The sequence below is a fragment of the Pelodiscus sinensis genome, chromosome 1, assembly GCF_052426305.1.
Source record: "Pelodiscus sinensis isolate ZL-2025 chromosome 1, ASM5242630v1, whole genome shotgun sequence".
In the NCBI taxonomy this organism is placed as follows: Eukaryota; Metazoa; Chordata; order Testudines; family Trionychidae; genus Pelodiscus; species Pelodiscus sinensis.
The window spans coordinates 210,294,808-210,366,896 of NC_143052.1; the positions used below are offsets into that span (position 1 = coordinate 210,294,808).

At 43.1% G+C, this 72,089-nt stretch overlaps 1 protein-coding gene across 7 annotated transcripts; it reads right to left on the reverse strand.

Moving 5' to 3' along the window:
• Positions 1–29,486: 29,486 nt before the first annotated feature.
• Positions 29,487–55,113, reverse strand: ZFX (zinc finger protein X-linked). 7 transcript variants are annotated; one of them, XM_006112508.5, is made up of 11 exons: positions 51,958–54,496; positions 51,825–51,875; positions 49,907–49,993; positions 48,891–48,979; positions 47,804–48,370; positions 43,712–43,771; positions 38,927–39,076; positions 38,594–38,737; positions 38,363–38,497; positions 33,066–33,206; positions 29,487–31,205 (listed from the first exon to the last, which is right to left on the reverse strand). In XM_006112508.5, the coding sequence occupies exons 4-11, from the start codon at positions 48,949–48,951 to the stop codon at positions 30,019–30,021; spliced, it is 2,445 nt and encodes an 814-aa protein (XP_006112570.1). In that variant the 5' UTR covers positions 48,952–48,979; positions 49,907–49,993; positions 51,825–51,875; positions 51,958–54,496; the 3' UTR covers positions 29,487–30,018. The 7 variants fall into 7 exon arrangements, with proteins under 7 accessions (XP_006112570.1, XP_006112573.1, XP_075769409.1 ...); XM_006112511.5 differs by lacking the exon at positions 49,907–49,993; XM_075913294.2 differs by having other exon boundaries at positions 49,907–51,875.
• Positions 55,114–72,089: the final 16,976 nt, after the last annotated feature.

The window sequence follows — 72,089 nt, forward strand, 5'->3', positions numbered from 1 at the left end:
GAGTTGCAGGGATGCAAATTTTGAATCAGTTGATACTTTTATTGGACCTACAGATCACATGGTATGTTTTGGTTTCAAGACTGGATGACTGCAGTTCTCATAGCTAGATTTTCTATATGAATACTCTCACAAAATGTGAAGTTACTTTCCATAAATATTTTTCAATATTTTCTTTTAAGTTACAGTTGCTGAAAATATTCCTATCCGTAAAACCCACTCAGAATAATTACCGAAAGCCAGGTTTCCAGCTCCTACAATCTTATCAGTAGTCTTGTGATATGAGGCATTTTTCTTAAAGACCAGTTCCTGAAGTCTGGAAATTCAAAACTCAGAAGACAAATAAAAAGAACCAATTTTTAAAAAATCATATGGAAGAGGGTGCTGAGTTATGATATTTGTACACTTGGGGCTAGCAGTACTGAGGAAAAAATGTCATTGAAACAGGTTTTTTAAAATTGTTAAAATATTTTTACATTATTTAAAACCCATTTTTAATTGTATATAATGCATTCCCTGTTTAAAAACTTGGGGTTATATTGTCCCAAATGCAGCATCAGGCCTTATTAACATTATTGTTAATTTACTACAGCCTCAGTCTGTATTAACTTACTCTGATTTCCCCTCCAGATCTGGGAGAGATTAAATCAAAACAGGAATGTGTTGATGTGGCTATTTGCATGCTGTCTAGAGTTCACACTGGATAGAGCATTCTATATCTAGATTGTTTTTCACCCCAGAATTGACTGCATTTCAGTCTGAAAGAAAATTATTTCTATATACAAAAAGTCATAGAGCAAGGGATCCTGAGAGATGAAACATTTTATTGTAGTCTCTGAATCGGTAAGGAAGTCAATGGGATGCTCTATGGATATGTGAGAAGTTAGGAACATGCTGAAGTTCTTTGCTGAACTGGGGCCATAAGGAGCACAGGTACCATCTGTAAAGCTTAAGGTGGAGTTTCAGTACTTGTTCTCCTCCTGCACTCTTCTCCCCCAGACAACACAGATGTAATACATGCTCACATAACTGAAGACTAACATACCACATACAGTGCAATATACAAGGAGACAGAAATAATTCTGCATGTTCAACCATACAATTGGAATAGCCTGATTTTTGAGCGCTTAACTCTCATGGTGGATAACAGCTGAATGCAAGCTGTTGCCACAAAGTCTAATGTGATGCCAAAAATTTCCAGTAGGAGTGATACCCCTGTATGTGGCACTGGGTGTGATTTCTGTGGGAATATTGTGCCCAGTTCTGGTGTCCACAATTCAAGATAGAGTTTGACAAATTGGAGAGAGTTCAGCAAAGGGCCACATGAATGATTAAGGGATTAGAGAACATGCCTTGTAGCGACCGAACCCCTTGGAGTCTGTTTATCTTAGTGAATGGTGATTAAGGGGTAACTAGGTCACAATCTAGAAAACACAAACACTATTTAATATTTATTTTTCAGCCTCCCTGAAAAAGGTATGGCTGAAAAGTGAAGACACACAAATTCAGATAGGAAATAAGGCAAACATTAACAGTGAGTGTAATCAACCATTAGAACAACATACCAGACTCGGGGTGGTTCTTCATCACTGACCATTTTGAGCACATTTCTAAAGGAGCCTCTAGGAATTATTCTGGGGAAATTCTATGACCAGTGCTAGACAGAAGGCCAGATTAGATTATCACAATGATCCCTTTTGGCTTTGGAAGCTATGAATCTATGAACCGTAATGGTGCCTCAATGCAGTTTTTGCATGCCTGTGTATCCATGCATATTGTATATACAACCAAGGCCGGACTAAGGGCTGGGCTAGTCGGGCAGCTGCCCAGGGTGCCAACCTATGGGGGGCGCCCGGCTCCCGGTGGGCTACAGCGGCCGCCTGAGGCGGGGGCAGTGTTAACCCCCGCAGCACCGACCAGTAGCACCCTTCCCCCCATGGACACAGGGCCCTGCACCAGGCAGGCGCAGCCCGCCCCAGGCGGCCCCAGGCTGCGTGCCATTGGTGGTGGCCGGGCCAACTGGACAGTGCATGCACCATGCATCCGCCCACGCACCCCAGGGACAGGCCCATGCATGCATCATGCGCCCGGAGGTGGGGCCGTGCATCCCGGGGGCGGCACCACGCACCTGGGGTCTGGGGTGCCAAATGGCTCAGGCCAGCCCTGTATACAACAATCATTCAAATAACTATCAACATTCCTACACACAGGCGATGAGTTATATTGGCCTGTGGTGCCCATGTTCTGCCAATATTCAGGAACAAGGGTCCAGCTCCACATGTTTGGGCTTATATTTTCTGAGCCATTCCATCTATAGGATAGACTGGGGCAACTGCCCTGGTGTAGGGATAACATATTAATGTATTAAAAATGTGATTCCCCCAAATGGAAGTGACTCCCCATAATTTGTTCCCCACAACTTAAAGTATTTAGATTTATTATTAATTCTTATTATTTTTATTATTTGTTAAGATAGTTAAATGTTTAGATTTATTATTATTATTGCCCCTTTAGAATATAATGTATTAGGTCATGTAACTTAGAACTGTTAAGAATATAATCCTATGTAGCCAGAAACAGCCCCCCCCCCCCTGTGCTCCAGGGCATGCTCAAGTTTGTGCAAGGGGGCTGCTTGAAATTGACATTGCAAAGATACATTGTAACAATGCATTGTCAAACCACTAACTCTGCTATGGGAGCCAAGCCCTGTAATTGACTAAGGGCATTGTTACTTAATTGACACCTGTTCTCTTTAAAACATTGTAACTTTACTCAGCACTCAGAGAATGTTTTAAGCAATACCACCCAGAAACTTTTTGTACCTACAACTCTGATATATGTAAAGTTATTATTACCAGAAACTTTTTGTAACTACAACTCTGATATATGTAAAATTATTATAATACAAAAACATTGTATGGGAAACATTAATTAAGGAATGTATGTAAGAGAGAGAGAGTGCTTGGATGATGAGTGAATGGTTCTGAGAGGTGCCAGCCTGAGAATACAGCAACAAAGGGCTGAAGAAGGCGTCAGGTGCCAGTGCAACCAAAAGGTGTCAAGTGGAGAAACTGGAGGTCCACCCGATGAGATCACTGATGAGCACCTGGCAGCCACCCTGGAGACATCAGCATGATGCAGCAATTTCCATAGACTGGCATAGGAAGAAATTCCTATAAGAACTGGACTAAAAAACTATGGAATCAGAGTCCAAGGTTCTGCTGCCAGCCTACCAGGAGCTTCAGATGCGCATCTGATCAGGACTTCGCTCCCCACTCCCATCACTTGTGTACAGAGTACCTGGCCAGTATTCTGTCACAAGCAACTTCCAGGCTGGTAACTATACACAGAACTTGAATGAATGGATGTATGAATGAATGGTTTTTTATATATATATATATATATACAAGTGTATAAGGGTTAAGTAGTGTTAGGAATAAGTAGTTAAACAACGTTTGCTTCTATCTTTTCTTTATTTTTTATTATTATCTTTACAATAAATGTGGCTTTTTGCCTTATCCCCCTCATAAGATCCTGCTTGCTTTTATTTGGTACAACACTGGGCCCCACACTTTCAGGGGGAGGGGCATGCTTTGGGAGAATGCAGGATCCAGGGCAGCCTAAAGGATTTAGCAGGAGACCTGACACTAGCCCCACCCCACCTCTTCCCTCAATCCCCTACCCCCACCCTGCCTCTTTCCAGCTTCCGCTCTCTGCCCCGAGTGATGCTGGGAGCTGGTGGAACAGGACAGAGTAGGCTGGAGTCAGGTTGTCCACTGCTTCTGGTGTCAGGCCCCTCGCTAACTCCCCAGGCTGCCCTGGACCCCAGGTCTCCGAGAAGCATGGGTGTCCCCCAAAGCACATATCCATGTACCCTACAGCGTGGTGGGGGGCTGTATGTATAATGCACTAGGACTAGTATTATCAGGGCTCGCTGAACCACGGTGAGCCCCGCTCGCCAGCTGCGCTGTCCAGCAATCTGTGCATGCACAGATTGCCCGAACCTGGCTCTTCCAGGTTGCAATCCACTTGCCACAGGTGAGTAGACTGCATTATTTGTCGAGCCCTGAGTATTATTATTGGCAACTAGGCTCAGATCCTCAAAAACGTTAAGGCACCTAACTGTGTAATGCACTAGGTAATGTAATGCACAGTGAGTTCAACAGATGTTAAGCAACTAGATATGTCTGAGGATCTGGGACCTAGACATTAGTATTCTGTGCATTAGAAATACCACCACATACTGTATAGGGGTTTGGAACGGGTCCCATATGAGGAGAGGTTAAAGCAACTGGGACTTTTCAGTTTAGAAAAGAGGAGACTGAGGGGGGATATGATAGAGGTCTATAAAATCATGAGTGGTGTGGAGAGGGCCGATAAAGAAAAGTTATTTATTAGTTCCCATAATAGAAGAACTAGAGGACACCAAATGAAATTAATGGGTAGCAGGTTTAAAACGAATAAAAGAAAGTTCTTCTTCACACAGCGTGTAGTCAACCTGTGGAACTCCTTGCCAGAGGAGGCTGTGAAGGCTAGGACTATAACAGAGTTTAAAGAGAAGCTAGATAATTTCATGGAGGTTAGGTCCATAAAAGGCTATTAGCCAGGGGATAAAATGGTGTCCTTGGCCTCTGTTTTTCAGAGGCTGGAGAGAGATGGCAGGAGACAAATCGCTTGATCATTGTCTTCGGTCCACCCTCTCTGGGGCACCTGGTGCTGGCCACTGTCGGCAGACAGGATACTGGGCTAGATGGACCTTTGGTCTGACCCAGTACGGCCGTTCTTATGTTATGTTCTTATGATAATTTTATTTTTCCAAACTTTTTTCGTCTTCCCTCAGGTATACGGCATTGAGTTCAGTCATGTTTCCTTCCCCATCAGCCGTTATTTCAAATTAACTTTAATAGCATCTACACAGGCAAACCGCTATTTCAAAATAAATTCAAAATAGCGGGGCGCTTATTTTGAATTTGGTAAACCTCATTCCACGAGGAATAACGCCAAATTCGAAATAGTTCATTCGAAATAAGCACTGTATATACGCTTATTTCAAAATAGGGAGCCTCCAGCCCTTCCCAGTTTCCCCTGGTGACCACTCTGGGCTAAACCAGGGAAACTCGCCTCTCCCCCAGCCCTGGAGCCCTGAAAGGGGTAGACTCTGGCCACAATGCATGTGCCAGATCCAGGCCTGTCAGCAGTCACTGCCCCGACCCAGTGCCCACAGAATGAGCCGGGCAGCCAGTGCCAGCCAACTGTCCATCACCCAGTCCCCCAGCTCCCAGGAGCCAGCCGGGGGCCGGAGACGGCGGGCGCCCTCTTGGACTAGTGTGGAGATCATGGACCTCATAGAGGTTTGGGGGGAGGCTTCCAATGTCCATGATCTCTGCACTAGATGGAGGAACGCAGCTGTGTACGGCCGCATAACTGTCACCATGGCCACCAAAGGCCACGTGCGTACCCGGGAGCAGATGCTCATGAAAATTAAAGAGCTCCAGCAGGCGTATGCAAGGGCCACATGGGGCAGCTCCCCTGCAGGGGCAGACACCTGTCCCCATTTTGATGCCCTGGAACGCATAATGGGGGGTGGGATGGTCCATGCCACCCCAGGGGGCAACGATTCGGGAGCAAAGAGCCCTGACCAGGGCGTGGAGGAGGAGCTGCAGGAGCCACCACAGAAGGTGCCACGTCGCCAGCCCCATGTTCTGTCCTAGCAGCTGAGTCATCAGGGTTGTCCGGGGAGACCACAACATGTGAGTGCCATCACTGTCCCCTTTCTGGGGGGGCAGGGAGGGACACCAGGGACCGCGCGCATGGGCCTTGCTTACCACGGATCACACCGCAACCTGTGCACGTGCGAAGATGTGCCGTGCTACTGCTGGGCACGTGGCCCCAGCTGGCTGCCACACAGGGGCCTTGGCCTGTTAGCTTCATGTGTATGGGAAGAGACACGACACGCTCCTGGCCCCAGGGCAGGACCCAGCAGGACGCCCTCCCTTCACAAGCCCCCTCTACACAGGGGCAGGGGACATCTCCCCCCCCACCTCAGCTGCACTATACACAGCACGGGGCATGGGTGTGGTCTCGGGGCAGCTCCCACTCCCGGGGATAGCCGGACATTCCGAACATGGCCTCTGTGCAAGGCACGGTCATCCTCACCTTGCACGGGGGGCTGGGCTTCACCCACTGTGACCCCAGGGAGAACTGACCACTTCTCTTCTTTCTCCACGGCCGCACCAGCTGCACGTGCAGGGCGCACCATCCCTCCCGGGACATGCTCCCCCACCTGAGGGCTCAGCAGATCACCGCAACACTGCAGGGGTACTGACAGCAGCACCTGTGGGCACCGCAAGCCGTGCACCACAAGAAGACCTGCAGCTCCGGCTGGAGCAGCTTGCCCAGGGCCGTGCCATCTGCCAATACCTGCAGGCCTTGGTGCAGAGCGTGCTGCCTCCTGCTGCTCCAGCGCCTGCTGCCTCCCCAGCTATTGCTTCTCCCACTCTTTCTCCCCCTCCCATTTCTCCCTCCACACCCTCCTCAACCTCCACATCCTCCTCCCCATCCCCCCGGGGATGCTGAGGCCCCCGCATCCGCTGTGCTGGGAGACAGTTGGCCTGGCGAGACCCCTACCACTGAGTTTTCCCTCCCCACTCTTCCCCTTGCTTCCCCCTTCCAGCTCCCTCCTCCCAGGTTTCCGCCTCCCCTCTCCCACCCTCTCTCCTCCTCTCTCCCACCTCCTTTCCCCTGTCTTCCCAGAGTTTCATCCCCCCCCCCCGAGTTTTGTTAAATAAAAACAGTTTGTGTTTGTGAAAAAACGTGCATTTTATTTGACATCATTGAGGTAGACAAGCAAGCAAGGAAACCTGAGAACTGGCTGTCCAGGGGCCGGGGTCCTTTAAGCACAGACCTCAGTTAGCCTCAGGCAGCAGCCACACGAGGTAAGTCCTGGCCTGGTGCCCTTCCGGAACTGGTTCTGACCAGCCTTAAATGCGATTTACAGTCCACTCAGTGTGGATGCGCTATTTCGAAATAGCAAAATGCTATTTTGAAATGCATTTTGTGTGTAGACGCGTTATTTCAAAATAAACTATTTCGAATTAACTATTTAGAAATAAGATATTTCAAAATAACGCTGTAGTGTAGACATATCCTCTCTCTCTCCCTCTCTATCCTTGAAGAAAGCCTCAGTCTAAATCTCATTGCCAATACCTTTCTTTTCAGATATACGTGAACCCAAGATGACCCATTTGTAGCAATGTAGCCTACTTAGCTATGTAGTTAGTCCTCCTTTTTCTTATTTGTTCCCAGATTAGTTGGTTGGTTGGTTGGCGGTTCTTCCAGAAAGGGAAAAATAACAAACAGAAAATGTTCATAGTTCTGTAAAGAAAATGACTTTTGATCCTTGACCCTTGCATAATATTCTTGTCAGGGTCAGGTATGAATCCATTTCCATTGCAGTATTTGTTCATAGCAGTAAAGTGATAAAATACTGAGAGCTCTGAGATAAGAAATGTAATTGTGTAGACATAAAAATCTTATCCACAACCATCATACAGATACTTATTTCAAGATGACTATCTGTGTTCTTCAGAGCAATAAGTGTAACAACTGAGAATGTAACAGAGAGAGAGCCTAAATGTTATGACTCATTTATCTCTAGCAAGTCTAATACACTTGCAGAGAAAGCATATTGGACATGACATAAGGGACTCTCAGATATACTGGCAAAGCTTAAAGGCCATTAAAATAAAATACCCATCATTACTGCTGTTCAAATATTCTTCAACTTCTAGTCTAAGGCACAAACACCAAAGATTGTAATTGTAGTATTCTCTCTGATATCTAGTATCTGTCTAAGAAAAATGTCTATATTTTACACACCATTTGTGTTACAGGAGTAAGAGAAATAAACCAAGCTGATAAAGCATGTTCTTTTTATTGTCATGGATATTAATATTTTGTATACCATTTAAGCTATTAAATGTTTTCTTTTTACACAAACACACATGACATTTCTTCCCTACCCAAAAGGCAAAGCACTGTAAGCTTGTTAGAGCAGAGGACTGGAAGTTAGGAACCCTAAATTCTCTTCTCTGCTTTGCCGCTGGTTTGGTGTGTGACATTGGAACTGTTGCTTAATCCCTGTGCTTCCATCTATAAAATAATACTGATTATAAAGTGCCTTAAAATCCTGAGATCAAAAATACTTAATACATGCAAAATATTATTAAAACATATTACGTACCATATGTGGCATATTTCTAATATTTAAAAGACAATAGCTATAACTAGAGATACAAAATAAAATATATTCCAAATAAAAAAATTGTTTTCATGAACAGTTCTGGAGGTAGGAGAAACTACAATTAAGAAGTATTATTTAGGAAAAGGGAAAATATCTTTTACAGTTAAACGTTGAGAAATAATGAATTTTCACTATTTGTGTCGGTACTAAAGAAAAGGGGGCTTTCAAAGACTGCTAGATCCCCTTGGCACATTCTCTGCTTGAAGTCTGTTACAGTGATAACTGAAAAAGTCACATAGTATGGGGGAGAAAAGACCCAAATCAGGTATTATTCCTCAGTCGAAAGCTATACTGTAGTTTAAATTAGCGAGCTACTGCTGAACCCTTATTTAAAATGTGGTTGCACTGACATCCCAAGAAAAGAGTTTCTTTGTTTAATTGCACTGTCAGTGCAGCACGCTTTCAGCTAAAACCATTTGGAGTTAGACCTTTTAATAGAAAGTGACAATTTAAATTGCCACAATAGCAGCATACATCGTGCTTAAAGTCACTACTAAACTGTCATTGCAATTGGCTTCAGCCCAGTTTGTTAAAGCTAAAGAAAAGGTAGAGGGGGTGTGAGGAGGAAATTAAGTGGTGAATCATTAATTCATTTGGTATTCACTGTAATAATATTAGCAGTGATGAACTCCTTTGGCTGTACAATGGAGGCAATGTATAATTCCAGTCTAGCTTTGCTCTTGTTATCATTCATTGCTACTGAACTGGCAGCACTAACGTACACTTCTTTTTCCACTGATTGATATCCTGTTATCAAAAACAAGTGTGTGTCAATGCTGCCAGTTCACTAGCAATGAAGTGGACAGATTTTACTCAGTGTGCTAACCTGAGCTCAATTAAATGCCACCTATGATACTGTGGAAGAAAACAAGCCTTCACTCTGCGTTGTGTTTAAGCAACAAGTAGCCAGAGGCAGTTTTATTATGAGCTGCAGCAAGGGAAAAACTGGTTCGGACAGGGGGGGAGCCCCCCCCCCCCCCCCCCCCCTCCCGAGGCAGATCTTCGAATACAAGCAATTATGAAGCAGTTTATATACTGTCCATTAGATATAATAACAATAACAATTAGTCTCCTTCCCATTACAAACACCAATGGCTAACAGTTATTTAGTTCCACCTAGATGCTCCTTATCTCAAGGTCCATGCCAAAGTCAGCATTCTATCCTTATCTCCGTATGGAGGCGAGAGGCAAAGGCAGCGTCTAATTACAGATCTCGCGTTGTCAGGCCACAGACTTAGCCTGACTCTTGCTCTCTTGTTAACAAGACTAAGATGGCTGCACACAAATTCCCTTATTCCCTTTTCCTGCCTCCACAATACTTTTAACCTTCCTCTTGAATTATGAATGATATTTCTAAGGTGCTAATATCTCAGAATTTGGTCTAGGGCAGTGGCTTTTTTTGGCCCACAGCCCAACCTGCTCAACACAAACCTTTCTGCAGACCACAGCCAGCCAGCCATGATGACAAAATGGGTGCAAGGAAAAGCGGTGCGGGGATTGGACAGGAAGGAAGGTGTAGGCAGGCCCACCGACAAGGGCGGGTAGAGGGAAGAGGGCAATTTCTCTGGGCCCTGGCCATTCAAAGGAGCGTGGAGCTCCTTTCAACTGCTGCTGAAGTGCCACTCTGCATGGCTTTGAGGGCTGGTGGAGGGCCCAGTGCCATAGTCTGGGTGGCACTAAGAGCTGACTGCCCCCGGTCCCACCTCTTCCAGGGTTGCAGAGCTGCCTCCCCACCTTGCCCTAGGGCCCACAGTATCTGACAGCCCTGCTGGGTGCAAAAGTGGGCTGAGGGTGAGGGGTCAGGGTGGAAGGCAGGGTGCAGGAGTGAGCTGGGGTATCTGGCCAGGAGGAAGAGTGTAGAAGCAAGGGAGCAGGCACGGATTGGGGTGGGGTGTCTGGCCAAGAGGGAGGGGGTAGGAGCAGGGTTTTAGCAGGTGTGTATGCAAATAAGATGGGGACATGGGGTCTGGGCATAAGAGGAACGGGAGGGCACTTGCCTGGTTTCACACCCCCCCCCGTCGTTCCAACCTTGTGGGGCTGAGCCTGGAGCCGTGGTTCACCTGCAATGTGGCTGCAGACCATCAGTGTTCCAGGGACCACGCTTTAAGAACCACTGGGCTAGGGGATTTTGCCCAGGGTTCCATCACTGCATCATACCTCACTACTGCTACGAATGCATTTATATTCCTTGTGTTCATGTACTTCTTTCGGAGCACTAGTATAACCAGAGCACCTAGGGGATGGCACTGCCCCGTTTTCTGTTAGCTGAGCCATCGGCCAATAAGGCCATATGGGGTTCCAAGGTTACCATACAATCACCTCTTCCTAAACAAACTAGGTACTATGAGATCTTTCTGTCATAGCACTAGTTAAATATTCATAAAAACAATGATCCAAAACATATTTGCCTTATGCAAGTAGTCCTTTAACTTTAAAGTCCTTTAACTTTAATAAAGCTATTTTCGGGAGCAAAGTGAGCAGAATTTGGCTGATAATGCAAGATAAGCTTGATTCTTAGCTATACCCAGTTAGTACAGGGCAAAATGAAGAGAGGGGATACAAAGGATCCTTTCATGTCTCCAGATGCTAGAGCCAGCTCTGTGCTAGTCTGGGACCTGGAGTACTTCAGAGCGGCCTGACAGGCTGTTCTGGCTGCTGAAGACTGTCCCAGCCTTCTCTCTCCTTCCCCAGCCCTGCTCCCTTTTAGAGGCAGGTAGCATTGAATCAGTGTCACTGTCACTGGTGAATAAGGCAGTACGGAGACAACCATCCTGTTGAGGAGGCAGCAGGGCTCAGAGAACACTGAATGAAGGCTCTACCCCATGTGGATGCTCTGAAAACCATAGGATTGCAGTCAGCACTTCTCATTGATTCCCCAGTTAACCAAGAGGCCCTCGCTAACCAACAGTAACTGCTCCTACCTGAGGGAGCTGTGGGTCCTGAGTGTCACAAATCAGGGCAACAATGCTTGTGGTTAGTGGTTCAGCCAGGCCTCCCTTAGTGGTTCAGCCAGGTCACTTCCAGCTTGTCAGGTGGAGATCCGTCTCTCTCTCTCACCGTGTTACCAGAAAAAAACAACCTGCATCTTTCAGAGATTAATCCGAGTGTAAGTGTCCTCATTTAAATAAGGACTTAATTCTTCTGAGCAAGATTTTTATTTCTAAAGTACTACAGAAAAAAAATTAAAACCGTAAGGGAACCCAAATGGATGCAAATAAGCTTACCCATCATCAGCACCTTCAACATGAACTCTGGCAGTGGCAGTCCTGCAAAACTACACCCGGTGATTCATCACACTCTTTGCTCAGAATGAGAACAACCCATGATTCTGGGAATCTCATGCTTATCCTATCTGGATCTTTGAAAAGATTGTGAATAGATAATCAGCCAAATAATGGGTCTCTGCTCAAAGTGCAGTTTCACAGAGATGGATTCCAGTAGGCAATTTGCATTTTCCTCATCCCCCAGATATTTCCGAGGCAGTGTTTCCCAATTTTATTTGGCCACGGAACCCCTAGGGTTGCCTTTAAAAAAAGGCCCCAGCTACATTTCATCAAGTAAAAAAAAAAAACGCCCGGCGCTGCAATTCCCAACGCGACTCTGTCTTTAAGAGGGGAGAATGCCAGCTTTTCACAGAACCCTTGCTTTAGCTTCGCAGAAGCTCAGAGAGCACCAATTGGGAAACACTGTTCCTAGGAAATCCACTTCTCACATATAGGCTACGTCTACACTGCAAGTTTTTGTGGCAGAAAATATTCATATTTTCTGCCGTTTCTTTTTGCACACGGGATTTGCAGCATATTTTCTGCCATAAAAACTCAGTGTAGACACAGCCTATCATCTCCAAAGTCCATTGAAGATCTTGCTACCCACCCCCCCGAGATTGATTAATCACATCCTTCCTCCTAAAGAAGTTTCAGGCCATTCCACAATAGTATATAAGCATTTGCATGTTCAACACAATGGACTTCCAAAATACTTATTTAATTCAATAAAGTTTAACTTAATGCTATCAGATTTGTCCAGGACACTGTTATATCTATCAAAAAGAGAAGCATCTTTGAAACACAGGGCCTAAGGTCATTTATGTTGGACTTCAAAAAATGGAAGGACACACAATTAGTCAACACTTATTTTATTCTGCTTGTTAACTTTTCCCATACCATGTGCCTTTGAGTGGGAGTGGTGAATTTTTCTATTAAGATCCAAAATCTCTCCCAGGCCAGATCCCTGACAATGACAAAGCTGTTCTGTAAAACCAGAGTTAACAGTAATCTCTATCGCAATTTCCTCACACCCACTTCAATACCTTTTCTATATATTGCCATGTTTGCTTTTTGCTTCAGTCCAACAGCTTTAAATGAACCCAATAGGCTTCGGAGCCACACAACATTCCATGACATGAAGACAATAGTCTATCATTCCATCCTGTAAGAAGACCCATTTAGCCCAAGGTCCCAAAGAGACCAATCTTCCATCCAAATTAAACACAACATGACATGATTATGATTCCTCTTTTCTCAGTGATGAGTTTTAAGTACTAATTTAATAAAACTTTGGATTTCTATGCAATAGCTCTAAACCAGGGTTTCCCAACCTATGGGTCTGGACCCAAATATGGGTCGCCATTACATTTCAAAAGGGTTGCCAGATGTCTCCCCAGGTGGCTCTTAAGGAGCCGTTCACACATTTTTTGAATTGCCCTGGGTCACCAAGTCTTCTTGAATTGTCAAAATGGGTCCCCATCTGGAAAAGGTTGGGAAACACTGATCTAAACCAAAGATCTCAAAACATTTAAAAAATAACCCTCTCGTGCTCTAGTAAAGGTAGGTTATGTATTATCATTTTTAGAGGGATGAGAACACTCAGGCATGGAGCACATGTGTAATTTACCCAAAATCACACAGCAAGTTTTGGGCAAACACACGATTAGAGGTCCCCTGAGTCACAGTTCAATATGCCAATCACAGCACCGTATCCACTGACAAGAAAGAGAGAGAGCCAATTTTTAAAAGCATTTGTTGGGAAGTAGAAAATATTTTGAATTATCCTTAAGGCAATGTCTGCCTCTCTGGGAAGCACACAAGTATCCTTGTGCACACAGGATGTCAAATATCAACTCTGGAACCCTCTAAATAAAGAGAGGTTAAATCATCCGCTTCCTGCATTTTTGGCTGGGTCAGCTGGTTAACTATAGCCATCTGCCTATTCAGAAACAAAACTACTATATCACTGTTCATGTGTGATTTTATACTGTATTGCCACCTAGTGGAAAAGGCTTTCAAATTTTTTTTCGATCTGCCAGATTAAACTAAGGATCTTTACTTGGTCTTTCATCCTCCACTTATTTAATAAAATAATTATTGTTTACACATACTTGAGCATATTAATTTACTTTAAGAAACGATTCACGTGAGTCTGTTTGGCTGAGATCAGAATTTCACAATTCAGGTTTTGGCAAAACTGTACAAACCATGCATAAGTGTTTGAGTAATGGAGTTTAAGATTCTTTGTTTTTAAAGAGAACACTTCCTCTGAAATAAATATTTACTGACAACCAGTTGGACATATTTCTGAGAAGAAAAAAATACTTAATATTAACAAGTACAAGCTCCTCTTCTACAGAAAGTACCCCATTAAAAGATGTAAATGTAGGGTTTATTATTGCTGGCCTGTGAGATGGTTAGATTTCAAATGTTTAAAAGGGTCAGGGCTGGTAAGGAATTGGATAAGTGCTTTTCCTTAACCCTGGGATCAGGGGACCTACTACTCGAAATTGTGTACTTTATGGTTCTCTTCTCATTGCATCATTACTCAATCGACTTTCTGACCCCCACCTTAGTGTCATAGTGCACTGCACTGCAAGAGGCATTCTGGGTAAACTCAAGTAATTCTACATTCAAGGGGCACAATCCCTTCAAGTGCATAGAAAACTAACTTCCATTTGGGGGAGCCACTGTGATTCAGAGAACTCCCACTCCACTGCTCCTAGTGCTGTTGGCTCCTCAACTCACTTGGTGTCTGAGCTTTTTTGCCTCTGCTCACTGGTGCCTGGACACCTACCTTCCAGAGCGATTCATAGGTATTCAGCTGCTTAAGTCATGCGTCGGGCCAGATCTTGTGGGCCTGCTCAAAGGCTGCCTACTGCCGGATCAGGCCCCTCGGGCAAATTAAAACACAAGACAGAGGAGGATGTGTTCCCTTATAACTTTAGCCTACTAGTTAGGATAATAACCTAGGATGCAGAAACACCAACCTCCATGACCTCCATCTCAAGTCTTCCCACTGCCTACCTGATAAGGACTTGGTTTCTGAACAGTGATCTACCACCTATCAGGTGAGTGTCTGAATCACTGGGTTATCGTCATTCTACCGCTAGCTGCGTGTGGCCCAATTCATAGTGGAACTTCTTAAATAGGAGAGATTAAGGGAGACACATATTAGAATATTCCATAGCCTAGCGGTTAGGGCGCTCACCAGATAGGTCAGAGGTGGGCAATAATTTTGGAAGGGGCGCCACTTCACAAATTTCGGAAGTGACTGCGGGCCGACCCGGAAAGGAGTGCCTGCTCTTGGAAGTGGGGGGAGGGAAGTGACAGGATTGCAGTGAGGGGGTCTGGGCATGAGGGGGAACCTTACCTGGCTTCGTGCCCCCTTGCAGAAACAGCTGCAGCCACGCTGTCCCGGCTGCCCCAGAGGGAGGCCCAGCTGTCACTGTGGCTACGCAGTCCAGGGCCAGCCCCGGAGGCCAGAGGCGCCATGGCTACAAAGACCGGAGGCACCACGGCCACAGCCACGCAACCGTGGGTCAGCCCTATATGCCAGAGGCACTCTTCTGCAGCCATGCAGCCCAGGGCCGGAGGTGCCACTGCCATGGCCATGGGCCAACCCAGCAGGCAGGAAATGCCATTGCCACAGCCACATGGTCCGGGGCTGGCCCCAAGGCACTGCGGTTACAGGCTGCCCCGGAGGCACCACTACCATGGTCACATGGCCTAGGGATGGCCCCAGAGGCAGCCCAGAGGCACCACTACTGCAGCCACGCAGCCTAGGGCTGGCCTTGGAGGCACTGGTACTGCAGTCACACGGCCTGGAGCCATAGGCATGCGCAGCACATTTCGTTAGGGTGTGCACTCAAAGAATTTTTTTTAAAATGTACTCTTTGACCCCCATTAGCCACACCTCTGGGGGTAATACTTTTGGGGCAATTTGGACACATGACCAGAAATAAAAGGTGTCATGTGACACCCCCCCCAAGGACTTTTCCCACCATCCTCTTACCAATAGGGATTAATTTGGCCCTCACCAACCCCCCAACTATCCTGCAATTCCTTTTACCCAATGTGTGTGACATTAACTCGGAGGGGGGGGGGGATGGAGAGGCTGGGGGAAGTGTCCCCTCTAAGAGTTTTCTCCAATGAGCACAATAAATTTTGTGTTGTGCATCAGTACTGAGTTTGTGGCTTATTTGGGTGTGCCACTGTGGCACCCAAGTTATTAATAAATATCTTATAAACCTCTACCTTTTCCCTCTGCTGCCATATCTCCTCCCCTTGCTCCATCATCTCCCCTGGTGCCTGCTGCCCCCCACCCCCAACCCCTCACCCACTTCTGCTGTCCTGACTTCTGCCCTTCTCACTGCCCTCAGCCTTCCTGAGACCTGCCCCCCTCCACCAGCCCTTCTCTCCCTTTCTGTGTCCACTCCTCCAGTAGCCCCATTCTGATCAGGTGAGCTACCCCTCCTCATCCCCTCTTCTAACACCCTGCCTCTTTCCACTGGTGCTGGTCCCTCCCCTGCAGGTGTCTGCCCTTCTGCTTCACCCCCAGAATCCCCTGGCTCCCCTTACTTCTCCTGACCTGCCCCGCCCCCTCCCCTCAGCACAAGCCCCTTCCTCTCTGACCCTTTCCCCCTATTTTTCCCTCCTCCTCCAGCAGCCGCCAGCTGGTCTGTAACAGAGTTCTAAGGTCGCCCTGACTGTCACCCTTCTGGTGCTCCCCCTACTCTGTCTTTCTTAGGTTTCTCAGCCCCTTTTAGGCCACAAACCCCCACACCTCAGTCTCTGGTTCCCAAAGTTCCGGCAGTCTCCCCATCTCTTGGTGCCTGCACTGGGTCCAACTCATAGGGTTGCCAGGTGTCCGGTTTTCTACCGGACAGTCCAGTTTTTGGGCCCTCTGTCTGGTAAAAAAAATCCAGAAAATACCCAACACGTGCAATGTCTGGTATTTCCTGGTTTTCCAGCTGGGCACCAGACTGAAGCCTGGCAGTGGTGGTGGGAATGTCTGGAAGGTGGGGCGCAATCGGCACTGGGAGCCTCTAGTGAGGGGAGCTGGCCAGGAGGAAGGGGGGGCAGGAAGCAGAGCTGGGGGGGTCGAGGAATGTGGGTTTGGCAGGGAAGAAGAGAGGGGGGCTGGGAGGAAGGGGGGGCTGGGAAGCAGCTCTGGAGGGGTGAGGGCCAGCTGCACTGCCCCCGACCCTCCCTCCCCTGACCCCCCCCTTCCCTCACCTCTCCAGGCCAGCCTCGTTGCCTTGACCCAGCTGCACTGCCTCCGACCGGGCCCCCCCACCCAGAGCCGAGCCGCGCTGCTCCCGACCCCGAACTCAGCTGTGCTGCTCCTGAGCCAAGCCGAGCCGAGCCGACCCCCAGCCTAGCCGAGCTGCTCCCATCCCCAGGCTGGCACACCTCCCGCCTTCCTTCCCGGGGTTTAAACTTACTTCGCTTGCTAGGGAGGCGGGGTGGCAATTCTGTTCCCTGCCGCCTGTTTCTGCGGGGTCCTAAGACCCGCTGGTTTTAGCCTTGCATGCATGGCAAACTGTGCACAGCGTCCGTTCCCCAGCGCACCAAGGCAGCCCTTTGAAACATTAGGGTGTGCCTGGGCACACCCGGCACACTCCGTGCGCATGCCAATGCCTGGAGCACTGTGGCCACAGGCTGCCCCAGAGGCGCCATAACTCTGGGCTGGCCCCATAGGCCATGGGCCAGGGCCAGAGGCAGGAGACGCCGCTATCACGGCCACAGGCCACCCTGGAGGTGCTGGTATCACAGCTATGTGGCCTGGGGCCAGCCCCAGAGGCACTGGTACCATAGGCAGATGGCCTGGGGCCAGCCCTGGAGGCGCTGGTACTGTGGCCACGCAGCTTGGGGCCACATGGCCATGGCAGTGGTGCCTCCCGGGCCAGCCACGGTGCCTCTGGCCTCCAGCGTGGCCTGGGGATGCATGGTCGCGGCAGTGGTGCCTCGGGGACTAGCCCTTGACCACATGGCTGAGGCATTGTTGAGAAGCCTCAGCCACAGCACTGCTTCCTCTCCAGCGGCTGTGCCGGGGGAGGAAGGGTGGGGCTGAGCTCCTTCCCCCACATGCCACAGATTGGGCATGCCCATTAGGGGGCAGGGTCTAGAACTGCCTTGCGGGCCAGATGTAGCCCTCTGAGAGGCTTTTTCCCAAGATAGGTGATTGGAATACAAAGCTACCCTGTGATCGTACCTGCACACTATTGGAACAATCGTTTACAAAATATGGGTATAAATAGGTACTGACATATTTAAGAATTATAACTAAAATATATTTAAATCAGGTACAGCAAGGAGAGTTTTAAACAGGTATCCCCTACACAAAGGAATGTGCTTTGCCCACCCAGGAGTTACTTCCAAAGTACACTGAAAGGCAATCAGAATATATTTACATATTGTGTAAACAAACCCATCGAGCTACAAGCGATGGAGGCAAACCTCTCACTAACAAGTGTGGGAAAAGACATCATACCATCTATACCTACCAGGGAAGGGAAGCTTGATCTGAGGTGTATTTTGCAAAAAATCCATTTCAGAGGTCTACAAAGACAGGAGGTTGAAGCACAAGTGATAAGTTATTGAATCCATTGCCTGAATGTAATACAGCAGTATTATCAAAGACGGCAGAGTGGTGATTAATGTCATTGTGAATGGTATTTATTAACACTCTAAAAGGAATTGATATTAGGTTGTACAATCTTCCTCGATGGAAGGGGAACATCACAGCTAACCGCCTGTCTTTCTATGTACATTAAGGATAGTAGTAGAATTAAAGCAATGGAAGGCCTGGTGGGAGAGAAGAAAAGCATGAAGTCAACCTGCCTCTTGAAACAAAGTCACTGAACACTGGAAGATCTAAGCAAACACATATGCCATCTTTGGCATCCATCACTAGACAGACACAAGGGAATAGAACAATTACAATCAAAAAGAGGATTTGAAGTTTCTGGGGGTTGAATATAGGAGAGCAACCTGCAACATGTTCCCCCTGGGGTGCCTCTTGGAAGTGGGGTACCACTGAGCCTGCCTGAGCCACCTGCCTGAGCCCCCCTTTACCCTGTAATGCTGTCGCAATCTGCAGACACATGTCTAGTCTTACACTTTTACAAGCACACAGCATAAGCTCATGAAATTCGATCCCTCCCTTAATGTGGAGAGCACTGTATGCAGCTTGTTTGTGTCTTCAGAGGAACAAACGGACTTTTGCAGGACTGTGCAGGAGAGGGTTGGACATGCAGTGTATACTATATGGAGAAAGTTCAGGACTGGGAGTGTTTGGGGGTCACCTTGTTGTCTGTAACTAAGGCTGGGGGAAGCCAGAGTGGGGCTGTAGACAGGCTACTGAGGTCAGAGCTGCTGAACCAAGGCTAAGTGCACACACACGCAAACTTCAGAGCAGTTTTGGATTAGACACTGTGCCTACATAGCCCATGTCCAGGAATCCGTCACCTGGGGAAAAGGGAGGGGGGCTTCACAGCCCTAGGCAGGCCAGGAAAGTCCCCATTCCATAACCCTGCTTCTGGGCACAGTGGTGGGTGAATCCTCCTTCTCCCTATTCCCCAGCAGCAACACTGGGTGCAGTTGCAAGGGAAGCCCCCAGAGTCCCCCAACCCTGTCTCTGGCAGAAGCTAGGGACAGCAAGGGAAGCCCCACCACTGGGACTTTTGCTGCAGCCCCAGAACGGGAAGCGCTCTTACTCCCTGCTGTGGTCTGAGTCCATGGTGGGGGGGAAAGTAACCAGATGTCCAGGTTTTGACCAGAACGCACAGTCCATAAGGGACCCTGGTGGTTCTGGTCAGAGCTGCTGTCCTGGCCATTAAAAGGCCAATAGGTGGTGGTGAAGTACTAAGGTAGGCTAGTTCCCACCTATCCTGGCTCCACACTGCAGCCAGGAAGCACCCAGCAGGTCTGGCTACTAGACAGCACGACATGCACACTGCATCCACCTTAAGCACTAGTCCCACACTTCCATTGGCTGGTTCCCAGTTAATGGGATTTTGTGGACAGTGCCTGTGGTGAGAGCAGCGTGTGGAACCTCTTAACTTCCCCAACCATCTAGGCATCAGACCTCCTGATCACTTCCTGGGCGCAGCACATAGCAGGGCAGACAGGGAGCCTGCCTTAGCCTCACTGCACCATTGAATGGGAGCAGCCTGAGCCCCAACCCTCTGCTCCAGCCCTAGCCCCCAAGCCTGGAACCCCTCCTGTACCCCAAACTCTGATTCCTGGACCCACCCAGAGCACCACAACCCTCTGCCTCAACCTGCAGCCCTCTCCCCCACTTCAAAACCCCCAACTCCACCCCAAACTCCTCAGATCCAGCCTCCAGCCAGAGCTCTCACTCCCACACTCCAACTCCCTGTGCCTGCCTGGGATCCTCACCTGCATCCTAAGCCCTTCATTTCTGGCTCCACCCCAGAGCCTGCACCTCCCCCTCCCCGGTAGCGACCTCACCCCCTCACATACCTCAACACCTTGTCCCAGCCCAGTGAAAGAGAGGGTGTGGAAGAGAGAACCACCAAAGGAGAGAGGATATAGTATGCAGGAGCAGGGCCTCATGAAAGGGCCAGGGAAGGGGGTGTGGCCTCAGAGAAGGAGCATTGATAGGGTGTTCAGTTTTGCACTGTTAGACTATGTCTACACTGGCAGGTTCTTGCACCAGAAACATGCAAATGAGGCTACGCGTGGAATATCGCTGAGCCTCATTTGCATATCTAATGAGCTGCCATTTTTGTGGAAGAGGCTCTTGTGCCAGGAGGAGCGTCTACACTGCCCCTTCTTGCACAAGAAAAACTGTCTTGTGCAATGCAGCTACGCTGATTATTTTCAGGAATAATGGCATTGCACAAGAGGGTTTTTCTTGTGCAAGAAGGAGCAGTATAGACGCTCCTTCTGGCGCAAGAGCCTCTTCCACAAAAATGGTGGGTCATTAGATATGCAAATGAGGCTCAGTGATATTCCATGCTAAGCCTCATTTGCATATTTCTGGCGCAAGAACCCGCCAGTGTAGACATAGCCTTAGAGAGTTGGCAATCCTAGGCAGAAGACAGGACTTCTTGGCCTTGGGAACCCTGGATGGAACAGTGGTGGGGTCCCAGGTAAGAGTCACAAATGGAGGGGGCAGAATGGGCCCAGGGCCAAGGGCCCAAGAAACCTTAATCCACCTCTGCTCCATGGTGTGACCTGCCTTCTTAATGGCTGGTTGTGAGCATCCAAGGCTGGGAGCTACAACACCCAAGCACTGAGAGGCACCCACCATGGTTGCAGGCCAAGGGATGACACAACCTCTTACTAGTCTGGATTACATGAACTGAGCTCCAGCATAGTGACCAAAACCTGTTCACATCCCTTCTACTCAGGAATAGAGGGCCTCAGACAAGAGTCTCTCACATTCTGTTCCTCGATACCTATCCACTAGTGTGAAGGCAATAAGGGAAGTCTTCCTTCTCCTCTCCAAGATGCCTACCCACTCAGGACCCCTCACATGTCTTGGATCGGACAGCCAAACAGCTATCATCCTTCAGTCTGTGGTTTACTTGCTTGCTGAGTTGTGTATCTCTGCAGCCCAAGATTAGCTCTGATTAAGGGCTGAAAAGGGGCACTGGGTCATGGCTCAGTTAAGAGCTCTCCATATAGAGAAGATGTTTCTAATAAAAAAGTCTTACTTTAGCCTTTTTCTTCTTTCACTCATGGTGATAGAAACTCTCATGCCAAGCAGGCAGCTGTTCCTTCTCTCCAACTTGATCCAGGAGGAAGGAAGACCATCTGTTAGTTGATTCCCTCTAATTAGGTGACATTAAGCCCTCACAAACTCAGCAGTAGTTACTTTAAGAAGTCACAGGTGTAACATCACAAATGAGGTTGTGATGGGTCGGATCATACCAGTTGATACTGTCACTTTATGGGTTGATCATACCACTGAGCCTGCTTACCTGCCCCCTGGGGCCCCCCCACCATCCTGTCCTGCAGAGTCAGACCCTTCCAATGTCCTCCAGCATTGGCACTGAACTGGAGTCATAGCCCACAGCAGAGTAATGCAGACACAGAACTCAGCTCAGGGAAGGCTCAGTTAAAGGGACGTGCCACATCACCCAGGTGGGATCAGAACTCCAGATAAAATCCATCTTACTCTGTATAAAGTTTTATACAGATCACGCTCATAAAATGTTCACCACCTTCATGAAAAAGAGAGAGATGCATAGCTGCCCCTCCCAACAATTATTTACACTGGGTTTATTAATACACGAAAGTGATTTTATTAAGTATAAAAAGTAGAATTTAAGTGGTTACAAGTAATAGCAGACAGATCAAAGTAAGTTACTAAGCAAAATAAAACAGAACACGCCAGCTAAGCTTAATACACTAAGAAACTTGTTGCATATAAAATCTTGCCCTCAAGTTCTTTTAATCATCGTCTTTCACAGACTGGATAGCCTTCCTAGTCCGGGCCCAATCCTTCTTAATGTTCAATTCCAGGTGGTTGCAGCAGACAATTTAGATGATAAAACAGGGATCTTCTGGCATCTGACAGCTGCTTCTATTATTTGGTTTCCCACGGTTGGAATCCTTTGTATTCAGTTCAATCTTTGTACCTCCAAAGAAAAAGCTTACAGCATCATAGCATGTTTAAAGATTAGGATTGCAAGAGACCTCAAGAGGTCATCTAGTCCAGTAGTTCCCGACCTTTTCAAGCATATGGACCCCTTTTAAATCTATTAAAATTTCATGGACTCCTCCCCCCTCCTTGGGGGAGAAAAAAAAAAGAATTGGGCACACTGCAGTGGACCTGATCCTTATTTTTATACTTTCCACAGAACCCTGGCAGTACCGCTGCGGACCACCAGGGTTCTGTGGACCACAGGTTGGGAACCACTGATCTAGTCCAACCCCCTACATCCAAAATGGGTTCCAGCATCAGGTGATCAGGCCACATGTCTTTGCAGGATCATCACCAGATTTAACCGTCCAGGCTAACAGGGAAAACAAGACTATTCACAGATCATTGTCCCAAGTACCAGGCCATTAAGTTCCTTGAGTACCACTAATGGCCCTCACTTAGCATGTTGAGATTAGTAAAACAGATTTATACTTCTTGTTTCTAATTTCAAATACAGGAATGATACCTACACACAAATATACACATTCCGCAAATTTTAACTTTTCTAATGAAATGTTACACAAAGAATTTTTCATAAAGCATATTCAAATTATGTCATATTCATATGCCTATTTCTATAAAAAATATCGGGTGCAACATCAGAGAGGCAAGCTAAATAATCCTGCTTTTTTACACAATTGCAGCAGCTCACTTTTAGAGAAGATTTAGGCTCAGATTTTCCAGTGAATACCGCTTAGCTTAGCAATTTGACACAACTGCTTCCTGCCTACTCCATTATTCCTGCCAAAGTCTGCATTTTTGTTTGGTTTTCTCTTTAGAAATATCCAAATTCAGTTGCTCTGTGAACAGATGCTACTTACCATATCAGAGTTCGGTTCTTCCTACTAGAAGCCCAAGATCTTGATCAGATACTTGTATTTCAGCACAACTAAGCCTACAAAACAGGAACATACTGCAAAGTGTACATCAGGAATATTGGAAGGGTACTTTTGGCTCAAGAGCTATGAAAAGCCATCTTCAGTTTCAATGTCCCTATAAATCGCTATACTCTGTTTTTTGATAGCTAATTCTGACCTAGCTCTCTCTCATCTGTCCTGGAGAATCTAAGCTGTTCTTTAGCAGGGACTTACTTTGGACAAGCCCAATTTACTATTAAAAGCAAATCAATGCCCCTGGAAATGTATTAAGTGCTGGATAGTTCTAATCAGCTCAAAGATTGGATGAAGTGGACCTGAAACCTAATTCAGGTGTGTGTGTGCTGGGGAGAGGGGGTCCACCAGGGCATCCGGTGATGATCGGATCTGGGAAAGGTAAGAGAAAAATATACTCCTCTGGGAGTGCTTTTTTGTTATAATGGCAGCATCTAGTCTCAGGGACAAGTCAGGACCAAGAGAGGCAATTCTAAAGTAATATACCAAATAGTAGTAATGGCCAATTCTTTAAGTCACTCAGTGTCTGAAGTAGACAGAGCTTGGCACTTGCAGTTGGGAGCTAGCAAGAAGCCCATTCAGGTCCAGCTAGACCTCCAGAAACTTAGCTCTTGTCCAGTTTTGCCTCAGCACAAATCAACTATGCACATGAACATTCTGGTGTGTGTGTTGAGGAATTACTCCATTTCAACTGAGAGCAGGGGTGTGCCTTTCAGACTTTCATTTATTTCCCAACTGCATACCATATACTATGGTACAGCAGGTACACCATGGACTGGCATCACATGCTATTTTGGGCTGTTTATTGAGCAGCGCACTTTACAGGAGGATACCAGTTACCAAAGCTTGGTAATGGGTTTTAGTTAGGCTATTGGAGGAATGGTCTCCATCACAGCCATTAAAGGGTCAAAAAGGGAGGAGTCAGATAGTGTTTGAAAGTTTTGGAGTCTACAAAAGGGTTGTATAGAGGGACAAGATCTGACACCCTGACTCAGAGAGAGATCCACAAAGCATTTAGGCAACTAAATCCAAAATTTAGATCCTTCAAACTTCCCCTTCCACTACCGTCTAACCCCATAGGCACCTACATTCTCTAAGTTAATTTGTTCTCATTAATAGAATCCCCTATATGCCAATATGTTGTTGGTGAGTATGCAAGCCAACCTAGTCCTGATACCCTGCATCTAGCTTCTGCCTGGTAGGATCCTGAAACTAGGCATTTGCCCCACCTATCTCAGCTGATTTGGTAGCTTACCAGATTGGGTCTCACATGAAATGAGGATGCTGTCACTGCCCCTTTAATGTATGATCACCCAATGCTTAGAGCACACATGTAGGCTGTGAGAAGCTAAGGTTCAAAATCTCCTCAGCCTGTGAAGCAGAGACTTGAACCTATGTTTTCGGTGTCCAACCCTTTAGGACATACCCAAGCTCTTAAAGTACATCTACATTATGGAGAAGATCAATCCTCTGGAGGTCGATCTTCTAGCATTCAATTTAGCGGGTCTAGAGTAAACTCCCAAATTGAATGCTGAGGGCAGCCCCAACCAGGGTCTTGTACCCATTCTGCAAGGAGTAAGGGAAGCTGATGGGAGTGTGCACTCCCGTTGGTCTCCTACAGTACCACTGTGTAGACACTGTGGTGGCTGGGCTTAAAGTAAGCTGAATCCAGCCTCGCATTTTGCGTAGCTGTATGGCTTACCTTAAGCCAACCTGCCTGGTCTAGGGCAGACCCAGGCTATCTGCTTATTTGTGGGAAACTATTCCTTCCAAATTATATGAACTACAGTCATTAGATGAGAATATGTATGAGAATGACTTCATGTCCCAGGAGTTGAGGTTCTCTCCATGGAGGCAGGAGACCCAAGATCCAACCTGTTACACTAAATTATTTATACAAAGTGGGACAGCTTCAATAGGAGAGACTGAGAGAACCCCATCTAAGAATTCCCCATAGCCCAGTGATTAAGGCAGAATCTCCAGGAGAGGGCACACAGCTATGAATTGCAAGTAGAAGAAAGCATCTGCTTAGTGCTTTGAAGAGTGGAACTTAGGTCATGTCTTCTCAGGATTTTCTATTGGCTAGCTTAGGCAGCTCCCAATTCAGTTCACTGGCTTTTATGAATCCCATTCTCAAGCATCAAATTATCTCCAGGTAGCTGGGACATCTAACTCATGGGTTCCTCTAAGCAGCAGGGAACCTAAAAGACATTGCAATGCCTATGTCCCTTTTGTGGATCTCCCCCTGAGTATTAACAGACCACTGTGAATTATATTACTATCAGAGTGTAGAGAGGCTGGGATTGAGTCTAGTCAAAGCAGTACAGACTTGCCTAGTGCAGAAATCTGTTTATGACCGGCCATTCTCTCTTCACAGGAAGTTACTTTACAAAAGGAAACCAGTTTATGTGGAAGAGCACATACTGTTGAGGTTTTTCCGGTAAATTGGGATCCCATTCATTCAGGATTGGAGTTACTTCATCCATAGCATAGCTCGGAATGGAAGTCCCTTGGTTTCTGCCAATCAAAGGTGGCATCTGAATGCAGAGAAAAGTATGGAGACCTCTTGACAAGAATAATAATTCAGTGGTATAAATGTGCTAAGTTATTCCTGTTTATTTCTTCAGGCTCAGGAGAACAGATCATAGAAGCTGGTAGATAGAGGAAAGCACAATATCATTCATTTAGCCACAAGTGGGTTGCCAGTTCCCTAGGAAGTTCATAGCTGGGTCTCAGTGGCGATGCAGCTGAGTTAGCCTGAATGTGGCAGCATGATCTGGAGGTAGCAGCTAATTTTTTTTATACTTGCTGGACAGGGAGAAGTCATGTGAATAGATCTGTGCACACCTGGAGACAGGACTATCTGGGGATTTAGTAAAGGGGTAGAGTTAAGGATAACAAAAATTAGGGAGTGGAACCAAGCAGTAAGTGTAACCTGGGCTCCACAGATGCCACAGAAGAGGTTCTAGAAGGGGAGTCACCTGGCCTTTGTGAAGGGGTAAGGCTAGCAGAAGTTATTTAGAGTAACTAAATTAGATGAGTGGTGGTAAGGATGAGGATTTCCCATCACAAAATTGCATGTTATTCCAGGAAGAGGCAATATAGTTCTCCACTTGGTAAGTGGGTACGATTCTGGTGGCTATTGAGGAAAGAACTGTTAACAGTCTGGATAGTGGGAAGCAGTCAAGGAAATTGCTGGTACCTTGTCATTGCAGATGCCCAGTGCATGCACACTTTCAATAGGTGTCCAAGTTCCCTGGAAAACTGACAGAAGCAGATCAGAAGGCATCTCCTAAAGAAGCTAGGGAATTGGGTTGAATCTCAATGTCTGGTATAGACAATGAGTCAATTCTCTCACCACCTTAACTCTGTTCTCGGGAAAGATGGGATCCCAACAACGGGGTAGGAGTCAAGTTATGGGGGTCTCTAAATCCCCAAATACCTCCCTCTGCTACTCACCAAATGGAATGGAGGAATAGAGAGCTGATGATAGATGGTAGAGATTACATTAAATGACCTGAATTGGGTGAGTTATTGTTGGCTAGTTCAGAAATAGGTTACTTAATAAAGCTGCAGCCTAATTAAGCCACATTCCTGGTGACTTGTTTTTTCTTACTGCAATGATTAGGACAATTGCTTAGATCTCCATCAACCAACTCATACACAAAATCATCCACATGCAATAATTGTTTTAAAAGACACTAGATTGAAGTGTTTGACATTTTGGTTATTATCCATTGGGAGCCCAGAGAGAACATGTCTAAGTGTTTCTTACCTTCTCTGTAACCTAGATGTTGTGTGTGATCCATTTAGTTTAATGATGATGGTTGATTGCTGTTCCTTCTGGAAAATAAAATAAAAATTATCCATTGTCTGGATAGTACAGAAGAACTTCACTTAGTATTTAACCACTTCACTGGAGGAGTCTGACATTATAAATACATTAATAGAAATTAATCATTTTAACTAAATGGAAATAGAACTTAAGTGAACACAGGAAACCTGCCCATACCTGTCACCACAGCATAAGAAATTATCGAATATACAAGAGTGAAGGATCATAAGTCATTCTATTTGCTTTACAAAATGTAGACCATTTAAACACTTTGTATCCAGTACTGTACACAAGATGAGAAACAGGGAAATAAAAATAAACCTTTATGCTAAATTGATTATATTTTTTAAAAGTATGTATCATTAAGTAATATTATATGAGTACTGGAACCAAGTAAACTAAACGTTTATTAACAAGAAAATATTCTGATTTTTATTTTTTCACGTTATTATCAAGTACACAATTACAATAATGTCACACATCCCTATATGATTCTATGTATTTTGTTTTTTTCTTTTTCTTTTTTACAAAGTGTACAGAGGGAGGGACATACAATATTTAACAGGGCATTTCTACAGAACAATAATTTATATTATGTCCTTGTAAAAATTTGTACCTTTTAAAACATTTAACTGAAACATCCATTTTATAGCATATGCTAATCAAATTATTTAAGAATTAAAACTAGCCTGTAACTGTCAGTACATTAACAATAACTACAAATCCATTTTCTCTTTATACAGACAAATACATTTTACAAAATCCACTTGACCAAATCCTTAATTTTTCCTTTAAAAAAGGTTTCAGTATTGTGCTTAAAAAAAAGTGTATGATTCCAGACTATATAAGAGAAATAAAGTGTGTAAAATATGTGTGTTCTTTGTCTTTCAGCTTATTTAAAAATATACAGTTCAAAATAGCTAGAACTTCTTAATAATATTGTGGGAATTTATGTGGAATTTTCAGGTTTTCACTTGCAAAACACTTGAGAAAAATTAATCTGAACAAAGACAGTTCACAAAATTTCAATGGAAAATGTGCACCAAGTTTTTTTTATACACTATGGACCTGATCCTACAACATACAGCTTGTAGGCAGACTGCTGTGAGCACACACATTTCCACTGAAGACAGGCACAGGAGTCTGCTCACCAGTTACACATGAAAAGATCAGAACCTCTTTATTATTAGCAACATTAACAAGTGTAGCGCTGGATCAGTACATCTGGCACCATTAATCAGACATCACAAAAAAGTGTGGGGAAAAACAGTATTAGAAAGCATTAGCATTGCCTGAAAAGACAAGTTCAAGTTAAACTCAAGTGTTTACACTTACAATAAAACATATGGAGTAGCTGAGCGATAATTGCTGTCCTCAATGAAAAAAACAAAACAATAAAGATTTAGGACAACCATCTGAAAGAGGAAAATTCACTCACTGTGGGTCTGATTAAGGACTGAGAGTCAACTTCTGCATCCCCTTGCTCCCAGTTAGTAGTTCCATTAAAAATAATGAAACTACTCCTATGCGTAAGTGCTACTTACTTGGTAGGATTAGTACTTGCAGGATCTGTCTAATCCTATTGTCATTTGGGGCCACATCCTTCAATTCTTACTCAAACACTGACTTCAGTGGGAGTTTGGATAAGGACTGCCAAATCAGGCCCAAATACATAAGTAATTCAGTTTTGTTTTACCTTTTGTTAACTCAAGATACATGACTGTGTTTTGCGTATTTATACAACAATTAGTAACCAACATTAGATTATAGTTTTATCTTAGCAATAGACTTCAAGTGGTAAAATTACATACAATTGTAAGGCCTTCACATTTGTTTATAAACAGACTATAAAAACTGGATTAATTCTGGATACTAATTATTTAATAAACAGCAGCTTAGCACAGATGCTGATGGTTCATGAAAAACATTCTATTTAGAAACAGTTCTTCCTATGTTTCTTCCTATAATTTATTATTTTTATTAAGGATATCTGCATGAAAATTGGACCTCTGTTCCTTAAAAATTATCTGCTTCTACTATTTCCTACTTGCAGTTCTCTAAATAACACATCTGCAAAATTGTCTGAGACATCTATTGGACTTCAGTTTTATTCTAAAGTAATTCCCAGTAAAAAATGTGATTATTTGTCCCAAATACTGCTGTTTCATGTTTTTATACATAAAATCGTCTTCAATTTGGATATACACTTAGTTGTAGCACAAAAGTTGCAACCTATCCAGGTAAGTGGAATAGCTGTATTTTATGTTTTCGGTGTTAGTCAGTAGAAGTTGAGAAAACCAAACTCTTTTGTGATACATAACCATTCAAAGACAAAGCAGCATAGAGAATAAACATAATACTTATGAATAAATTCTTACTCCACAGAGTGTAAGTATTAAAAAAAAATGCCCCAACAATCATTTTACTTGTTTTGGAGGGAGGAATGAGATCTTTTGTAAAGGAAACCTGAATTAAAACGCAGAATGTACTTTTTGTTCAGCAATACTAAATAGAATTGTTCAAATGTAAAGTTTTTAATTTGCCATAAGTTCTGAATACACTAAACAAGACAAACAGGTTGGCCCTAATAACATTATTCTTGACATTAAAATTCCCCAGGTTATTTTATACATGTCTGACAATATTATCAAGAGAAAATTTAAAATATTTTTAAAATTCACAACAAAACTGCATTAACATGGACACTGTGAGTACCAACAAAGTCAGTAAGATAAATGTTTAAATAAGCTATTACGGTTGAAAAATTCAGTATGAGACAGGGTTTACTTTATTAAATGCAACTTTATTGTTGCCATCTTTTCCTCATTTATTAAACAAACTGAATAGAATTGAGAACACGCTATTGAACAAAATGTATAAAAGTCAACTAGAAGCAATAATCCTATTTGTATACAGCAATAAATCAAATGCACAGTATTTTTGTTTATTTTTTTTCTTTGTGTAATCGCAGGTGATTGGCTTTAAAATAAGCTGTCTGAAAAGCAATATCCTTTACAACTCCAAGCCACAAGTCTGCAAAAGAGACTTTAAGGCAGCCCAATATCTTTATGATGCCGCATAATGTGCTGGTTCTTCTCTGAAGGCCGTCGGAAACCTTTCTTGCAGTACTCACAACGATGAGGGTAGTCTTTTGTATGAATAGAAATAACATGCCGCTTGAAGCCTGAGGCATCTGTAGTGCTATACTCACAGTACTCACATTGATAAACTTTCCTGCCACTGTGTGTTTTCATGTGTTTTTTTAGCTCATTTTGTTGCCTAAACCCTTTTCTACATCTCTTACACCTGAATGGAAGATCCTTTGTGTGAACTGAGAGAATGTGGCGACTTAGAATAAACGGATCCGCAATCTTAAAGTCACAATGTCTGCATTGGTGCAATTTTTTACCCTTATGGGCTGCCACATGTTTTTTCAGTTCTGAGGGCCTATGAAAGCCTTTATCACACATATCACACTTATGAGGATAATCCTTTGTGTGGACTGATATTATATGTCGTTTCAAATCACTTGAGTTTGAGCTCTTGTGGTCACAATGCAAACACTGGTGTGTTTTGCTTTCTTGATGTATAAGTACATGCTGCTGCAACTCTTTGGTATCTGAAAAAGTCTGAAAACAAATATCACACTTGAATGGCATTTCCTTACTATGTTTAGTCTTTACATGAGTTTTCAAATTAGAAGAGTCAGCAGACCTATAATCACAATACTGGCACTCATATGGCTTTTCACCAGTATGGATTCGCATGTGCTTCTTGAGCTCTGATGGATGACGAAATCCCTTGCCACACTCTACACAAATATGAGGAAAGTTCTTGCTGTGAACAGCCAGAAGATGACGACTCAGTAACCCTTGTTCTGCTGTCTCATACTCACAGAATTTGCACTTATGCATTTTGTTGGCTCCTTTGTCCCTATGCACCATCTTGTGAGTAAATAAAGCTCCTGCATGAGAGAAGCTCTTCCCACACTCATCGCATTCAATAAGCTTTTCTGTTTTATTAATCAGCTTGTGACTCTCCAGGTGATTATGTAAACTTATTTTTTTATTGGTAGTGTAATCACAGTCTGTGCATCTGTATTTCTTCTTAGTAAGAAGGTGCTCTGGATGGTTTTTCATATGCCTTTTCAAGAAACCTCTGGATTTAAACTTCTTTCCACAAATCATGCAAGGGTAGACAGTCAAAGGATGACCATCAGGACCAATGATTATTGCTGAAAATAAACAAAAAGTATTTTGAAATTAACAGTCAAACATACTTCAAAGCATTTCATTAACATGATGTAACAATAAGTAATACTGTTAACTGAATCTAAAGTGAGTTACTTCCATTCATGTTAAGTTCACTTTAACTTTTTTTCTGCACTAATCATAAAGCATCAATAGTCAGAATTTCCCAAAAGTAACAAGTGCAGACTCAATACTCTGCATTTAGTGGTACTGTCAAATATAAAACATACAGAAAGAAGGGTGTCTTTACAACCAATGAATCAATGTCACACAGACCACATGAAATAAATTTGTAAAAATTCAATAAGGAATAATTTAACATGTCAGTGATTACAGCTTCTTCAACAGTCTCTCAAAATTGTCTTAATTAGAATCTCTAACTTTTATTCAAAGACAGAAAAATTTACATTACAGGACAACTTCTATGAGCTAACAACATAACCTCACAAAGCAAACTATTTATGTTCTCCTTAACATTCCAGATTTTCAAGTTATCCTTTTTTTAAAAAAAGGAAGTCCATTCATACCACACACACTCCTACACAATATCATTTCTGTAACATATTGTGCATTGCTTGCTATGAGATCAGATAGCAATATGTGGTTTTTTTCTCTATATGAATGGCAAGGAGTTAGCAGTCATTTCTTTTGGAAGCAGAATTTACAAGTGTTATTTATGTCTTTTTCTTCTCAAGATTATACTACTGTAATGAAATCTACATGGGATTACACATTAAAGCCACACAGACTGAAGTTGGTACAAAACTTATCAGTTCATTTATTAAGCAGAACATCACCCTGTGAGCATTTTATATTGGTGCCCCATCATCTGCACTAAATGGCCAAAGACCTATATACCTGAAAGACTTAACTCCCTCCTCATGTCATATGTCTCAGTTACAAGCAGGAGACATGTTCAAGCTGGACTCCTCTTGGTATGAATGGGAGTGGGTCAACAGGAGAAAATTTTATGTAAGGGCTCCTCAGCTTTGAAACTCATTTCCTGATATCTGACCAAATTAGCCAGAATTTGATGACCTTCTGGGCACTCTGTGAAACACATTTTCCTCCAAATAGGAGTGAATTATCAGGGTAGTTGGCAATGCAAAAGGAAGGATCTTTAATTTGCCTAGTCTGCTACTTGGGAGCTACATAAGATGGAACTGCTGCAGTTTAGTTACAATGGAAAGGTACCCTTTTTTTGTTAGAAAAATAAATAATTCAGTGAAGGTAGAAGCCTACTGATGTCAACACCATGCAGCTGCTCTTCTGGTTTCAAACAAAGATTCTGAAAAGAGCCATGAGGTAAATTATTTCACAATTATTGTAAGTTTAAGAGACATGAGAGAAGTGTACAGAATTTATATCGGATAAAATAACTTATGATACTCAGACTCATTTAGTTACTTGTTAAATTAACTGCCATAATTAACTTTACTGAGTTTACTGTCTATACAAAAAGACAAACAGCTTTTTAGAAAGATGCCATTTACACCAATGTTTCATTTGGCCAAGATCAGCTTTTTAAAAAGGTTACATATGCTAGTCAATTCAAATCTGTACATCAAGTTAAATGTATATTGCTTTTGTTTTGGCTGAGAGTTCACTTCCATTTGAAGTTGTGATGTTAAATTTTCCTAACATTTTGTTTCAGAATTTTCAGAAAATACAAGCTGGATATGTCAGCAGAACATCCTGCCAACAAATCATAGAAGCAAAGTAACCATATTCACTCTAAAGAATGGTGTGTATTCAAAACCTCAGTGGCAATGCACAACCATGTACCTTTATGGAGGTACTTTTATGGCCTTATCATTGAATTACCTAAGCATCTAAGTACTTACCTGTTTGGTACTGCCTGGATTCAGGTCTCCTCCTTTTCTTTGGTTTTTGTTTAGCTAGTCTCCCAAGTCCAGAAGACTCATCTATGTGCAAGAGAGCACTTGCAGTGCCGTTCCGGCTTTCAATCCCATCAGTATTATTACCTAATAAGATAGATTGAAATTACTTACTACTATCACTCTATAATGATAAACAAAAAATAGGCAAAAGACCCTTTTAACCTAATAAGTTTTAGCTAAACTATGATAATTTGGTTAAACCAAATGGGCATTAAAATTAATTGATCCACAAGTACTTGTCTCAGCATATGAAAACATCTAGAGCTACAGCTATGTAATTGAGAACTGAATGGTAGAGGTATGGATTTATATGGGGAAGGATCTGGATTCAAATCCAATGCAGTTTACAGAAAAACTTAAGTCTCTTTTACATAGGTTTCTTTCTTTCTAATCTCAATATTGCATTTTAAAAAAAGATTTTTGCCACATATTTCTGGTAAGTAATTCTGTACAAAGAATTTCTAATCTCAGGGAACAGGCAAAAGTCATGCTATTTAGACCCAATATCCATTATTCTATTAGAATTCAATCCTGTAAAACAGTGGTTCCCAACCTGTAAGGGCACTGGAGGGGGTCCACAGAAAGTTTTTAAAAGTAAGGATCAGGCCAACCATGATAAGCCCGATCCTTACTCCCCCTCTACCCCGGATTGCAGGGCAGTGGAGCAGCAGCCATGCACATTGGGATGCGGCTTGCTTTTGATGCCATCTCCAGAAGCTAAGGGAGCAAGGGGCAAGTGTTTGCAGGATGTGCATGTCTCTCACATCTGACTGGTGTGTGTGAGGCATGCACAGCATGCAAGCACTTTCCCCTTGCTCCCTTAGAATCCAGGGAACGGGATCAAAAACAAGCCGTGTCCTGGCAAACATGGTGGCTCTCCTCCCCCACACTCCCAAAGTTCCACCTTTTCCCCTTACGCTCCCAAAGTTCCACCCTTGAGGAGCTAGCAGCCCTTGGACCACAGGAATCCCCTCGCTCTGTGGATGGGCAGGGGACAGAGGGGACAGGAGCTGAGGAAGCAGTGCAGGTGAACAGTAGCCAATTGGACCCGAGAAGCTCCATGCTCAGTTACTTTTTACTAATTTTTTCTCTTTTTGTGAACATTTCACCCTGCTCTAGCCGTTCAAAAGCTATTAGAGTGGCAGGAAGGGTTTAACTGGCTAGCAAAAATGGATTGTTTGGCAGGGTCTGTGAAATTTTAATAGATTGAAAAGGGGTCCATATGTTCAAAAAGATTGGGAACCGGTCCTGTAAAACCTTTACAAGTGAATGCCCATTCAGTTCAAGCCAAATGACTTGACTTGAAAAAAAAACCAGAAGTTTCACATGCAGAGGCTTTGCAGGATTGGATATGTAAGTTTAGGAATCATTTCTGAATGCGCCAGCGATTCTCATAAGTAGAAGAACAACATAAATATACGTAACTCTCACTCTACTCAAATCTGGAGATTTAACTTTGTATAAATTAATTTTGAAGAGAGTGAACAGTGCGCTGAACACTGTATAAAAACAAAGAGAAGGATACAGCCCTTCCCCCAAGAAGCTTACATTCAATATACATAAATAGTAGAATGACATAAAATGCACCAGATAATGGGTTTAACTACAAGTGAAATAATTAAAGATATTTGCTTTCTATTTAACAACACATCTTTTGTTGGTTGTTGAAGGCTGATAAGCAGTGTTCCCTTTAACTTTTTCCATCCACATGCAGAATAAATTTTGTTATGTGCACCAAGACACATGCAGATAAAAACACTGTGGGTGCCCTGCCAATCAGCTGGGCAGCATCTGAGTATCTCTGGGGTAGCCACTCAAGTTAGCTCAGCTTACAGGGAACATTGCTGAGAAGATTTTGTGGAATATGTAAGCTTTAAAGAGTGGTCTGAAGAAGAGTGGCCTCTTTATGCTTCAGGAGAGGGAGGCCATTCAAGGTGGAAGAGGCAGCATATAAGCCAATGTGAAGACAAGAATGGGAGGAGGACACAAAAGGAAGCAGCTAGGTATCAAAGTAAAGAGTTGATGTGAGAGTTTAGAAATTAATCAGAGCAAAAAATGCAGGCAGGAACAGACTCATCCATAGCTTGAGGATTCTGAACTTCATGTGTCAACTGAAGAAAGCCAGAAAAATGGCTGAAGAGTCTGTGTGGCAGGTGACAGATAATTTTGGAAGTGAGAACTAAATTCACACCGGACACCAATAGAACATACGCTGAGGTATGTACACAAGGGTCCTTACAGAATATGACATGACAAAATTTGGTGTAACTGGTCTCAAATACAAAAATTGTTTCCCCTACTTACTAGAATGGAAAGTAGTAGAGCTATTGGACTGTCACATTGCAGCAGAAAAATAATGTGATTTTTTAAAATCCTCCCTAGAAACATTACCTCCAGCACTCTCTTCTCTTTCGAACCTGTCATTGACTTTGAGGTTTCTTATCTGATCTCCTCTAAAACCTCTTTAACCTGCCTCAACAACATCCATGACACGATTTCTGCTCCCCTTTTTTCTCACCGCTCCCTTCAGTTTCTGTATTCTGACAATACAAGCACTCCTGTTTCTCACATCCTAAAAAAATCTCCGCTTTATACATTTCACTTCTCTGACTACTGTCCTCTTCCCCCCCCCCCTTCATCTTTAAACCTCAGAATGTGCTGTCTACAACTTTAAACTCCATTTTGGATCTCCATTGAAATTGCACTCACTAAGATCTTGCATGAATTTTTGATGGACAAACTTAAGGCCTCCAACTAACTCCTTGATTTCAACACTTTTTAACAAACATTGTCCTCCTTGACATCTTATTCTCGTGCCCTTTCATGTCCCCATCCTCTCATTGTTTTCTTCATCTTTTCCAATAACTTCCTCAGCATTTCATTGACCCTTTTCTCTGACATGACTGATAATATCACCATGGTCTGTATCACTTAGCGCTATAGCTAAAATGTCATCTTTTATTTCACATTCTCTCTAACTCTACACATCCAAAATGTGTTTAAATTTTGCTGCTGCTTCTGCAAAAACCTTTTTTATGATCTAGAATTTTCTCTGTCAGCACAAATGTAGCGACGCACAAGCTGGACTCTGGTTTCTTCTCCTGCATCCCTCACAAATCAGTGAAGGCTGCCTTTATTTACAAATGTTTTCCACCACCACCACACCACCGAATCTATGTATGTTCTTCACACTTCACCAGCGGCAAACCAAAGGGCTGGGCCGATCTGTGTCTCACGTATCTGTGCCTAACCTCACTCTTCCACCCCTTCCGCCATCTCTCCTGGTTTCCCTTCTCCCTGCATTTATAGTCCCCAAACTAATTAGGCCAGCAGATGTTTCTCATCACCAGGAGGGCACAGGGCTGTTCAATCAGCTCCAATCTATTTTCCTTGACTGTGGCTGTAGTGGCTGCAGGTTGATTAAGCCCTCCTTACTCAACACCCTGTCACAAGAACTAACACTCATCCAAGCCTTAATCCAGTTTTACTAATGCAATCTCCTCCTCCTGTATCCTAGCAAATCCACTTCAGCCCATTCAGGTCCATCCTATGGATGTAATAGTATTGTGCCATGTTTCTCAAACTGTGGGTCCCAACTCCCCTGGTGTCACGAGCAACTTGGGGGGGGGGGGCGGGGGAGTGTCACGGTATCATAAAGTTTGAGAACCCCGGTATAGTCGATTAACCGATAAGCAAAAGCTTATAGGTTAATTCTATAGACTACACATATTTCCTTCCCTCTACCTTGCCAGCAAATTGTTTACCAGGCTGGCCAGCAGCCCGGCTCAGTCCTAGTTTGTGATGCGTCCGGGACCTACTCCCTCTGCAACTCTGCATTTAAAGTGTATTAGGAGCTGGACGGGCAGGCAGCCAAGCTCAGTTCCAGCTCGTGCCAGGTCCCGTGAGGTGAGCTGGTTTTTAAACAGGTTCCTCTCACAGATCAGCTCTCGCCTGGTACCCCGCACCGCTGCCTCTTGATAGAGGCAGCAGCGTGGAGTGGCACGGGGCTCTTTCGGAGTGGGCCCGAACACACTGGCTGCCACCCCCATCCCAGGGACTATAGACTAGTTGAGTAACCAATAAGAATTTGTGCACTTCAATTAACTAATATTTAATATTCCTAATCTATCCATATAGGAGTTAAGATTCTGCTCCTATTGTTCTTCCTGTTTTGAGCACATCCACTGGCTTCCCTTTCCAGTTGCTTCTCATTTTTAAGGCCCTCAATTGTCATCTCTAAATTAATTTGTACAGTCATTACTCTGTTGTTCTTCAGATCCCTCCTCAACATTCACTTCATCTTTGATGACTGTGTGAAACTTTCAACTAATAATGGACAGGCAGGAATCCAGAAGGGCTCTTAATTGATCAAACAGCTACTTAGCCATGTGTTCCTATCACTATTACCTTTATCCTATTTCTTTCATTATTTAATGTGTTACACCACTTGTTGCAATTTATTTTAAATTATACTGTAAAACCTTAAGGGCAGGGACTGTCTCTTACTTTGTATTTGGACAACATCTCACATACACAGTCCCAATCTTGATTGGGGTACTTGGATGCTTCTCTAACATAAATGATCTAGTCCAACAAGGAGAAAAGTTAGTTCAGATCAGATGCCCAGATACCACTAAGCAAGAGCAACAATTCTGAAATACTGTAGAGCAACTCTTGAGTTGTACCCAAGAATCATTTAAACAGAAAGTACCGTACAGGTACCTTTCCTGTTTACTTTTTGAAAGTGATTTAATTTCCCAAGTTCCAGGCTACATATTTATGCACTCACCCAAGCACCCCAAAATAAAGTCATATGGTAACACTGCTTCTCAGCTAAGATTTAACTGAATCCTACATTCTCCTGGTTGTCACTTCTGACAAAAATATTCATCTCTCTATTCCCAAGCCAGACTTCATTGTATTCCAAAACTGCCAAGACTAGAGGTACTCAAGATGCAATTTTTCAGCTGGAAACCTGTGTACTTTATACATACATACATACATACATACATATATATATACACACACACACACACACACACGAATGAAGGGAATGTCTGTTAAAATGGAAACAAAAAGAAGCTTGCTTTATAATTTTCATCTTCTTTTTCAGGTATCTGTGTTTTATTTGGCAACTGTAGGATACAAAATGCCAAGGAGATATTCAGATTTTAAATGCTTTTGCAGATATTTTGCTACCACCAATCCCAGCCTTGAAGAAGTGCTTGTACAGGACCTACCATAAGCTGCTGCCCAAGCTATGGGCATAAAAGTTTTAATTTCAGTGTCATCAATTTGCTGTTCATGGGCTACTGCTGCATCTTCCTCCCCTACAATCACTTCCATGTAAACTTCGTCAGCAATTTCTGCAACATCTAAGAAAAAAAGAAATTAAGAATAAACAGCCTTAATAGTAATTTCACATCACTGAAAATAAAAACCTTTTCCCCAAAAAAAGGCCACCTACTTACTTAAATCTTCATCTTCATGCTGAGAATCGTTTACAGTCATATAAACCATTTTTTCCCTGGGAATACGAACACTACTATTTTGATCAAGCAGTCCCACTCCGTGATCATTCTCAGATTCACTCTCCACAATGTCTACTGTGCCTCCTAATTAAGAAGACCAGAGTAAAGTTTAAGAATATTTTTCTATGAAATTTTAAACTGAAAAATAAAAGTCTACATTGTTTGATATTTAGAATCTATGTTCCTTCACAAATGATTTGAGAAAAAACAACACAGTCTGAGTATACAGGATTTCAGAAGTTAGACTGTTCTAAAATGACTACACTGATTTACCTAAATCATCCTCTCCAGGATCAGCTTTAAAGATATATACTTTGATGACTTCTGGACAAATGCTGTCCACTTTACATGGATCATTTTCTGACTCTGCTTCCATGGTGATTTCAGCAGAACCTTCATGTTCGATCTTCCCAGTATCATCCACTACAAAGACAAATTATTATATAATTACATTATCTATACAAAAAGCTGAAAATAAGAAAGGTTTCACTTTATCATTTCAGTTTGAAAATGGTTAAAAATGAAAAAATAAGTTAAGTGTCTTGACACTGCAGTGGAAGAAGCCACATCTAAAGAACTGCTTAAGATTCCTCAGAAACAAAAGAGAGAGACAGAAGACACAAGATTTTCATAATCTAAATAAGAAATGTGATAGGGTGATACAGTTTATTTAAAAAAAAGTTGACTAGAAAGGGGGTTACCACCACAATCACTAAGCCTTACTTCTTCTGGGTGAGTGGAGAAAGAATTTTAAGCAATCCCAGACCCCACCTGCTCAGAAAAGAAGGGGCCAAGTTCAGTTTCAAGCTAATGAATTGTCACTAATACTGGCAAATTCTGATTTCATTAATTCCTGTCAACTTCTCCAAAGAAAGAAATTAAAATATATGTAGTATTACAATCTTATACCTAAGGACATAAAAGGTTTAACAATTAGCCGGTTACCTGGTAAGCATGAGCCTTAATGACATGCTTACTGGGTAATCAGTGGGACCAACTCCCTCGCCTATGGTGGATGCAGCAGTTTGGCAGGGCTGGTCAAGAGCAGCCTCTGCTGACTGCAGTAGAGGAAAGCTGGAGCATCTTCCACCACCCACACTGCGGTTAAACCAGTTAAACAAATCGTTAACCAGTTAATTATTTCAGTGGGTTTTAACATCCCTGCTTATATCCATTCCCCATTATTATTTTGAACTCATGGCAAAACAGTGTCTTAAAGACTGTACCTGTTCCATTGCTGCTCTTCAGTGGACTTCCTCCAAGCAGCATAGTGGCAATATAACTCTCACACATACCCACATTAATGTGATAAATTAAAATTAACTTTTCATTAATCTTTTAAATGGGTCACCTACCTTCTGCCCACTGAGCCTCTAGGTACTGGTACTAATTCTAACACTACAAACTCATAAGCAGAAATCTGGTATCTTTTTAAAATACATACCATAAAATGTTTCTTTGCCCAAATGTTAACTTTTATCTCAAAACACTAATTTTCACAGGCTTACAAAGTCCACTCTCTCAAAACCCTATAGGGATTTCCTCTTTTCAACAGGATCCAGCATTTTTTCCTAGCACTGACCTGACAGACTCCAAAGCACTGGACTTAAAACATATGACATTATGTACAATAAAGTAACTTTATATCTCTTTTTGAAGTTTTTATGGCTCTTTAAAAGTCATGTATAGTTTAGAATCATGATAACAAAAGGTATGTTGTTAAAACATTTATAGAAAAAGAAATGAAAAACAGGACCAATAACATACTTTAAAACACAAAAAAAATTCTAATAGCTTTCTGTAATATGAACCATATACAGAGTACATGATGATGTAGTATAAAAGTTGTAACGGTGTTCAAGTGGAATGATCTACATTAGTCAGTCATGGTTTTGCCATTCATGAACAATACAGCCAGCCTGCGCATAATGCTGACCTCCTTTGTAAAGTGGTTTGAGACATACTAATGCAAAGAGCTATACAAAAACTAGGTATTATTATTATCGTGCAGTTATATCAACCTATAACCTTTATACCATATATACAATCAAAGTATTCTGCCTCTCATACATACTATACATATGTTTACACATACATAAATTTTCTCAACAAGAACTGTAAATTAACAGCTATCACTATTTGCATATAATATTATTCACTATGTTACATTACAGCACTAGAAATGGCAGTAGGAATGCACCAAACATTGTTTTTGCAGGTGAATGATGAACACTGCAGAATACAGAGCTTTTAAAATTCCAAGAAAACCTACAGTACAATCTGAAATTACTTTAGAACAGAGTGTTGAGAACCTCAGACCTGGGGCCAAATGCAGGCCCCAGCTTGCCTATATCCATCCCCCAAGGCTCAGGGTCCCCCCTGCATTGAGGAGCCTGTGCTGGGATGCTCCAGGCTCTGGTGTGTGACAGGATTGTGGGGAGCATCTTTCTTCTTCTCAGTTGGGCACCACATCAATGAGGAGGTTTTGTGTGCAGCTCTTGACTGATTTTTTCTGTGGGTCAGGGGCTCTTGACCCAAAAAAGGTTCCCCACACCTACTTTAGAAACAAGATCCTAGATCAAAGGATAATGTCCTTGTTAACATGGCTGTAACTGAAACTCAGAATCTTCTAAATAGGGGGAAAAGCCAAGACATTATTGGTGATACATTATTTCAGATCACTCCAAAAAGGCATCCTTACTATAGCAGGTGTTCTCAGCTAACTGGAAACACTTTTATAAAAATAATTCCTTGGATTATACAAGAGACTCCAACCATAATAAAATTATAGCAGAGGAGAAAATGTTTTGCTACCATTCCTCAAGTATACTTTTTGCTTTCTTCATTCTGTAGGATTTAATTACTCCCTTCTGAACTGGCTATTGGTATTGTCCATCATGTCTAGATAGTGCTTTCTCATCAATAGGGCTTGATACTGCCACACTGAAGCATCTAACTGTACTGGTTTAATTGAGGCTTTGATATCCTTGTAACTACTTATTTTAGGGTATACAGTTAAAACTGTTTTGTATTATATAGTGATTTTGTAAATGAATACTTTCCATGCATCTTTCCAAATTCTCAATTTCAGTTAGAGAAAATGAGGTTTACAAGCATCAACCTTGAATTTTTAATTCAAGTACATGACCTATCCATGATCTTACCCACGAATGCGCCAAAAATAGGTTGCTGCCATTTTCTTATATTCTCCCTCCTGAAAGTAAAAAATGAAAATGTGTTCCTATCTGGTAATTTAATTTCTCAAAGAATTAGGATAAGTTGCATGTTCTTTTTAATAAAGGACTGTGACCTTCCAAGTAGGTACATCAGGCAGTTGTTAAACTGGTCATAGCCCGTATTACGGCAAAGAAGAGATAGAATGATCTTACTCCAAAGCTGTAAAATGCAACCTTATTAACTAAAATCTGATAAACTTTATTAAAAATTAGTAAGTGAACGGATTATGTTTTGATTCCTCTACACCAAAATTTCACTTCAGTACAATGGTGCATTGCAATTGCTTCTCCAAATAAATAAATTAAATTAAATAAATAAATAAAGGAAAACAAAATAAAAACCTTAAGAAACTAAATACTTTTTTCTAAAACAGCAGTATTCAAACTATGCTGGTGGTCTTCAGAGAGCTCATAAGATCACCTGATGCTGGCTCTATTCTTGTTTCCAGTTGCTTTCATTTACTTTAAAAAATGGTACAAAAATGCACTTTCCTAATGTTATTTTTCTATGTATGCAATTGCTATAGTTGCTACAATGATTTTATGTGATCACAAATGGAAGAGGAAGTTGGACTGCACGTTTGTGTTCATAGGTACAAACAATCCATAAAAGAATCTGTTAATGTAGTCCACATGAAAAATCCTGGGAACCCCTAATCTAAAGCATATCTTAATATTCTCCATATTGAGGAATAACTCAGTAAGACCAAGAGAGAATAAAGGAATGACTAAGAGCAGTACAAGGGAAGACAAAATATATTTTATATATTAATAGCATTTAATTGACCTGTTGCCTATACTATTATAGCATTTACCTCCCACCAAACATTAGATCTTGAAAAATTCTTGTATATGAACAAAATGCACTATAAATTGTGGCAAAATGTGACCATGGAAAGACCAAACGGTATAAACTGCTCCCATTTCTCTACTCCAAAAATGTAGCAAATCGTGCATCTATTCAGGTGTCATCCTATTACATGTAAAAACTCATCAAGAAATCCACACCAAGCTAGCTTTTGAATAAAAAAAAAAATCTCCACGTTTACATTAATTTCACTAAGAAAAGAATCTGGCCCAAGATCCCTGAAGCCAGTTTGGAACAATAAAAACAACATGAGTTCTGTTGTCAAAGATTCTCATTATCACAGGTAATAGACAAAATAGTTAGGATAAGCTGTTTGTCAGCTCCTAGCACAACTTGCTTACTTTAGTATTTTCTTAATGCAAAAGGTTGTGGCATTCATTCTTCCATAATGTTTATACTCAAGTAGGTCCCTAACCAGGCATACTTCTATTTTGCTCAATCTAAACATTTACACTGTTTATTTGTATTGCAATTGATAAGTTAGACTTTCTGTCCACTGAAATAATTTTATTTCCTGATGTAGTCTAGAATATCTTGTAGCCACTCTCTTTTCCACATAGAGCACTGTTATGATGGTGTCCAACACAAGGCGAGGCCCTCCTGATATTTCTTAAATGTTAAGATGACACTTCAGACGTCTTACAAACCCAGGAAACAGAAAACTATGATAGATAAGTCTCCCAGGACTCAAGACTGATATACTTCATTAGTCTGTTTTGATGGGCTATATAGTAAAGTAGCTCCAATTCCCATAATTTGGCTTCTTTCTACCCAGCACAGTAAAAACTAAGCTCTTACCGAAGTATCCTGTCTTCCTCATGATCAACATGCACTGATCTCATAAACATTCTTGGCCAGGCCAGTTATGCACAATACCATTATAATGATTAGATAGTAGTCTAACAGCAAATATTACTCTTTTTGGGGGGAGAAAACTATTATTATGTCTTGCACCTTTAAGAATCTCCTCAAGAGAAAATAGCTCTGTACTCCCAGATGGTTGATGAAGACGGCCTGTAAAACAAAAACATTTTTTATATCTGCTACAAAAACATGATTTGTCAATACCGCAGTCATATGGATTATAGTTCTGCTCACTAGGTCCAATGACTTAATAAAAGTATCATCCAAGAGGAGAGGAAAATGTGCCCCTTCTAAAACTAAGTAATGATACAATCAACGTTACCACCTTTATGAACACCCTTGGTTCAAAAAATTTGGGTTCTGGTATATGAATCAAACATTTCTTATTCTAGGTCTGACTAGGATGTAACAGGTCTGTTATATCTGTTAACATCAAATATTTTCCTAGATTTGTGAAATACAGGATGAGTACAAAGTGTCCAAAATCAGCCTTCATCTCTTCAGATTTCCCATACTGCTTACTTATATTTGACAATTCTTATTGTACAAAATATACTGAGAATATTCAGCACAACTTCTCTTTTCACGCAGCTATTTCCTTTACCACTATTCAGTGACAAAAAACTAACGGCATGTCTCCTGTTTTGACAAACTGAGTAAAATCAGAAATGCAGAAACTTTAATTTCAGTTGGCTGTCCAGTTCTAAGGTACTGTCCTCCCTGATAAAACTCCAACATCTTTCTGTCTGTGGCCATTTTTAACATTTTACTAAAACGCTGTATTTCCATTTAGGGAGAAACAGTTTTCCAAGTACTATAGTCTATGACTACAGGAGTTAGGTTGCTGTGTGTCTGGCCATAATCTGTCCCCTTTTGGCCAACATATATCAAGAGTCTTCCTCAAATGACTTTTTCAAGCATGGATAAAAGGAAACGTGTACTTTAATCAAAACTCTTAGAATCCTTTCAATACTGTTTAACAGCTGGCAGTGGTTTTCATTCTCTGCTTAGGGATCCAAAGGCAGAGTTAAATTATTGCCAGGACCCAGTTCAGAACAAAAAAACTGAGTTTTGAGCACAATCAAAGACTGAGCATCTGAGCATCACTAGTAGTAAGAAGCATTATCCTGGAGGTGGAACCAAAGAAAGCAAGACAGTCTTATGTGCTAAATTTCATTTGTAATGGGGAAAGGGTGATTCAAACAGCAGATGAATTTGCTGAAGGAAAGTTACACAGAATGGAGATCACTAAGACAGGTACTATCAGAAAAGAAAGTGCAGGTTCAATCCAGAAATGAGAAGAAAGAAAAATGGAATAAGAAAAGCATGTGTGGAACCATTCAGTTATTAGATATTCATTCAACCACTCTTACCTGAGCAAAATCTAAATCAATCTTGAAAAAACTGGATAATGATCACAGTAAGAAAACAGGTACAGAAAGAGTAGGCTATCCAGCAAAAGGAAAACACTGAAAGAAACCTAAGAGAAAGAGAGTAGCAAGTAATCTAACCTATGCATTCTAATGAAGAATGTGGGACAGGTAACTTGTGACCCATATAAAGTGAACAGAGTAATATTCTGCCTTGCTATTAAAAGAGCATAACAAGAAAGGCAAAAGTATTCTGAGGAATACAGGCACGTGTCCATACCTTGCAGAACATATGAAAACCGGCAGCATTTGGACACAATCGTGGAGGTACCTTAGATTAAGTCAACCTCGCAAAATTCTACTCACCCATTTGCCCAAGATGACTAACTCAGGTAAACATGACTGAAAAAAGTTGTGATAAAATCAAGAATGATTTCAAGGACTTGGGGGAGGGGATGTGGGAGGAATCAAAGGTGAGATTGATGTTGGTGATCTTAACACTCATTTGGTATCAAGTGCAACTGAAGAAGAGAGAAATTGAGTCTGAAGATCAAGAAATACATATGATGAAGGTGAAAGAAGGAGGTAAAAGATCATTTGATTTCTTTTTCTATAATGAAGTGACTATTCAGATTAGACAATCTCCACTTAACCAGAGGAAGCACTGATCTCCTGACTTCAAAACCAGCAGAACTTGTTAGGTAGGCTTTAAATATAGTAGAAGGTAATGGATGAAACTTTCATTTAGCTCAAATCCTAGAATGTACTTTCAATTCAAAATAAAGAAAAATTATACACTCTGCAATGAAATATTAATATAAAATGTTAATATGCTTAAGTATCTGAGTTAAAAGGGTTAACTATATTACAAAAATATTTGAAAAACACATTGATATCCAATAACAAAGAAAGTAAAGAATCAAGACAAAAGTAACTAGGAATCAAAACACCTTGGTTCTGTTAAACATGATGAGATAATCTCATGTTTTCAGTCAATTACTATCTGTAAGTAAGAAGTACAAAAGGGTGGTTTCTTAGATTTTCTGCTTTAGGGACCATTACGTTTATCTCCTTATTAATTTAAAAATACAGCCACACAAGGGTATTCGACACCAGGAATTCACATGTTAGGGCATTAAGAAATCTAGCAATTTTCATGGGGCAAGAAGAAATATTGAAATCCATGAATTTAGACAAAACAAACTACAATTCCATAGGGATGTAAGCGACTAATCAACTAGTCTCTCGACTAGTTGCTTCTCCCTTGCCTCGGAAGCTGGCTTAAAAGCCAGTTCCCCCAACACTGTCTCCACAGGGGGCAGGGGAGGCAGAGGGGTAGCAGGGACCGGCACAAGCTGGGAATCAGCTGTCCCAGCTGGCACAGGATCCTCCACACTGCACTCCAGCCTTTTAAATGTATTAAGAGCCTGGATAGCTGATTCCCAGCTTGCGCTAGGTCCCCCACACAGTGCTTCTGTTTTCTAAATGTATTAAGAGCCTGCAGGTGCACCGTGAGGGGGGTAGAGGGGGGAGAGAGGTAGGACCCAGTAATCAGCTGTCCCAGCTCACACCAGGCCCCCCACGCTGTGCTTCAGGGGGGGAGGGGGGGAGGGGGCAGGAGCTAATCCTGCTGCAGCTCCTCCGCATACTGACTAATCGACTAGTCAATGGAAATTCCATTGACTAGTCAATTATTTGATTAAACTAAATTTAACATCCCTACAATTCCATTAAGAAAAGAAATATTCAAAAAACAACATGCAGACAATGAGGAACTACTCAAAGAACCTGTACTAGAAACAAAGCAAAAATTAATATAAGAAGTCAATCAAGTTCCATTATTTGAATAATTAAAAGCTAGACAAAACAAATAATCTTGCAATGGCAACATAAACGGGCTAAATGATACAATGTCTATTTGAATGATTCTATGACAAAAAACGGTTTAATAGCATCACTTTCGTAAATTATACAGAACCCAAGAATTTTAATCTGATTACACCATTAAAATATATGTTAGTTTGACTGAAGAAATATTTCCCACAGGGAAATTAATTTTATCATCTGGCCTTGTCCCTGTCCTCCACCTGCACCTGTTTCAATATTGCAATTCTAATAGACCATGCCACTGGTACAAAAGGGCTTAAAATTTTTCAAAAACCAGAATCTTCAGTTCAAGCTTTCTTCCCAGTTATGTGCAATAGTGGCTATTCTTTTTGCTAATAGCGTGCCTTCACATGTTCAGTTTATTCAAGAGAAAAAAATATATTCTAATAGAAAAAGTTATTGCTGCCTGTGTTTATAAATCTAAAACAGAAGCTTAGCAGAAACATTAAGAATAATATTTCAGCAGAAAAATAGAACCGTTCTGTGGTTGTCCCTCTACCACTCATGTGAAACTATTCTTTTGCTTTCTTAGTTGATTTTCCAACATATATGTTTGTACAAATGTATATGCTGGAGCAATGCCAGGTTTACCTCCTACAGTTGTCATTATGTAAATGGCATTTTACCTTTGTTACAAAAAGTATTCATATAAAATATTGTTCTGTAATCTAATACATTAGTATTTTATTTTAAAAGGCTTATTTTAACATAGTGTTTTTCCAGCTTTCTCTATATTAGCTTCATAAGTAAGCCACTTCAGCTGGAGCACAATTATAATGGAAAATATTCATGTACATTTATGAAATTTTGTTCTTATAAACATTTCAGAAATCTCCCTGGCGTCATTTAAAAGGAACAAAAAATTTCAACAGCACCCAGTCAATGTAATTCACTCTACCTTTTACTACTTTCCCCATAAACTTACAGGAAATCATAAGGTAATCTTCACAGTTGCCCTTATCATCTTGATGCTGCATGGGAATTCCGTTGGCATCAATTACTGCTTCTGAGGCACAGTCTGCTACCAAGACTTCTTCAGAAACTACATCTTCTCCCAAACTATCGGTGACAATTTCTGCTTCTACAACATTATCATGAACCACATGTTCCACATGCCCAACTTCAGGTACATGCATTGATTCACTTGCCAGTACATGTTCTGGTATAGACAATGCTGCTGCTGTTATGTCAGAAGCTAAAACATCATCTGGAACAGTGCAGTGTGCTAATGAAACCTCATCAGCTACCTCTGTGCCCAGCACTTGTTCAGGAATAATGACAGTTTCAGACACATCCGCCTCTTCCATGATATCTGAGCACTGAACATCCTCAATAACAACATCCTCAATGACATCTTGGATGACTACAGAGTCCGGATCATCAGGAACAAAGTTATGTACAGTTATGTCTGAGTCCACCACATCTGAAACAAATACTGTTTCTTGAACTTCTACAACAATCTGATCTCCATCCATATGTGCTGCATCAGACCCTGAAAAATATAATTAAACCAACATTTAAAACATCCATAGTAACTCAGTAAACATGACTGATGTTTATTGTCTGTCAGTTACTGCAATTTATCTTCAGCTTATACACAATGTATCTACCACAAGCATTCTGGTACCTTTGACCATGTCTATTTAGAGAGAGAGTAAGGAAATTGAAAAAGCACCAGGAAACTATTACTTTCTTACTAGCCACTGGCATTTATTTGACAAACTCACATAGGCCAATTTTCTAGCTTTCAGCTCAAAGAGACCTTTTTTTTTTTTTTGTAAGGTCAGCCATTTGTGAGTCTCTTTTCGATAATCCTCATTTCAGAGTGTCCTGCAGCAAGTACATCTTAGTTACACTGTTCTGAACTAAAAATAAAATCACAAGTGCAGCATTCAGTCCAAAAATAATAATAGAACAGCTCAGCACCATTCAGTAAAGACAAATGACTCGTTATAATCTACTTTGTGTTTAACATGAAGGGCTTTATTAATATGCTTTATCTCCTATCAGACCTGTTGGGTCAAAGAATGCGTTTGGCTCATGTGTCTGCAGTTCAAGTCCATCTTCATCCATGGCCTTTAATTCTCATCAGTCACAGTGCCTAAGAAAAATAAAGACGAAAAAGTTTACTTGTCCAGTAACTGTAGTTCTCCCAGAGATCCCTGTCATGCCCCCATATGCTTTATGAAAATTGGCTTAATATGAATATGCTTTACTCCAAGACGCTTAGACAAAATGCATTATGTAACATATAATTTTAAAGTTACAATCTGCTGAATCGACGAGGAGTCCTGTGGCATCTTATAGATTAACAGATTTATTGGAGCATAAGCTTTCGTGGGCAAAGACTTGGTACTTTTCCTTGTACTTTTCCACTCAAGTTGAGAAAAGTTTGAATTGAACACAAAGAATTCCCACCTCTGGGATGCCCCACTACTTTTGTAAAGAGTAAGATGGCTTTATTTGGGGTTTTGGTCCTTTTGGGGGCAGTGCTATCAATGGCCTTGTGTGTGAGCTCTCCCAAAGCTGATTCAGAGTCTGTGTTCCTCTGCTGGGAGGTTGTTATCCTAACTCTGTTCCTTGGCTGGGTGACCAGAGCTTCTGGTTCAGCAGGACAGGGTAGTGGCCCTGGTGGTGCACCCCAGAGGGCAGATAAGTAGGCTCAGTGGCATGATCAGCACACCAGTGACAGCCCCAAGGGGACCTCAGTGATCAAACTCGTCACATTCCCTATGCATATGTCACACATTTCAAGAAGAGAAATTCTAACCCCAATGCGGTTATAGGCAAAAGCCAGCTCTACACCCCCAGCCCGCGCATGGCTGCCAACTCCTAGCCCATATGGGCTGGAGCAGCTTTCCACCCACAGTGGGATACGGTCAGAGAGATACTCCCAGGTATCACCTCTTACACATCCCTAGTAGAAACCTTAACTGAAAACTGCAATAATTTGTTTTCATTCCTCTCCCCCCCCCCCCCCCCCGTCAAGGAAATGTTTGCATGGTGGAAAAACAAAAAACAAACATACATTCCCAAGTATATACACCCAGCAGCAAATATATTCCAATTCCATCCTTGCACAACCTCATCCTTTGATACTCCCAACTAAACACTCCTGTTGATGAAAAATAATGTAAACAAGGGCAAGAGAAGGGAGGAATGCAGCCAGAAATTAAACTATGATACTTTTCTCATGGCCTCCTTTATTACTTGGAGAAGTCCAGATGAACTAGCCTAGATTTTAAAAAGGGATTTGTACTGGTAAGACTGTGGATGATTCTAGTTAAAGGCTTCTGGATCTTGAAAAGGGATCATCAGAGCCCTACATAATCTGCATCCATGGCTCATTTTTGCGATGTGGACATAAATTTTGTATCTAGAACACTGCTAATTTGTGGATATCCATTTTATATCCATGAGTATCCACATCCACAGATGCAGATAGCCAGGGCTTGACGAACGGCAGCGAAAGCCGTTTGCCAGCCGCACGCTGTACATGCGCAAGACGCGCATGCGCATGCCGCAAATGAGTGGAGCGCCCAGCTGAAATCTACTCGCCCTGGGCAAGTAGATTCAATACTTTTTCGAGCCCTGCAGATAGCAATGGCTAATTTTTGCAGAGAAAAATGTGGTACCCGTGCAGAGCTCTAGGAATATTCACTGACAGATTGTTTTTGAGTTCTGTTGATGTAAATCAGGCAATTTTGAATGTTAAGATATTATGTCTAGGGATGTTAGTATATAGATGGTTAAACAATTTATTTGGTAAGCCTGGGTTTATAAATTAATCCAAATGACTATACACACACACACACACACCCCACTGCTTCTGCCTGAGATAGAGGCAGCAGTGTGGGGAGAGAAGGCAAGTGGCTCCGTGGAACTCTCTCCCCCACCTCTGCGTGTAAATGTATAACAGTTTAAATTTTCAGTTACTCGTTTACCCACATATACTATTATAGAATAGGGATGTTAAAAAGTGTTTGTTTTCCTGTGTCGCCTTCCTATGGTTGCTTGTTTACTTTCTTTCTCCACCCATTTGGATCGCTCCTTCTTTCCCTACAATTATGTTCTATATTGTCTCCCCTATTTTTTTCATACTACAGTCACTTATTTATCCTTTTTAACTTACGCTCTCTAACATACCCTGCTATGCCTGACGTCATTCACACACACACAGGAGTCATACATTTAACAGACACCTAACAGCAAGAACTAAACCTGTTAGTCAAATATGTTGGGATCTGCTCTCTCCTCATGCAATACCAAGTACAAGTACTACTTTTGGACTGTACTCCAAGTCTACATCTTGCCTAGTGGTTCTCAAAGTAGGTCCACCCAAGTTAGCCACTAACGAGTCTCCACCACTTTGTTTACTTAAAGGGTCCACAGCCATTGAATGGGCCACACTGTTTCCCACAGTTCCCCTGGGCTGAAAATGGCAAACCACAGCCAATGGAAGCTGCAAGGCTCCATGGCTATGGACACTCTCGGTTGAAGAAAAAAAAAAAGCAGTGTGGGCTCATCAGTGTCTTATCCAGGTGGGCACACAGCCCATTTTGAGAACCACTGATCCTGTCATACATATTAATCTTCAATCAGTTAAAAGTTAACAGTCTGATGATTTTGAAGTCCCAACTCCCACTGGCTTCTGGGAGGAGCACTCAACCTCTCTGCTTCCTGCTCCCATCCCCTGGCCTCCTTGCTCCTGTGATGTTTTCCATCTCTTATCCCATCAAATTTCTGGGTGCTTCCCAGGGAGTTCTCCATTACTCAATTTATCCTGTTGGGTCCTTTTCCCATAGGAATAACTCCATTGCCTGTCTCTGCTACTGCTGTAAGTTCTAACAGCATGAAATTGACCTGATTCTTGTCATTTACTCAAAACTGTCCACTGATTCTAAGTAGTAACAATAAAAACTGGCAAGTCTCTGGTCAGTCCTCACCTGATGCAATTTGGTAGAGATACCAACAGCATTGGTGCTAGAACTGTCCACCTGCAAAATCAGGAAGACAGTACTGTATTTGTTTGCATACTGTTAATGCTTAAACAAGAATTTCTGAAAAGGAAAGGCTTACATTCTGAAAATGTTGATTCTGGTCATCTGAGAAAGCTTTCAAAACAAATGGATTTTTAAGATGTAGTGAGATGAATCAAGGATAGACTTTCTACCACTTATAAGTTATATACCACATTAGTTTTATTATTTGCATTTTAAAAACTACCCTGTTCTGGAATAAATAAGATTTGACTTAATACTCTTTAAGACCCTGATCCTACAACTAGATCCATGCAGACAGACCTCTATATGTCTGTGTGGAACCCTAATGGCTTCAATGAGCCTCTCTGCAGGTATTGAGATCCATCTGCACAGTCAGATCTAACTGAAGGATCAAGAAGCTTCAGGGGGTAGCCAAGTTAGTCTGTACAGAATAAACTTAAAAAACAACAAATGGTCTGGTAGAACTTTATAGACTAACAAAACATGTAGATTGTATAATGAGCTTTCGTGGGCACAGCCCACTTCTTCAGGATCAAGGACATCTTACACTACAGCCAGGATCAATGCTTTGAGATTGATGGACCAGCAGCTGACGCACTAACACAACTGCAGATCACTCTCCAGTCAACCTCTGTACTATATCCCTGAGAAGAAGAGTTAGTCAGTCAACCTGAGTTTCTCCTATCACCCCCCAAAGTAACTCAACCCAAGGTATGTCGATTCTAGCCACATTATTCAGGTAGCTGGAGTTGCATACCTTAGGTTGACAACTGCAATAGGGGAGACCTACCCTAAGTCAGTTTCACATAGCTCTAAAATAAGTATGAATTTAATTATTGCATAGTTTAGTATGTAAAACTAAACTATAAAGACAGCTCTTACAAAATGTTCACTATATCTGTTAATATAAGCAATATAACTTTATTTGGAGAACACTGATGAAAATCAAGACAAATTTTTCAGACCTGAAGACAAATACGAAAAAAATATATTTGGAATACAAATGGCATTATAATGTTAGCAATTCAATAAAAGAACCCCCCCTACGAAAAATATGTTTCATTTCCCAAGATGTTATATACATCTTTGGCCTAACTTTGACTTTAAACACAATCAGTCAAAAAAGGAATGAACGGAGAAAGAACGCGTGCAGGAGAGTGTAATATGCCAATGAAACATGCTAAATCCATTAACTAACTCCCTTCCAAAGCAAGCAAGAGGGGAAAGACTAAGACCTGGTAGAAAATGGGGTCAGCATGAAGATGTAGTTCAGGAGTGTGAAAAAAACCACATGCCAGAACAGTGCAGTTAAGCTGACCTAAAGTTCATATATAAAATTATTTTGTCTACCTAGCTGCTGCCTCTCAGGGAAGTGGATTACCTAAGCAGATGGGAGAACACCTCCTGTCAGAATAGCTAATGTCTACTCACTTAAGTACTACAGCAGTGTAGCTACAGGTGTATCCTACGATACAGCAACATCATTTCTCCATGCTTATGGATGAAAGTAAAACACCCACGCCCATTCCCATAAAAATACTAATACAGATAGCAAAATCAACCTTATCCAACTGTACAAAATTTTAAAAACACGACAAAATCCTGATCCCACTCCCACTAGTGAAGAACAATCAGCAAAATTCTCTACTCCCAACTCCTGCCTCCACTGTGAAAAACTTCCATGTACACATCAAAAGAACAACAAAAGTTAGGAGAGCCAACTACAAGATTTTCCTTCACCTGGTCAAATCAGTGTTTTTAAAAAAGTAGTGTGGACAGGATTTAATTGTGTCCCCATAACTGGGTTAAAGTCCTGAGCAATCAAATGCCTTTGCTTGGTTATGAGGGTCTAGCTTAAACACAATTTATTACTATTTTGAAACCACGTTTCCCTGTCCCACTTGATCATTGAGAATGCAACACACACACACACACACACACACACAGAATTGCGTTCAAGATTACACCTTTGTAAGGCAACCTCTCAACTTTAAGTTCTAAGGCCATTAAACACAGTTCCAAAATATGCTTGTTTTAGCTACTGAGCTGTGTATTTGTTCTACATCCCCCTTGGTTCGAGCAGTGAAAGCAGCAGTTTCCCTGTGGCCTAGCCAGGCTCTCGACTCAATCTCACTCTCATACACCAAGTGCGGAGTGTCGGGTTTGCAAACAGCGGGCTCCAGGGGGTTTCCCTGGAAAAGCGCATCACGGGGGTGGGGTTCGAGTCAGGGAGGGTCTGTGCTGATCGTTAACAAAACCGAAATCGGGGAAATATTCAAACTCTCGTTGAAATGCTGCAGCGAGGCGGGCTCTACAGACGGGGCCAGAGGAGAACTCGCTGCCGCCCAGCCAGGCCGCCATTCTTCTTCCCATTGCCGGGCTCCCCAGGCCCGCAGAGCCCCTGGGCCGGGCAGGGCGCGGCTGCGGGGACCCCGCTCGGGGCGCACAGCTCGGCGTTGGCGCGCTCCAGGCAGCGCCGGGAGGAGGGAGGGGTGGGGGTGTGTGTCGGGCTGCCGAGCGGCGCGCCCTGCCCTGCCCCCTCCCGCGGGTGGCGGGCGCCCTCCCCTCTCCGCAGTGCGGGGCGCCTCGCGGGCGGCTGCGGCGGCCTAGCAAGGCGCCGGGGCCGGCCAGCGCCAGGCCCAATCACGCGGCCCCGGGGTGGGGGGAGCAGGGGCCGCGAGCTGGGGCCGCCCCCGCTGGCCCGGCCCGCACGAGGGGAAGCCCGGCCAGGGCGAGCGGATTAATTCAAGATGGCGGCCGGCGCCCTGCCCCCGCCTCTCGCAGCCTCTGTGCCCCGCCGCCATCTTGTCTCCTCCTCCACAGGCTCCGCGAGCCCCCTCGGCCCAGCTCGCGGCCTGGCAACGCCCGGCCCCGCCGCCCCCCGGCCCGGCCCGTCTCCGACCCCGCTCCCCGCGCGCCACCGGCCCCAACCGCGCCGCCCCCGGCCGCGCCGCCAGAGCCCGCTCGGGGCCCTGCGGCCCGCTCCAGCCAGAGCCCTGGCGCGGCCTAGCTGCGGCCTCCTCCGGGCCTGCACTGCGGCGCCGCGGCCTGGCGCGGGCACGGGGAGGAGAAGGCCCGGCCGGCGCTGCTTACCGTGCGGGGTGGCGGCGGGCGGCGGCGCGCGGCTCGGGGCGGCCTCTCGCAGCGCGACTGGGCCGAGCTCGGCGGCGGCGGTGGCGGCTGCGGCGGGGCGGGCGGGAGGGGAGGGAGGGGCCGAGCTCGGAGCTGAGTGGAAGCGGCCAAGCTCCCCGGGCCGGGCCCGCCGTCAGCACGTCACGTCACTGCCCGAGAGAGACCCAGGAAAATGCGGAAGGGAGACGCCGCCGCCGCTGCCTGCGCCGCTCCTCAGGCCAAGCGCCCGGGGCGGCGGGCAGCGGAGCGGGCCCGGGCTCGGAGCGGCGCCGAACCGGGGAGGATGAGCGGGAGGGCGGCGGCTCCTCCTGCTGCTGCGGCCGCCTCCTCCGCTCCAGCTCGGCCGTAAAATTCCGCTCGGGGCCCACAGCCGCGCCGCGCGGCCGGGGCGACGGGAAGCTGCTGGCGGCCCGGGCCCCCTGCCTGGCGCGGCCTGAGCGCCCCCGCTCCGGGCTGCGGAGCTGGCCTGGCTCCCCGGACCCCCACATAGATATTTCCAGCCCATCTTGGCACCTTTGCTCCCCACTTGTGGGGCAAGTGAATGGGAGGTGTTGGGGGGGGGTCTTATGGGGGGTCGGGGGGTTGCATGTGGAAATAAAATTGGATTGAGTAGCGGAGCTGGGGTGGGGGGCCGGTCTAATTCCAAACAAACCCTAGTGGAAAACAAATCGATCTGTTCACCGATCAGATTGGATCGGTGTGATCTGGTGTCTTGTAAATGGGGCTGAAACCGTACCCCGACTTTTACATATGGAAAGCGACTTCTTGCACATGTAGCAGTGATTATTTTCCCTGAGGATTTTTAACACACATCGTCTTTATCCTGAATTCTTTTGCAAAGAACTGGCATAGCTTAAACTGATTCCTTCTGTTTTGTAAACAAACTTACAGAGGGAGTAAAATATTAAAGCAAGCCAAAACGAGGTAAATATAGTTTTTAGCATGGTAATTTGAGTAATACCCATTTTAAAGTTTTACAACTTTAATTGAAATGCTGTTCTGTTTTTTTTTTTTTTTTAATGGCACTGCTGCTGTCAAAAGATCATGTAAACAGACTCTTATCCTGTAAATATTTGCCCCTATGAATAACTGCAAAAATGACTTGGGGTAGCAAGTCTCAGAGCCCAGTCAGCTGAGTTGGGCTTGCTATAGGGCAAAAAAATAGCATTTTAGGCATTAAGGACAAGTGAGGCTTTAAGACCCTCTACCCTGGCATCTACCCAACGCTCCCACCCAAGCCCAAATGTATACACTGCTCTTTTTTGTCTTCTAGTGTTAGTGTTAGCCCCACAATCCCAACATAGTTCATCCAGGCTCTAAAATGTACTGCCATAACTCTTGTTTGTTTCTTTTAAGTGTACGCCTACTGAACTTAGTGGGTGTATTCACCTGTATAAAGGGCATAACTAAAATGGACCATGCACAAAATAAAGAAATTGATATGGCAATCATTCAAATACATTTGTCAGTTATAGTAATCAAGTGCTACAAATGCTACTTTTAACAATCTGTTTAAAAAATTCAAACAAGTGAAAATTTTAAGTTGGTGGTGATACAAACTAGTAAATACTGAAAACTGAGCAAATACGAAACCAGAATAGGGGCAGAGTTGATTCAGCCCTTAACTTTGAAATTTTAGGCTTTTTCCATTTTGTTGTAATTTAACTTTGTGCATTAGTTTTTCATATATCAGCATGCAAGTTTCAGTAACAGTTTAAATAACACTTGCAAATTAATTTCTCAGTTTAGCATACATATCAAACGTACAAAAGTCACAAGGGAAAAAATGGAGGAGAAAGCATAATGCAATTTAAAGGAATTGTGCCTATGAATAAGGTAGATATATTCTACTTATTGCACATAACTGGTCTGCTACACCTCCTTACAATAAATTGCAATAATGGGGACTAAACTAATCTTTTAAAGCCTTCTTTGGCAATAGGTGCTGAAGGATAATGTGTTTATGTAAACTAACCCTACCATCCGAACATTGATACATATTTTAGGGGATGGGAGAGATCAGAATATCAGGACAACATTTTTGAAAGAGGATTTAATAATTTGCCACTAAGTGGATTTGGTTTTGCTTTCTGTTAAATCAGTAGCAGATTGTTAACTGGACAGTCCACTAATGGATCACAATATAATAAAGCTTATCAGAAAAAAATGACAATGAAAAATTGGAAACTTTGTTTTGCATAAATATTGTTTTCCTACAGACAGTGGCTCTGGTATCAAAAGCTTTATAACAATTAACAGCAATATGCCCCTCTTATCCAGTATGTAGGTTGCAAAGTCTGCAATCTAATGAAAGTGTTTAATTTGTCCTTTCATCATATACCATTTCCACTTAAGTGTCCAAGATGCCGATCGGGGTTGTACTCTCAGAGGCAGAAGGCACAAGGATTGGTCCATGGCAGGGAAGGACATCTAGCCAGCCACCTGCCCTTATGATGGATACATGGGTGCCATGTAGAACCCTGAAGGCTATAAGTGTGATGAGAACCCAAATTGAGGTCCCTGTTTACCTGTCGCTATTTTCCTGTAACCCTTTTGCTCTATTTATTCTTCACACCATGGAAAGATTGGCTGTTCTGATATAATCCTCTTTTCCCCTTCCCATACTTTCTCACAGAAATTAAAAGAAACCAAGTGAACTCCCCAGCTCTGTTAGACCATTGGCACTGTAACTCTGGTTGCAGAACACAATAACCTGCCCCTCTTCCCACTGGAGCTCTGGTGGGGAGGAGGTACCTTCCGACTCCAGTATTACCCAGAACATGGTGCTTGCTGCTTCTGGAGATGTAGGCACTGTCGGTCACTATACATATACTCTGATACCTGCATCAGTTTCTTCTGCTCCCACAGCCATATGAGACTCTATGGCAGTACTTCACCCCTGCTGCAGAGCCTGCATTAAAAACACGGGTGCAGGGCTGGAGGTCCCCTGGAAACTAGACTCATCACTGTAATATCGAGAGTTTGTCTGCACACAGAGTTGTATTGTTTTCCCTTAAGGTGTGCTTTTAAACTGATTTTCATTAAAGCTGCAAAAGAATGAGCAGATAATTAAAATCAGATTTATTTTGGTTTTAAGTTTAGGTAAGTCAATTAGGACCAGGTGTAAGCTAAATCGAAATAAGACACCCTTAAAATAAGTATATCCCCAAAGGGGGTTGTAGAGACTAACAATAGATTTAATTAAATCAATGTAAAGTAATGCATGAACAAACCTTTAGTAACACTGCCCAGGCCCACACAGGTTGCAGAAGGCAGAAAGGAGTATCCTGACATGAACAACAACAAGTCTGAAATTAAAAAATGAAACCCAACAGAGTGCTTGTTAAAAGCAATTATTCCAGTAAGTGACATTCTCCTGGATAGCTGTACTTTCTGCATAAGTGAAGTGGAACACTACCACAGAGAAGGAAAGTAGCCTTGAGGAAAATATATAGGACAATCCTTGGAGGGTGATGATTTCACGTTTCCCCTAAGTGATGTAAGGGTTAATGTACCTATGTATGGTTTCTATCTTTGCAGACCTGCCTGTGAGAAGCTGTGGTTACAGCAGAGGGTCAAGACTTTACCATATAAACAGGTTTCTTAGATAAACAGAATTTAAGGCTAAAAGGAACCAAAGAATGACCTAGTCAGACCTGTTATTTACCATAGGCACTGAATTTAACACACCATTGAATTGAACCAATAACTTGTTCAAAAAGCTAGCATTTTGTTAAGTATATCCTTGGGGAAGGTATCCTAACTTGATTGAAAACATCAAGAATTGGACCATCAATACCTTCTCTAGCTAATTGTTTCTAGTAAAAGCGGCGAGGAGTCCTGTGGCACCTTATAGACTAACCGAAGTGTTGGAGCATAAGCTTTCGTGGGCAAAGACCCACTTCGTCAGATGCATGTAGTGGAAATTTCCAGAGGGAGGTATAAATATGCAGGCCATAGCCTAAGTATATTACATCTAGGCAGTTCCCTTAATCAACTAAACTTGTAATCTCATCAAAGAATGCAATCCCGTTTGTTTAACTAGACTCATTTTTGATAAGACAATGTTGACTGGAATTAATTATATTCCTATTTATCAATTGAATGTTGTATTTGCTTTTTCATAGTTTGATGCAGAATTGAGGTTAGCTAACTTGATCTACAGTTACCCAGGTCACCTCACTTGCCTCTTTTGAATATAAGCACAATATTAGCACTTTTCCAATCTTCTGGAATTTCCCCAGTATTTATTAAAAATTAACAATTCCAGTGGGCCAGACATCTGTTCAGTCATCTTTTTATGTTGAAAAGTTTCAGAGGGGTAGTAGCCCTGTTAGTCTGTAATAGAAAAAACTTAAACAATGAATAGTCCTGCAGCACCTTAGAGACTAACAAAAAATGTAGATGGTATCATGAGCTTTTGTGGGCACAACCCACTTTTTCAGATGAATGAAGAATACTGAAGACGTGGGTTGTGTCCCCAAAAGCTAATGATACTATCTACATTTTTTGTTAGTCTCAAAGGTGATGCAGGACTATTCCTTGTTTTTTAGATTTCATCTTTTTATGATTCCTCATCTTTCTTTATCTTCCTGCATCCTCAAGTGCACAGAGTGTCCACCAGTTTCTGCCTTTGTTTCAGGCTTGGGTTGGTCTGTTCAGGCTTCTGAGTGTTTTGTTGATGTATTTTTTTCTATTGCTCTGTATAATGTTTCTCTACATCATCTCTGTTTAAATGGCATCCACATCATTTGCTGTGTAGGTCACGTTTATGGCATCCTTGGATGTGATTTATTTGGGTCTGCTGGATTTTAAAATAGTTAGCCTTAGCTGATGTTGTTTAATATCCTCTTTTGTTCAGGTCCTCTCTAAGAGCACTTACTGATATAGCAATATCAGTATTCTTTACTAGCTCCATGTTCCTGGTGAGAATATAGATTATGTCAGCAAAACTCCACTTTTGCTGTTGCAGTGTATTCCAACCTCCCAAAAGGAATAAGCTATATTGATATACAGGGGAGATGTGTGTGTATGTGTGTGTGTGGTGGATCATAGAAAATCGCTTGGGATTGTGCTCCAGTGTGCTGATCAAGCCACTAATGGACACCTTCCTGCCCTCTCTTGTTCCCCACCAACCTCTCCTGTTGAGCCAGAAGCTCTGGTCTCCCCAACCAAGGCACAGAGTTGGTTACAGCCCACCTGCAAAGCAACACAGATGGTAAACCAATTCAGCTCTGGGAGAGCTCAGCTATAAGGGCTCAGCACCCAGGAAACCAACCCCCAAAAGGGACCAAAACCCCAAATAAAGCCATCCAACCTATGTAAAGGTTTTACACAGAGAAAGCTCATAAGGTCAGCCCCCTCTTTCAATGAAAAGAGAGATATGCAGAGTGGTTGCTCCCCCCCCCCCCCCCAGAACAGTTATTTACATTGAGTCTGATAATAAACAAAAGTGTTTGTATTAATTAAATAAGTAGAATTTAAGTGGTTGCAAGCGAAAACAGACAGATCAAAGTAAGTTACTACGTTAAAATAAAATATCCTAGTTAATTCTAATCCAGTAAGAAACTTATTACATGCAAATTCTTATCTTAAATAGCTGTTCTTATCTCAGCTTCAAGTCAAAGCTGATCTTTATTCTGGCCTGGGGGGTCTACAGTTTGTTTTCCAGAGTTCTTTGTTGCCAGGCTTCTTCATGTGTATCCGGTGAGCAAGGCAGTTTCAAAGGTCAGCTGAAGACAAAGACATGATAGCTTTCCATTCATTTAATAGACTTTCCCCAAGGGTGGGAACTCTTTGTTTAGCATGACCTATCCCCATAGAAAAATAACACATTCTACATGGATTCCAGCACCAGGTGGTATGGTCATAGGTCTTTCTAGGACCAGCCACAGTTTGAGCTTGCTGGACAAACCAGACTATTCACAGGTCATTGGTTTGAGTACTGAGTCATTTTGTTTTTATCTGTAATGGTCCTCATTAGCATTCAGAATTAAAACTAGATTCACACTTCATATTTCTAATCTCACATACAAAAATGATACATGTACTCACCAGCAAGAAGCAGAGCAGAGCTGCATAGCTCCTCTTTCCCTGCCACCACTGACATGTACAGGGAAGCAGACCACCGGACCCCTGACCCTGCTATTCCCCTGAGCCACCTCAGTCGGGGAAAGAATTAGGAAGGGGTGGAGCAAAGAAGGGGTAGAGAGAGACAGGGCCTAAAGTGTGGGAGACTTGTCCTGACCCTTCCCCAGGCTGGGGGAGGGGTCATGTGGCTGGTGGGCCCCCCTGGTTCCTCCACATCAGTCATCCCTGCTGGTATAACTGCACCTACTTTAGAGGCTTTTGCCAACACAGCTATGTCAATCAGGAATCACACTGACACAGCTACGCCAAAAAAGTTTGCAGTGTAGACCTGGCCTCAGGAACTAATGGATTGGCAAGTTTTTCATCATCCTCATGTAATACAAGTACATCATCCTGCTTCTTTCCAAAATACAGAATATTTATTGATGTGGAAAAAGCAGCAGTGCTCAGTATTGGCAATGTTACGACCACCATGAAATAATGATCCTATATCACTCCAAGGATTTTTTTTATTCCTACTATACTTTAAAACTTCGATTATTCTACAACCAGGCAGACCCTCTGCAACTCTCCCCTCCCCTCCACCCCTGTCCGCCTGTCCCCCCGCAACTCAAAATACACATGCAGGCACGTGCAACAGCTACAATGAATGTGAAGTAATTATACTTTGTAATGGTAACAGGATTTTCACTGTGTATTACATACATATTTACAGTTACAGGATTGCCACTGTGTATCAGATTATTCCAAGTAAGTACTAGAGACTTTGCCAGATTTTAACAATTGAAATATTAAAAAAAAAAAAAAAAAAAGATTGACAAGATTTTAGGTCCTTGAGTAAGAAGAAATAGAATAGAAATATTTTCTCATATAGAAAGGTTAGGTAGTCAAAACAGAAACTGTCTAATTTCCTTAATCACAGTCAGAAATCAAAAAAATTGTAAATTTGTAAATTTCTGTGGAAACAATCCTACTAGCACTGAAGTATCTCAGTCTTTTCTTTTCCCCGCCCTAGCCCTTCCTTCCTGTCCAATTTTACTCACCTAAATGTAAAATCATCTCATTATAGCACTGCAGCATCTCAGTCCTTTCTGTTCTCCACCCTGGCCCTTCCTTCCTGCAATTTTATTATGAGTCTCCTGCTATTTGATGATTTTCTTAATGTCCCAGCTTCTCAATTCCAGTGATTACTTGAGAATCCCATCTTTTCTTTTGTTTAAGTAAATTGCTGATACTCATGGTTGTATACAAAAACCTGAAGGCATGAACCCTAAAGGTTCAGAAATCATAAGATCACACAATGTTTATGATTGTTAGTCACTCATGATTTTTAAGCCAAATTCATTATTTCCTTAGACTTGACGCAGGATTTTCGAAACATTGAGGCTGACAATACAGTAGTGGCAAAGGATGGAGATGGATTGTAGTGCTAATACTACCAGATATCACTGCACCTTTCAACAGCCTGTCACAAAGTTCTGCAAATTGCTTATAAGACATAGCTGTAATAGATAGTGCCCAGAGAGTTCCCTGAAAAAAAAAAATTGGCCCAGATCCTCAAGATATTTAGGCATCTAATTCCCATTTAAATCAATCAGAATTAGGCACCTAAATGCTTTTGTGCATCTGGGCCAGAGTACTTTGATATTATGAGGATAGATGGTTTATAACATCATGGTTACGTCTATACTGGCATGATTTTCCAGAAATGCTTTTAACAAAAAGTTTTCCGTTAAAAGCATTCTCGGAAAAGAACGTCTAGATTGGCATGGACGCTTTTCCGCAAAAGCACTTTTTGCGGAAAAGCATCCGTGGACAATCTAGACGCACTTTTGCGCAAAAAAAGCCCCGATCGCCATTTTCGCGTTCGGGGCTTTTTTGTGCAAAACAAATCTCAGCTGTCTACACTGGCCCTTTTGCGCAAAAGTTTTGCGCAAAAGGGACTTTTGCCCGAACGGGAGCAGCATGGTATTTCCGCAAAAAGCACTGATTTCTTACAGTAGGAAGTCAGTGCTTTTGCGGAAATTCAAGCGGCCAGTGTAGACAGCTAGCAAGTTTTTCCAGAAAAGTGGCTGATTTTCCGGAAAAACTGGCCAGTCTAGACACAGCCCATGAGATAGCAAAAATAATCCCTATCAGAAGTATAGTTTTAGTTATTCAATCTTTAAGGTGGGTACTTGGCTTTAATTTCAAAGAGATCAAAGACACCATTTTTCACTGTGGTCTTTATTGTACACTATAGGGTATCAAGCACACTGTCAAATATGAATAAATACTATTGCAGTCTCTGTCACAAACTTCCTGTGTGACTTTGTACAAGCCACTTGGTGTGTCTATGTAAAATTATTATTGCCACATGGCTGATAGTGACTATCTATTATTAAGGTTTGCAGACACTTGTCATTATGAGACCCTGGTTTTCAGTTGTTTACAATTTTGTCAAATTTTAATCGCTGGGGCTGAAATTTCCCATATTGGGTGGCTGCCTTAGAATGAACTTTTATAGAAAATTTCAACCAAAAATGGCTCAGATGTTTCAGAGAATGACCCTAGGGGAACATACATTGTTTTGCCAATGTTTAAAAACACTGGCAACTTTTCCTATGAAAAGTGCATCCATGTGCATTCCAGTCCTATTATTCTATGATTCTATGCTTTTAAATGGGCACTTGAAATTTGGTAGGGGAGCCATTGTGCTTTTATCATTCCCATGCAACTCCACCCAAACTTGGCCACATTACAAGAACTGAGACACTTGTAGTCTGCTCAGGCTCTGCCAGATGGGTTAGTTTTTAGTAACTATAAAATCCCTGAAGATTCCATCCACATTGGGCATGCTCCAGCCTGGAACAGCAGGAGGCTCACAAGGACTTTCCTTGCAATTGCAGCTCTGAGCTTCTGCAGGCCTTTCAGTTCCTCATGCTCTCACCTGAACTCAGGGTAGGGAGACTCTCTTTCCTGTGCTCTCCGTGATGCCCCTGCTGGGCCCTGGCAGAGTGGAGGAGCAAGCTACCTAGTTGAAATGGAAAGGGGATACGTGCCAGACTGGTGTTAGGGTTAGGGATGGGAGTAGATTGGAACAAAGAATCTGGGGTGGAAAGCTGATACTGGAGACTTGCAGCAGGGCTGAGTGAAACTGGAACTAGGAGTTACGGTTGGGAGTGACTGGGTCTGAGAATGAGTAGAACAGGGGAAAGGACATGAGAGGAAAGATAGTGCGGATGAAGATTCAAGGTGCAGGGGGAAAATTGGCACTAACTGAGCAAACAGACTAGGATAAGGAGCTTGGGATGCATGGGGGAGGGCCAGGAGCAGCCCTAGACTAGCTGCCAGCAACTGGCGCCCTAGGCTAACCATGCAATCGGCACCCCCACCTCCAAACCCCTCAATGATATTGCGCCACCATTTGGGTGCCCCGTTTAACTTGGCACCCTAGGCAACCGCCTAGTTGACCTATATGGACGGGCTGCCCCTGGGGAGGGCACACTGAGATTGGAGGAGAAGCCTGAGGAGGGAGATTGGGAGCGGAAGCCTGAGGGGATGGGGTGTGGTTGACTGGAAGCCAGGGTATGTGTGCAGGGGGTGGAAGGGGCGTAAGGGGGGGGGGAGAGATCAGCTGAGAAGCTGGGAGGGGAGGAATAAGAACTGGCTGAGCAAGGAGATGGACTGTCTCTGGGACTTAGGAGGGAAACTGGGACTGGAGTGGGAAATCTAAAGGGATGAGACTAAGGCTTGGTGGGAAACAAAATGGGGACTATGTGATCAGAAGTCTGTGGAGTGGAGTTTGCGACTTCTAGGTGAGTAAAATTGGTCAGGGAGGAAGGACCAGGGATAGGAACAGAAAGGACTGAGTCAGGAACAGAAGAGGTCAAGTTTGGAAAGAATGGACAGCAAATACTGTGGTCTCTGAAGAACATTCAGAGCCTGGAATGGAACCCAACATTCCTGAGAGCAAGTCTATACATAAAATGCCGCATCAGTGCAGCTGCACCTCTGTAGTGCTTAAGTGAAGATGCTCCTACATCAACAGGAGAGAGCTATCTTGTTAGTGTTGTTAACCCAACTCCCTAAGGGGCTGTAACTACGCTATCAAGAGAAGCTGTCACTCTGGCTTATTAGTGCTGTGGACATGGGAGCTTAAAGTCAATATAACTATATCACTTAGGGGTGTGGAGTTTTCGCACCTCATGAGCAACAAAGTTATACTACATAGATCTGTAGTGTAGTCCTGTCCTGAGGTCCTGTAGGTTTAAATTATCTATTTCTCTAAAGTCTAACAGAAACATTCAGAAAAAAAATAATTGTTCAGTGGTCTCACTTTTGCTCTCCCCTACCTGGTGATTTCCTGTTTGTCAGCAGTAACTCAAACATGGTAGTCTCACAGTTTGAACATGATGGTGAGTACTCACATCTAAAGTTAAAAGCATGAATGCTTATTTAAATCAAGTGAATTGCTGCAAGACAATGTTGTCTTTGACAAGCAAATAGACACCAGCTATTGAGAAAGAAACCTCAGAGAAGATTTCAGCAGTTAAATGTATTTTTCTTTTTCTATACCTGGCTGAGAAAGTAATAAACAGCCCCAAGAGCTATCTGCTTGGATGACTGCATAAAGATCGTATTATGATATAGAAAGTCAGCTAGACATTACAAAACAAATATAACATTAAGGGACATTAAGGTGCTATGAAAGTGCAAACTGTGTCAGTTTCTCTAGTGCCAACATTTGTATCCTTTCCCAAAAATCTTTCAAATGCTGTTGAAGTAATGGACAGATCTTAACAGGCATAAAAGACGACAATACTTTGGGTAAACCTTAAAGTAAACATAGCATGTTAGCTTAATAAGCTCCAGTATAATACATTTTGAAGTCTTGCAAGAACTCTGACTCTTTTATGGGTCTTGAGGACCAAAAGGCATGGCCAAAGCAAAGAACATAATCCAGGCAAAAGAGTTTTTTAAGTAAAAAGCCATAGCAAGTGGTGGACTATTAGAAGAAACCAACTTGTTTCTCCCTCCTTTACCCCCCACCCCCAACCACACACACACTAGGAGAGATCTGAGCATTTTTAGAGTTATTTAAGGGCCAGATTTTCAAAGGGAGTTAGTTACACATCCAGAAATGACCCTTGCTTGCTGGTTGGGGGTGGGCCGGAGGGCAGAGAGAGAGAGAGAGAGAGAGAGAGAGAGAGAGAGAGAGAGAGAGAGAGTGTGCAGCTGGCTTAAGCAGTATTACTGAGTGAGAACACTCAATCTGTGTGATAATCTCAGTACAAACCAAGCAGCAAATCAGGGGTGGCAGGTGAATAGGAGACCCCCCCCCACATGCCCTCCCACACGTTGCCCAAGACATCAAACCTCTTAGGATATCTCTACCCTGTGATAAAAAGACCTCTGATATAGCCACTGCTGGCACAGGCCTGCTGAAGAGCTATGGGAAGGGTTGCCAGGCATTTACTTTTGACCTGGTTGAAAAGGGACACTGTCTTCTCTGGTCCGCCCTGATGATCAGGTTGCTAGAAGTCTGGTTGGTGACACAGCAGGGCTAAGGCAGGCTCCCTGCCTGTTGCAGCTCCACACAGCTCCCAGAAGTAGCCAGCATGTCTGGCTTTAGACACCGGGATGACAACAAGGGCTCTGTGCACTGCTCCCTCCCTCCTCCCCCGCTTCATGGCCAAGGGGAGATACAGGGGCAGAACCCCTGACCTACTCTCTGCCTAGAAGCCAGACATGCCAGTTGCTTCTGGGAACGGCCTGAGGTAGGCACTGTCTAGAGCACTGTCTTCTGCGCCTTGAACCTGCCCCCCTCCTGTACCTCAAACATTTAGCTCCAGCCCAGAGTCCACTCTTACACCCCAACCACCCCAGATATTGCACCCTCAGGCAGAGCCCTCACCCCCTCCTGCTCTTCAGCTTCCTGCCTGATCTCAGTGAAAGTGAGTGAGACTGACGGAGAGCAAGCCATGGAGGGAGGGGCAATAGAGTAAGCGGGGATGGGGCCTTGGAGAAAGGGTAGGGCAGAGGGTGGACCTGGTGTGGGTATATAATATTAACAACACGGGAAGGTCTATAATATTGTACTGTAGACAATGGGGCTTGGGCTGGAGCTCAGGCTCCAAGTCCCTAAAATAGGGGAGGGAGCCCAGGCTCCGGCCAGAGTCTGGACATCTGCACTGCAATTGTATAGCCACACAGCCCAAGTTGAGACTTGGTGCTGCAGGTTTTTTAGGTATATCAAGAGCAAGATCCTTCCCATTCTGCAGAGACCCTCTGGCTCTTTTGAAAATCTCACTAGACTACAGTGATAGAAATGTAGCCGTGTTAGTCTGGGGTAGCTGAAGCAAAATGCAGGACAATGTAGCACTTTAAAGACTAACAAGATGGTTTATTAGATGACGAGCTTTCGTGGGCCAGACCCACTTCCTCAGATCAAATAGTGGAAGAAAATAGGTTGTGACTATTTTCTTCCACTATTTGATCTGAGAAAATGGGTCTGGCCCACGAAAGCTCACTAGACTACAGGCAGTCCCCAACTTACGCAGATCCGACTTACGCCGGATCCGCACTTACGAACGGGGCTTTTCTCGCCCCAGAGCTCACAGACAGCGGGTCGCCACCCGTGTCCTCCGGGGCGAGAAAAGCTTCTCCCGGTCTCCCTGGTCTGCTGGGGGGGTCCAGCAAAGCCGCTGGACCCCCCCAGCAGACCAGGGACACCCGAGCAAAGCCGCCCAGGCGGCGGGAGTCCCGCTGCCTGGGCGGCTTTGCTCGTTTGCCCCGGAGCAAAGCCGCCCAGGCAGCGGGACTCCTGCCGCCTGGGTGGCTTTTCTCCTGTCCCCCTGGTCTGCTGGGGGGGTCCAACAAAGCCACTGGACCCCCCCCAGCAGACCAGGGACACCTGAGCAAAGCCGCCGCCTGGGCGGCTTTGCTCCTGGGCAAACGAGCAAAGCCGCCCAGGTGGCGGCTTTGCTCTGGTGTCCCTGGTCTGCTGGGGGGTCCAGCGCTTTTGCTGGACCCCCTCAGCAGACCAGGGGGACAGGAGCAAAGCCGCGGAGCACGCCCGCAGTGGGCGTGCTCCAAGGCTTTGCTCCCAGTCTCCCTGCAGACCAGGGAGACGGAGAGCAAAGCTGCTGAGCACGCCCGCAGGGGGACAGCCCAAGCGCGCCCGGACTGTCCCGCTGCGGGCGTGCTCAGCGGCTTTGCTCCCCATCTCCCTGGTCTGCAGGGAGACAGGGAGCAAAGCCTTGGAGCACGCCCACAGCGGGACAGCCCGGGCACGCTTGGGCTGTCTCGCTGCGGGCGTGCTCCGCGGCTTTGCTCCTGTCCCCCTGGTCTGCTGGGGGGGGGTGCAGCTAGTGCCCCACCCCCAGCAGACCAGGCTTTTCTTGCCTACCCCTGTGGCAGAGCAGCTCGGGTGCTGTTGGGTTGCTCCAGTAGCGCCGAGGAGCCGCGCTACTGGAGCAACCCAGCAGCACCCCAGCTGCTCTGCCCCAGGCGTCCCCAAGTCAGCCGCTGCTGAAACTGACCAGCGGCTGACTACAGGAAGCCCAAGGCAGAGTTGCTCTGCCCCAGGCTTCCTGGAATCAGCCACTGATCAGTTTCAGCAGCAGCTGACTTGGGGACGCCTGGGTTTCTTAAGTTGAATCTGTATGTAAGTCAGAACTGGCATCCAGATTCAGCCGCGGTTGAAACTGATCAATTTCAGCAGCGGCTGACGCCAGTTCCGACTTACATACAGATTCAACTTAAGAACAAACCTACAGTCCCTATCTTGTACGTAACCCCGGGGACTGCCTGTATCTGCATCTTTAGACACCTACACACCGTTTGTAAAGCTGACTATAAGCCTGGGCTCAAACAGATGGCCTTCAACAAAAATAAAATCTTGAGAAGACAAACTTGAAGCTTTAGCTACAAAAATAAATCATCTCAGGAAATATGTAAACAAGGTAGAGTAGAAACTACTACAAGCAATGTGAAGAGGATTCAAGCTTATAAATAAACAAGTAATCCTGTAGATTAGTGAAAAGAATTTAGGATCCCAATTTGTGAAGTACTCAAGTGCATGCTTAACATTAAGCACATATGCAGTTCCATTGATAGCAGTGGAAACACTCATGCTTAAAGATAAGTATATGCTTAAGTGCTTTGTTGCATTCAGACTTAAATTAGCATGTGCAAATATAACTTACACACCTTCTGGGTGTGATGTACTGTTCCATCCAATGGCACTGAGACCACTTACAGGGAGAATAATGAGTCTGCTCACAATCTTAGCTAACAGCCAGCTGGCTTTTAGCTCATGTGGTTTAATTCCTCCTCTCAGCACTACACAAAACACTATGCTCTATCAGATGGAAATAATGAGAAACCATGACCATGTCAAAAATATCTAAATGTTTGAATTCCTAGAGAAGGGATAATTAAACTACCATAACTGCTCTAGTAAAAATAACAATTCCATATTAGATTTTGATATTATTTGCAATGGGTTAAACATTACAAGATTGCCCACAAAGCAAACATGGAAGCAACGAACAAAATAGAAAATATATTTATTGCTAAAGTTTCAGCTTAAAGAAGGAATTTTAGCAGCAAACAGAAGCAATATTTGATAGAAACAAAGTTCAACTTACCCAGACCCAATTCTAGCCAAACAGTCCCACAGGAGGTAAGAACATCACAAGATAAATCTCTGAAGCTGCAGTAATCTGTGCCTGCAAAGTTAATGAGTATGTTGGGGATTCATAATTATCTAATAGATTATTAACTAAAATCAGAGAGGAAAATGAATCAGAACCTCCTGAAAGAAATTTGCAGCAGTAAAGGATTAGCCTTATTTCAGTATAAGCTAATTTGCAAAAATGCTAGTTTGTTAAGAAGCCCCTTGGCTGACTGGCATATGTTCAGTTAAAAAAAGACATCCCACTTTTTAAATTTGACAAGAACTAGTCATTTTCTCCTCTAGATCTGCAGAAAATAGGGCCTGGCTCTTTTTCATCTTGCCTATTTGCCTCACTATCTTTAAAGTTTCAGAGGGGTAGCCGAGTTAGTCTGTAACAGGAAAAACTTAAACGACAAATAGTTTAGTAGCACTTTAAAGACTAATAAACTATGTAGGTGGTATCATGAGCTTTCGTGGGCACAACCCACTTCTTTAGATGACTGGAGTGTTGGAAGTCCAGATCCAAGAATAAAAAAAAACAAACAAAAAACCTTTATTCTTGGATCTGGACTTCCAACACTCCAGTCATCTGAAGAAGTGGGTTGCGCTCCTTTGCCACTCTAACATGATAAATGCATAAGTGGGGGCCCGCAAAAGTACCCCAAAACCTTATCTTTCCAGGCTTTGGTAAAACCTTCCCCCCAAAGTCTTAATCTAGATTTGGGGGATAAAAACTCTGCTGCCACCACCCAAGTAATGATAAGAAAATCAGGGGAGAGATCACTTGGGAAATCTCACCCCTAAAGTACAAACCAGGACACAAAAATTAACCAATACAAGGTTAATAAAAAGAAAAGAGAAAGAACTTTTATTATCACCACAATATTTCCGTTGCAAGCATGACTAGATGGTAAAGTAATATACTCATGGGGAATTCCACCATGGGCCCAAGCTTAGTTGCAAAAGAGAGAAAAACCCACTTTAAATGCACAGACATCAGATCCCATTTCCCAAACCATAAAACAACAAAACCTAATGGATTTATCTAAACTTTACCTTTACCCTACTTACAGAAGAGTCTATTCTTGGAGGGAGACATTCTGATTCCCTCAGTAGCTGGAGAGAAAACTGCCCAGGACAAAGGAGAGGGAAAAAAAACAGAAATTGTTTTGATCCAGTATGAAATTCCTACCTACATTCCTATTGGCCAACTCTACCTGGGTTAGGTATAGTTAACCCTTTAGTCCCCAGGCTGCTGGCCATCTCTCATGATCATGATATGCCCATGAAAGCTCATGATACCATCTACATGTTTTGTTAGTCTTTAAAGTGCTACTACCCTATTTTTTAATCTTTAAAGTGTATGGAATAGAATAATAACTTTTGTATGTAGAAGAGGAACATAATTACTACATAGTTACCGTAAGATTTTAACTAGAAATAAATTGCTAATTGGGAAACTTTTTTCAAAGAAAAAATCTTTTGTCATGAGACTGAAGTAATACCAATTATATTATTATGTTTGTAGTAGTGAACAATATATGTAATCAATGTTACAACTCTTCCTTCTTTATATGCCCGTCATTTCTGACATAAATAACCCCCAAAACGACTTTTAGAAAGATCTGTCTAGTGATGGAAGAATAGAAGTCAGGAGCTCATGAGGCAGAGCTGTGCTAAATGTTTCAGCTGATCTCACCAAACTAAGTGATTGGCCAACAAAATGGCAAATTAAATTTAATGTTGATAAATGTAAAGTAAATCATATTGGAAAAAATAATCTCAACTATACATACTATATGATGGGGACTAATTTAGCTACAACTACTCAAGAGAGAGATCTTGGAGTCATTGTGAATAGTACTATGAAAACATCCACTCAACGTGAAGGACAGTCAAGCAAACAAAATGTTAGGAATCATTTTTAAAAAGTATGAAGAATAAAACAGAGAATCTCTATTGCCTCTATATAAAACCATGGTATGCCCACATCTTGACTACTGCTTACAGATGTGTTCGCCTCATCTCAAAATGGATATACTGGCCTTGGAAAACGTTCAGAAAAGGGCAACACAAATGATCAGGGTTTGGGAACGGGTCCCATATGAAGAGAGATTAAAAAGTTTCAAGTGGCACCTTATAGACTAACCGAAGTGTTGGAGCATAAGCTTTTGTGGGCAAAGACCCACTTCGTCAGACGTGGTCTTTGCCCATGAAAGTTTATGCTCCAACACTTCGGTTAGTCTATAAGGTGCCACAGGACTCCTCGCCGCTTTTGCAGATTCAGACTAACACAGCTACCCCTCTGATAAAAAGACTCAGAC

Coding starts and splice junctions, on each gene's coding strand:
- ZFX (XM_075913293.1), bottom strand. CDS start 48,951: ATGGATGAAGATGGACTTGAACTGCAGACACATGAGCCAAACGCATTC. Junction 38,498..38,593: donor GCATGAAGATGAAGATTTAA/GTAAGTAGGTGG, acceptor TTTTTTTCTTAG/ATGTTGCAGAAATTGCTGAC. Junction 33,207..38,362: donor AGCTTGGGCAGCAGCTTATG/GTAGGTCCTGTA, acceptor CTATCTTATTAG/GTAATAATACTGATGGGATT.